General features: G+C 33.9%; 1 long non-coding RNA gene across 1 annotated transcript; it reads left to right on the top strand.

The window, feature by feature from the left end:
- Positions 1 to 50,753: 50,753 nt before the first annotated feature.
- On the top strand, positions 50,754 to 58,399 carry LOC107500201. The gene is made up of 3 exons (XR_001594475.2): positions 50,754 to 50,803; positions 56,910 to 57,037; positions 58,346 to 58,399. It is a non-coding gene; the product is annotated as an uncharacterized LOC107500201 (long non-coding RNA).
- Positions 58,400 to 72,089: the final 13,690 nt, after the last annotated feature.

The raw sequence follows: 72,089 nt of genomic DNA, 5'->3' as shown, positions 1-72,089 counted from the left end.
AGTAAATGCATATGCAGAGCCAAATGAGCCATTGCACTATTCTATTTTCTGATTATGTGCATTCTTAGTGACAGAATAAGAGAAATCTTATTGAATTAGCATGCAAAAGCCTATTACTTGTGCTGGGAAAAAATGTCAGTGTTTGAAAGTGTTAGAGAATCTATTGTATGGAAAAATCTTTGGGTTTGCCTGAAATATCTTCTTATTTTATTTCTTGGTAAATATTGTTAAATGTTTATTTATTTATTTTTTTTTGCATTTACAGGGTATAGGAAATGAAGCAGACTGTTCTTTCTACAAAGAAATATTGTTCTTAGGCTTATTTGATTGACTTTTAACTTGCTTTATTTGTTTCGATGGCACGATTTTTTGGCCAAACATTTTTTTTTCCTCTTTTGAGTCCTCTTGGGCTACTAGTGCTATCCAAAAGGAAGCTTAATAATAAACATATCAGCATTTTAAATTATCGAGTAGAAGATTCTATCTCTTTCTGAGAGTTTATCTAAAGGTCATTGACAAAACTGACAGAAAAGCGGAGGACAGTTCTGAGACATTGTGTATTTTTTTCATCTATATTCTTCATTTTAGCTTTTCCTTTTTTTTTTTTTCCCCTAGAGGCATTTACAGAGAAAAATAAAGACGCACCAAAGAGGGCTAATTTAAAGAGAGGTAGCTGATTTAGAAAAAAGGCAAAAGAATTATCTGCTGGTAGTCAAGACCCTGAAAATGGTCTGAACATAAGAATAAGATAAAAGATTGGGTACATTCAAGAACAGATTTCTTAAAGACCACCAGATAAAGTTTGTGATTTTTAGTTCTTCTATCCCCAAAGACAACCATATTTTACCATTACATACATAAGTAAAAATGACTTCCAGGCTTATTTGATTACGGACTGAATTACTCTGTCACAGGATGACAAGCAATGACAAATAGGTTCCCTGTAATGAAAAGTCTGGCAGACTCTGTGTTCTCAGTAAAGGGCGAGCAAAGGAACCAGGAAGATTTTCCTTTCATTCATACCCTTTTATATGTGGGCTATTGTACTGTCAATTGCTATTATATCATTAGGTCACTTGGAAGGTCTTAGATCTGACAGGGCAACGTAAGTTACGGTATAATTTTTCTGACTGGCAACCCAAGGCCAGTGCAGCAAAATTTGAAAGATCAATTAAATTACAGGAAAGACTTGCATAACATAAATGTGTTTTGCCCACTTGTCAACATGGGTAGAGACATACATTCATATTCTAATAAGAGCTATGACAGAATTCTCTTTTCAGACTCTAGACTTTTTAACAGAGGCAGTAAAAAACCATCAGAATGATAAGTTTTGCTTCTTTATTAGTTTTTATAAAACTTGACAGTATGTTGCAAATACTCTAAAACTACATTGACTTTATGCATTAACTAAATCGCCTGGACACTTTTTAAATACAACTCATCTGGAGATAGAGAAGAAGACAGTGCGAGGCCTTCAAGGCCATGGGATGATGTTCTTTTATGTAAAAAAACTCTTATTCATATTTGTGGTCCCTACATTTGTCACATAAAGGAGAGTCAAAAGCTATGTGAATTTATACAAAGCTGTGAGTTTTAGAAGACATTTTTTTAGAGAGGAGAATGATAGACCTAAATTCTTGTGTACCCCAAGAAGTCATCATCATTACATGGTTAAACCTGAGTAGCTTGGAAGTGGGGGTAGGGAGGATTGAGGATGAAGAAAGGGTGTTTTTATATAAGTCAGAGATGTCATTGTATAATATTTTCAGTTTAGACTAAAAAAAATGACTTTTTTTGCAAAGGAAGAAAATATAAATGCCTGCTTCACCATAAGCCACATGCACACAAAAAATCACAGATGTCAAATAGAACACAGGCTGGAAGGGGCAGATTAAGTTATAAGGATTAGAGTCTTTCCCATTTACAGCTCAAAAATTAATCAAAATTCAATATTTAAAGCATATCAGAGAGGAGGAAAGCTGTTGTTAGATATGTATTTAAAGTAAACTTGACCTGCAAGTACAGGTGTTTCCAGACCTTCGGATTTGTTCTCACGCCCAGGTCTTTGAACACACTATTTCATTTGTCTGGAAGTTCTGTTCTCTGCTTACCCTTTCTACTGCTCTAATTTGCCCTTTAACATTCACACCAGGTAGCACTTCCCGAATCCTTTCCTGATTTCCTGGATCACCCTTCCCACATTCTCTGGCCTCCAGAACCGTGGAGAAATAATTTCTGTTGTTTAGACCACCTAGTCTGTGGCACTTTGTAATGCTACCACTAGCAGGCTAACACAGTCTTCTAATTGGATTATTTAGTTTGTTTTTATTTAGACTGTGTAGACGAGATAATTACTAATTTATTTGGGTTTAAATTTGCCATCTTATATGTTTTCTACTATTCTGTACATTTATCTCTGTTTTTTCTTTTGAATTAATTATTTTTATTTCAGTTTTCTCCATTAGATTATCAATTACATATTATTTTACTATTTGTTTACTGCCCCCACCCAATGATTATAACATACTTCCTCCACGTAAAGTCTAACATATATTACTACTTTTTATCATTTCCCAACAATTCTGGAACCTCAGAACCTCTCCCACTTTTTATGACATCACTATCATAAATTTTATTTCTCAATATATTTTAGCTCCATAAGATACTATTATTGTTGTTGCTTTATAAAGTCCTATTCTTTTAGAGTTATTCACATATACACACTCTCCTTTACCTCCTATTTATTTATGCATTGCTGTCTTTCATTTTAGAAACATTTTCCTTCTGTTTCTTTCTATTTCTTACTTCAGTGTAATTCTGTTGGTGAAAATTTTACCTAATTTTTTTCTCTAAGTGCTTTTAATTCATTTTCACTTATGAAAAATCTAATTCATTTTCACTTATGAAAATATTTTCTCAGGGTATAGAGATCTAGGTTGGTAATCATTTTCAACAGCACTTTGAACATTTTTCCCCCCAGCCTTCTATTTCCTATTGCTTTTATTGAAACTCAGCTCTCAGACTTTTTGTGTCCCCTTTTGAGATAATATATCTTCCCCATCCTCCTGGGCCACTTTGAGATACTCTTTTTATGGTGTTTAATAAAGTGTGTCACTCCGATGATGCCTAAGTATGCTTCCACCTCCTCGCCCTTCATGTAATTTTATCTTTTTAGATATATCACACTTCTTGAATCTGTGGCACAATTCTCCTACATTATTTTTTGTTTTTAATTCTTTAAATTCATCAACATGATTTCTTTAAACAGTGTTTTGATCCTTTTCTTTCTTTTTCTATGATTATAATTACATATGTCTTATCTTTCGCCGTGTGTTTTCATGGCTTGATAGCTCATTTCTTTTTAGAGCTTAATAATATTCCATTGTCTGAATGTACCATAGTTTATTTATCCATTCACATACTGAAGGACATCTTGGTTGCTTCCAAGTTTTGACAATTACGAATAAAGCTGTATAAACATTCATGTGCAAATTTTTGTATGAACATCAGTTTTCAACTCTTTCAGGTAAATACCAAAATCCAGTATAATTGCTGGATCACATGGAAAGTGTATATTCTGTAGGAAACTGCCAAAGCGTCTTCCAAAGTAATTGCACTGTTTTGCCTTCCAACCAACAATGAGTGAGAGTTCCTGTTGCTTCACGTCCTCGAGAGCATTTGTTGATGTCAGTGTTCCAGACTTTGGCTGTTCTGTTGGATCAGTGGTTTCCACTGCTTTATTTGGGATTTCTATGATGATATATGATGTGGATCATCTTTTCATATATTTATATTTGTTGTCTCTCTTCTTTGGTGAGGTGTCTATTAAGGCCTCTGACTCATTTTTTAATCAGTTTGTTTTCTCATAATTGAGTTTAAAGAATTCTTCATATATTTTGGACAACAGTACTTTGTCAGATGTATCTTTTGCAAATATTTTCTCTCAGTTTGTGGTTTCTATTTTCATTCTTGACATTTTCTTTTGTAGACCAGAAAAATTTTAAGTAAAGCTTAACTTATCAATTATTTCTTTTATGGATTTTGCCTTTGGTGATGTATCTTAAAGTTATTCCCATACACAAGATTTTAAATTTATTTTTTGTCTTTTTATAATGTTTACATTGCTCTTATAAATGTAGTGATAATTTGAGGTTCAAATGAAGTTTTCTTTGCTTCTGGAAAAAGTTAAGGTAGAGACAGATTACTTCAATTTAATTAGTAATTGAGCCGATTCATAGTTTGACATCAGTCCTTGTAAAAATACTTTTGATACTTTACCAGGGACTTTTTGGTCTTATATTTCTCTGGCCCATCAGCTCTGCTCTACCTATTAACCAACTCCATACAGGATTCATCATAGATTCTTATTACGTTTCTGGATTTCTTCCTTTTCTTGGCTTCTTTTAGGTTAACTTGTATTATTTATTATCTATATTTCCTTGTTGCTAGTTACTTTGTTAATTATATAATGTTTAACTTTCCTTTTAGTACTTATCTTAGAGATTAAATTATCGACTTATCAAACTTGAACATTTCTCGATGTTATAATTAGATTGGGACAACAGTCACAGAATGTTGTGGGCAAATTGGGGCAAGTAGCCACTCTCTTCTTAGAGCTTACAGACATTATATTTCCTTCTATATTACTACTTGCTCCTTTTAGTTTCCTATTCTGGTTCCTCCCTTTCTTCTTAACCACATTGAAGTACTTCAGAGTTTCATTTATTTTCAGTAAATCATTTATTTCTTTTCATCAAATTCTGAGATAAAGAACTCAGAATGTTATAAGGATGCTATATCTGGATAGACTTTGTTAGATATTGTTTAAAGATTTTGGTGCTAAGTGGGCAAAAAACCAGGAAACCGATATGCATTAACAAATCCTTGTAGATGAAGCTTATTTTTGCTAGGATAAATTAGACATTATATTCGTAGCACTGGCACCACTTATCTATGTAATTAAGGTAAAGAATATTTATTCAGCAACTTCTATAAATGAGGTATTAAGTGATTTTACTTAAGTAATTTCATTTATGTCAGCAGCCCTTTGAGATATTATTACTCTTCCTTATTTATAGATGAAAAATTCTGACTCTGTAGTTAAGTAGCTGTGCCATCTGACATTTCCACTTACTATTTTTCTATTCTGTAAATGAGGGTTGGTTTTTGACCTCCAAGAGTCTCAATTTAGGGGTCAGGAAACCAGCCACTAGCCAGGAGTGTAAATTTGGCCTGGTCGCTCTATATCCTCAGGTTATAGTTTTCTTATCTGTAAACACTAAGGATTGTTACAGCTAAAATTTTTTATACAAAGATCTTCCTGATTCCACCAGGTCAGACAGATTCAAAAGAGCTTGGAGTCTACCTTTAATGTTTCATTTAGGTTTTCTTTTCTCTTTGTTAACTTTCTCTGACTGCCAACAACTTTCCTATTTCCACTAAAGGCCAGAGCAAAAGCTGAGAAAGTGTGAGAAACAAACGATTATATTCAGAGTTCTCAGTATACATACAATTCATTTTTTTTATTCAGAAATAATTATTTTATTGAATTCCAGAGTTCCAGGATTTGAATAAATACAGCAAATTCCAGCATTTTTAATAATTTTAAAATGGCTTTTTTCTACCCACAATATTTTACTTCGGTCTTTAAACAATCTTATGAGGCAGTAATTATGAGTCATATTATAGATGAGGAAACAGCCTCAATAAAATATCTAATCTGCCTAAGACATTACTGTTGCAGAACAGCTCTAAATATATCACTTTTCTTTTACCACTCGGCTACGAATAAAAAAATAAGAACCTGTCCTTGATTTGTCTGATTATGTTTGACCTAGAAAGGAATACAATAAATAAGGTAACGAAGTATTTTTTCTGTGGAGACTAAACAGATTTAACTGAGCTTTCCCTGTCTTAACATCAAATAGCCATCCCTTTATTTGATATGAATTTTAGAACAGGGAAAGAAACAACTGATTCATGTGTTTTGCTTCGTTTGTACTTTTTTTAGCGTTTGTTTGATGCCAAATTTACTCCTAGGCCATAACGTCATTTCTTCAGTTTCTTCTGGGATATCTTTTTCTTCGGTGCAACCTCCTCTTGTGGTTTAGGAACAATCTGCTCATTTTCAGTGAGGAGCATCCTCACGTGGCAAGGAGAGCACAGGGAGTGGTTCATCCACCCACGAGATCCGTAAGTTCTGCGCTGCACCTCGGGAGCTTTATCCATCCATAATATTTTGCGCTCAATGCCCAAAGAAGCAACATCCAAACTCTTAAGTTCAGCATTATTCTCTGCATTTTAAAGGATGTGCAGCAAAAATTCAGCACTCTTTTTGGGCCACCGACCCTGCGTCTGGCCCCATTTTGGCCTGGGTGCACCTATCGACTCTGTAACAGTGGAATGGCACCCACTGCTTCTATAAAGTGACGTCCTTCAGATACTTGGAAGCTTTTAGGATTTGCATACTCTCGATGGTCTGGGCAGTTTCATGAGTGTTCTTCAAGTGAACAGGAAGATTTGAACCTCTTGATTCACATAATTTTGTGGGATTTTCTGATTCAAGTGAATAGTGAACCATTTTCAGAGGTCTCTTCAGGCCACTTATGGGAAGAGCTAACTGATTCATTTTTGCTTTACAGCAGCATGAACGGAAAGTTGGGAATATTTCTCTTGATAACTTTGCGACTGCTTTTAATTTTGAAGTAAAATTCAGAACACTTTTTCTTTGCCACACTGATGAAGGATAATTTGTTGATTTTGTTTTTAACCTGCAGAATTTCTCAATAGAGTGTACAATTTTACATAATATCTTCACAGATCATACTTAAGAGAATTTGGGTGGTGGTGGTGGGATAATCCTAAAAATTAATTTCACGTGCTTTTCAATATATCTACTCTTATATCAACATTCATGACTTTCCCTATCCTAATATATTTTGTGGGATTTTTTAAAATAACTAATTTTTTCTTATCATCAAATAATATTTCTTGTGAAAAAATTTTTAAAAAACACATGCAAACTAAAATTAGCAAATAAGATGCCATTATTTCTTTACACCAGAGAAAATAACATTCTGATGAATATTCTATTATATATAAATTACGTATGTAATTACAAAAATGGAATCCATCTGTGCATACTGCCTTTTTATTTTTTTTACTTAAAATATGTTTTTAACTTCTTTCTAAGTAATTACATATTTTTCTACAATGTTGCTTTTTTGCTATATTTGCATCTACCAGTATTTTCCTTTTATAATATTACTTTGTCTTTCCATCTGAAGTAATTATTACGCTGAATTTCGTGTTTTATATTCTTTCCTGCTTTAAAAAAAGAAAACTATTTTTAAGGCAACACAGTCAGAAAAATGCATAATTTATAACAAACAGCTGAATGTGTTATTTTAATCTCAGATATAAACACCATATGTAAACATCACCCTGAGGCTACTCTTGACCTCTGGTGTTCTGCCAACAATAGGTTAAAGCCACTCACTTAAGGTAACCAGACACACCAGAATAGAAAGAGTATTTAGAGACTCTAATAAAAGGATATGAATATTAATGGCCATGTGGGTAAGAAGAGAAGTTACAAGAGAGGATGGTGTCATATTAGATAACAAAATAGAGAGTTAAAACACAGGAGACAGCATCACAAATCCTCGAAAGCATCGAAGAGGTCTAGCAAGATGAAGGCTGAGACGTCCATTGGATTTAGGAATTGGCAGGACATTGATGACATTTTTGCAGGGTAGTTTTGGTAGAATAAATGAAGGGAGGCCATTAGACTAAAATAAAGGCTTAGAGTTTTCTTTCAAGAAATTTAGCAAAGGAAAAAGAAAAACAGGGGGCAATGTTTAAGCAGGACGATTTAATCACAGCAGTTTAGGGTAGTTTTGTCTGTTTGTTTCTTTTTAAGAGAATAGAAATATTAGTATCTCTGTAGTCTGAGGGGAAAAGCCAACAAGTAGCCAGTGTTGCAGGTGTGAACTGAGCACTGTGCGGGAGGAGGGAGGAGCTGTGTCTTCAGCGAATGGCTGGCACGGGCAGGGGTGGGGGGTGGAGGGGCTGTGGGGGGTGGGGGGTAGAGGGGGGTTAGGAGTGGGCGGGTAGAGGGGGGTTAGGGTGGGGGGGTTGGGGGATGGAGTTTTAAATGGAGAAAGCACCATCCCTCTCGAGAGTAGAGGAAAGAGGAACAATAGGATACCTCCGATGAAGGTCCATTTGAAGCTGGGAGCATTTTCTACCTGATACTTGTTTTCTCGGTGAAGAGAAAAAATTGTCTTAATGTTGATAAAGGGCAGCCTCAACATTTTGAAATATTATAGAAGAATTAGAGACGATGTAAAAGAAATAATGTAGAAGAATGAAAGACAGGTTTTGAAAGACCAAAAGAAGTTAGAAAACGTGCACTGGTAATTGCGGCAATCTGAAGTTGTATGATCTTTTCACCCGTAGCACTTGGCAGACTAGGATAAGGAAACGAGCACTTTTTCTCACTGGGGGTATGTAGGCCAAGTAAATTATCATTTCTAAAATTTTGAACATAGTGAAAATGATTAAGGCCAATTAACTTTTTAAGTGGATCGAATTTAAGATTAAGTAATAGGTGTGATTGATATTTGATTTTTATTGATTTAATATGCACATATATAGTATTTACTTATCAAATGAGTTCTAGTATTAACTCATTTGATCTACATAACAAATGGAGGAGTGAGTATAATTATTATTCTCACTTCACAGATGAGGAATTATAACACGAAGAGGTTAAAATAGGTTTAAGCAACTTTCCCCAAGGTCATGCACCTGGTATGTAGCAGAGACGGGATTCAAATGTAGGCAGTCTAGCGCCTGAGTCCACCCATGCTCTTAACCACTTCACTATGTTGCCAAGTACACCTCTTTTTAGCTATGCATTTCTTAACTTAAATTGCTAAATAACAGAAATATTGCAGAGACTCAATACAACAAATCAATTCTGCCTAAGGCTTTGTCTCCTCTGATAGGAACGATAGACTCTAAGAATAATACATTTAATCCTTTAACCTTTCGAGTGAGATCAATTGTAGACTGAGACTTTCTGTGCTGTGAGGTGTTTTGTTTTTTTTTTTAAGTGTTTCTCAGAAAGCTTCTTGACCATGCCCACTCTGCACGCTCATTCCCTCCGCCCCCTCCTTCAAAGGCAAATTTGCTGCCTGCGCATTTAACAGTCATGACCTCACTTTTCATTTGCTCATCAATTCACTGCATTGTGGATTTAGCATCCATGATTCCTTTTGCATTCATCTCTAAAAAAATTACTGAGATTTCTAAAAGATCAAACCTCTTGGGTTCATCCTGTTTAACCTCTCTTCTGCTTTTGACTTTGTTGAAAATATGTTCCTCCTGACATTCTATTCTCTCTCAGATTTTATCGCACAATTTACTCTTGTTTCTCTTTCCAATTGCTTCTTGAAGAATTAATGATTTGTATATCAAAGACTTTTGTCCTTAGTCCTAGAGCTTGGACTGTCATGTAGATTTACTAAGACTTCCAACTCCAATGACAGCATTTCTTCTGGTGCAGTCTCATAGATCAAACTGTCTAATAAACACCCTTCCCACACTTGTCTCACAAGACGTCAGAGCTTGTGTGTGAAAACCTGAATTATTATCTCCCAGCTTTGATGATGGAGTACGTGCAGCTGTGGCCCACACCCAAACCTCCATGATTTCTGGCATGCCATGCTGCTACGTGTCTTTCCTCATTGTCTTCAAAAGCACATTCTTCCTATTAAAACATAGAACTTGAAAATTCACTAGGCTGAAAACGAAGAGTATTGTGAAAGTTATTGTCAAAATGTGGCAGGAGTTTTTACTAATGGCCATTTGATTGAATAGGAATGAAGCATGCACTCAGTTGTTCACACGTGTTTTATATACAGAACAGAGAAAACTTGGCCATGTAAATGCACTTTGTATCATCCTTTTGCAACCATCTGGTTCCTGAATAAGAAGGATTGTACTAAATAAGAAACTTGGCAGCTATTCTCCTATTGCACGATGAAGGTTTCTGAGGGCAGTTAAAGGGCTGTTTATCATTTGTACATCTCTCTTTCTCTTTCCAGAAGATGCCTGGGCAGGAAGCATGTGGTAATTGAAATGGCACACTGCTGCCCAAGAGGTGACTCTGGAAGTAGTACATATTGAGGAAATAAGAGTTTCTGTACTGTGTCTTTTAAGATATCAAAGCACCAGGACATGTATGTAGGGAATGATCTGAAGTATTAAATGAAAGCCTTGTAGGCACTGGGAATTGAAATAGAAGCTGCTTACATCTATGCATTTGTATACCTAAAACAGGGATCCAAAAAACACTGCATTGAATCCAGTGGAGACAAAGAAGAATAAGACACAATAGAGAATGGGAAAATGGCAAGGAAAATACCTCAAACAAGGAAGTGAAGACATCATCAAACACTAGAGAAATAGAAATTCCCAGAAAATAGTTTTCTCAGAATTCAAAATAAAATTTAGAAAATTTCTTGATCCTCATCAGTGAAGAACCAATGAAGTTTTTATCAAACAAGAGCAGAAATTCCCAAGGGAAACCTGAAATAAATGGAAAAGAGAATAAGATATAAAGGTATGTTAGGGAAATAAGGAAGAATTACAAGGTAAATAAAATCACAGCAGTAGAATTTTAAAGCTACTATTGGGGCATACAAGTTAGAATTGACACTGTAGAGTAACAGGGTAAAATCTGAGATGCTTTCCTAGATTACAGAGGGAAAAGTTCAAAAGATAAAATTAATGAGAGAGAACATAATAGATGAGTAAAATAGAAAATGTAAATGCATTGTAAGCATTATTGACAGGCATAAGGAAAATATTTTGAGCAATAGGAAAGGAGCAATAAAAATATAATTCAAAGATATTTTTCTGAAATGAAAATACTGTGTATCAAAAAGGTTAAGCACAGTTTAAACATCTCACCAAGTAGCATCCTGGCACATCTTTTTAAAAATGTTTAATTCTTAGGTAAAAAAAAAAAAAAATAGAATCATCCATCAAATTAGAAAACACACACACTATTCTTTCCCCAAAATACATGTCTTAAGTCAACAGAGATACATTTACATACCTCTCTAAAGTTTGTATCTTAAGAATTTCATACTTATCAAGTTGCCTTTCATGAGCAAAAGAAACAGATAATCTTTGGTATGAAGAAGTTGTGAAAATGTACACATCACATGTCTTTTGAAAAGGTTTTTAAAGACTCGTTCCAGTCACATACCGCTGAAATGAAGATCTTGAAAGGTGGATATGTAGTTAGAAAAAGATTTTGGATTGAGAATATTGCTGGAAAAGGTAATAGTAAAACTATCTTTCTGGACAGCTAAATGGATACCATAAATTAGCAGGCTGTATTATGTAAAACGTAAAACATTCACAAAATAACAGAAGAAACATCAGACACCATTTTTATGGCCCTTTCACCCTATATCTTCTTGCCCCAAAAGATCTGCATAGGAAACCCAGTGAGCTTGTAGTGCTACTGTTAATACAGTTCATCGTCCTCCAATACTAGCAGATCTATCGTTGCAAACTCACTGAAAGACTAACCCCCTAACTCTCTAATTTGTTCTTGCATCCACATCCCCCACAGAAACCATCAGCACTAACTACAGCATGCCTTATTTTCCTATTCACTTTAGCCATCACGTGAGTCCCGAACTTCCCAGTTTATTCCTTTATTAGAAAAAAAAACATACCCAAGCAGCAAAACATTGATCTTACAAGCTCTGAGGGAGGCTCAACCATGCCATTCCCATCGTATCTAGGGATTCTTGACTTTATTAAGTTCAACGTCCTGCTACTGTAACAAATATTTTGTAGGGCTTGCTTTACTGTCCTGAAATGAAATTTATAGGCAACATAACCCACATGAATGCATGATTAAATACAACTGCACTAGGGTGATATAAAGAGAAAAAAAAAACACATAAGGGTAAAATCTGTAATAAAATAATATATGTGTGTTGTTAATGCTAAGGCATGACAACTCTAGAGATGCAATGAAGGGTTAGGTGTTTATGATGATATATGAAATCATGATAGCCGCAAAGGCGGACTGGTGCAGGTATATTTTATTGCAACTCAGCTATAGGACTAGTGTGGTTGGAAATGTGATTTTCTAAAATGTTAAATAACTGCTGGTAAATTTCCAAAAGGAGTACAATACAATCTTTCAGAAAGTCCAATGGTAGTTACCATTCCTAGAAAATTTAACGTTAATTAAAATTTTGTAGAAAATCTTTATGTTTACGTGGAAAATGGAGATAGTTCTTAGGTGGACACAGTTATGAGCAGGTTTTGCATCTAGGTTAATGTTCAGTGAGATATTGCAAGTTTGTGTGTTGAAGTGTAATAAAATAAAATAAAATAAAATAAAATAAAATAAAATAAAATAAAATAAAATAAAATAAAATAAAATAAAATAAAATAAAATAAAATAAAATAAAATAAAATAAAATAAAAAACTTTTCTTGCCTGGGCCATTCATTGCAGGATAGCTAGCAACTTTAGCGCCCTTCCATTAATTTTATGTTCCCACCTCAATCATTGTGACAACTAAAAACACACCCACGAATTTCCAAAATAACCCCTAGGGGGCGGTCCTACCTTTGTTGAGAATTTTTTAAATCTACAACTAGCCTAAGTTTATTGTAACCAAGAAGGACTATGTAAGCTCTAACTTTGGCTTTATTCTGCAAGCTTAATAAACATATCAATACTAATAGAAAGTAGTTTGAGATGTTCCTAGAAAAAAAAAGTAACCATTTGAAGTATTTGTTTGTACTACCATTTTTAGTATGCTTAAACTTATTTTTCAGAATCAATTCTTTCTTATTTTGAAGTTGGAGAAGGACTTCTACACTGAAAATGATTATCCTTAAATTTTCTAACAGCTGACCATCATCAAAATTTTGTAACTGTTACAATAGAATTTATTCTAACATTTCTAAAGGAAAAGGCAAAGTATTTTGCTTGTAAATCAATGCTTTTATTTTATAAAACTAAGACATTATAAGTAAGTATACATGTTTAAAATTATATAAAATAATAGAACAATTCTTTGACGATTCAAAATGTTTTGTTAAGAACAAGTAAAAGACAATATTAATATTTGTCAAATAATATGGAATGCAAATGCTAAGTGAAGTGAGTGATCAATCAGAATGGGGTAAAATTAATTGAAGAAACATTTTTGTGTAGGAGATTCCAATACTAAACTGATAAGTCTAGAATGTCAGAAAACGTAATGTTATATCTGAAGAGAGCTTATTGGATGTGGAAAGACATAAAAGTAGAAAACGATTATTGAGGTAACACAGTTATAGAATGAAAAAATGCTTTAATTACTAAAGTCTAAAGAGTAGGTGGAATTCAATTATATCTCCTTTGAAAAAGGTTGACTCTTCTCTTACTTTGATAATTTATATTTATTTTAGCAGGGCATCAGAAAAGCAGAGCCTTGATCATACTGAGTAGACTTTTCGAAAGATTTGACTTCTTAACTGAGGGCATTGATCCCAATCGTGACCTTCGCACTCTACTTTCCTGTTTCATGGCAACATTTGTAACATATCTATTCCTCTAGGAATTTTTTGAGAAATAGCGGGCATTATCTGATTATTGAAGTACAATTCAGGATACTGTTCTAGAGCACAGCAAAACTGTTTGTTCTCAGAAACACCAATAATTCCATTTTGGTATTAAGTGGTAAAATTCTTACAATGGGCTTTGCATAGCCAAAATCTATATTTCTTCTAATTTATGTACATATATTTTTGTGTTTAACTATTCATTTTCTATCCTTATTCAAATTATCAAATAAAATAAATGTTTGGCTATACTAATACTATATGTACATATATGTGTGTGTGTGTATGATACACACATATATACAAACATTCTCTCTCTCTCTCTCTCTATATATATAGTGAATATGAGTTCAATTTAGCAAGAAAAATAACATATCTATATATTAGGTTAATGCAATATCTGTTATTGCTACTTCAAACTTTACTTTAAAATATTTCGGTTAATTGCTAGTTTGGAATAATGTAAACAAAAGAAGTATAAAGGAAGTGGCCACATACCAAAACACCATTAATACCCCACTTTTAAATATATTACGTCAACTCATGGAAAACCTTTCTAAAATTGTAAGTAAAATAAAAAGGGTGGCAAACATGTCGAATTTAAAACAACCTTGTCAATTCAAGGACAAAGTTAATTATCAACATTATCCCAGCAGGTTGGATGGTCTTCTCTTTTTATGGGCCACCTGCTTTCCTCATTCTTGTCACCCTGGTTTCTCACTCATGCCCATAACCTGTCATTGACCATGTTATTGTTTAAGAGCATCACGATTTTAAAAGGATGAGTGTGGGGGTCATGTTTAAGCCATTGTCATTTGCTATTATAATTACAGTGATTGTTATCTAGTGAAAGCTTTTTTGGCAGATTTCCACCAGAATGTTAAAACTTACATCCAAGTTTATTTTCATTAAGCTATTGGGGTTTTTCACTTGGTTTAAAATGAGATTTAAATCTAGTTTTTCTGTTTTGAATAATGTTAGCATTATTGAATTTCATAACTATTGAAAAGGGCTTCCAAATTCATTTAAAAATCAATTAACTGATTGTCTTAAAGACTATCACAAACCAGGCATTAAAGTACATATGATGCATGTTTGTAATGTAGGTCAATAAAATAGGCACATAAAATAAGGTATTTTTCTGACCTAATTTTTTATGAAAAAGGAAATTTAAAAAAACTAAGAACAATCGTTTTTTTAAAAATCATGTTATATCTTGAAATTAGTAAATAGTATGCCTGTAGTTATTCTATGTACATAAGTAGTTCCGAATAAATAGAATAATTCCTCGGAAAATTTACTTTTGTTTATAATTAGCTACATATAAGGAAAAGTTAATGGGTTTATAAGAAAGATATTTTAATAATCAGAATTTTTAAAAGATATGCTATACATAATGAGAAAATACAAAAATAATCTATTATCTGAGAATTTTGGTTAATCCAGTCTATTCTGCAGTACTTATGTGTATGAAAAGAAGAGAGGAAATAATACCAGGATCCTAAAAATAAAAGTCATTGATTACGTAAACTCTTTTATCACAATTGTCATCTAACTAAAAGCTTAGCAAATAATTTCTTTAATATATAAATGCACAAAAGTAAAAGACAAATGAAAACCATAAACCTAAGGCTACCCAATAGCAAGATAACATATGGAAAATTAAAAATTCACTTTTTTCATATTTCTAAAGCTCATGTATCCCTCCAAAATTGGTTGTTTGTGTGACTTCCAATATTTTAATACATGTGATTTCTGTATAATTGAACCATATTTATATATCCTTTCGAATATTTATTTAAAAGATAGTTAGAAGGGAAATGTAAATCAAAACCACAAAGAGATAGCACCTCACACCTGTTAAAATGGCTATTATTAATAAGGCGAGAAATAGCAAGTACTAGAAAAGTTGTGGGTAAAAAAGAACTCTCATTCTTAGAAAAGACAAACCGAAATAATATTGGTGGGAATGTAAATTGGTACAGCTACTATGGAAAACAGTATGGAGATTCCTCAAAAAATTAAGAATAGAGTTACCATACTATTAAGCAATCCCTTCTCTGGGTATCTATCCCCCAAATTTGAAAGCACTTTTTATAAAGATATATGTACCCCTATGTTCACTGCTGAGCATTATCCACAATAGCCAAGATGTGGAAATAACCGAAGTGTCCTTCAATGGATGATTGGATTAAGAAGATGTATATATTCCATATATTACTCAGCCATAAGAAAAGATAAAATATTGCCATTTGTGACAACATAGATAGCTCTTGAGAGTATTATGCTAAGTGAGATAAAGCAGACAGAAAAGGTCAAGAACCGTATGATTTCACTCATCTGTGGGATATAAAACAAAAAGCAACAAACAAACTCATAGACACAGACAACAGAATTATGTTATCATAGGGAAAGGGGGCTGGCAGGAGGATGAAGAGAGGCCCAGATATGGTGACGTAAAGAGACTAGACTTTAGGTGGTGAGCACACAATGGAGAATACAAATGTTATTACAAAGTAGTATGCCTGAAATTTATATAATGCTATTAATCAATGTTATCCCAATAAATATTTTTAAAGTTTATTTAAGATGTATGCCATGGTCCAAAAACTGAGGCAAGTTGCTTCACCTTTTCTTAGCTTAAGACTCAGTTTCCTTGTCCTTAAATGGCACGATATCAATTAAACTTACGAGATTGTCGTGATGCTTTTCACAACCACACACAAAGGTATAAGAGTTGAGAATAATAATTATGAATTGTCTTACCAAAACTATTGAAGCATACGTGTGATGGCATTTAAGCCATATAACAGCACCTATGAAACTTTCTACGGAAGCTCCCTCATTCACCACTTCTTAACTCATAAACCAAATTAATGATATTCTATGTTTTCCTGATAAAGCATACTCCCCAGAGCCCCTGTTCCTCTACAGACTGTTTGGGCACTTCTACCACAAATGGAGTTGCATGAATGTCAAGGGTCAGTTTTGTTACTTTTAGTCCTAGAAAGCTAAGTTAAATGCTTTGTAAAGACTCTATAAAGGTAAGTCATTAATGAAACAATTGCTAATACATTAGAAGAGTATAGACTTTTATAAGCAATTGATGTTTAAATTTTATAAAACAAAGAGCAATCTATTTTGTAGTCTATCTTTCACATGCAAAATTAAGAAAAGTAATCAAAACTTTAATTATTAAGCAACTGCAAAGACCAAACAGAAAGGTTTACATTTAGTGGTTGAACCAATTGACAGACATTTGGGTTATATTGGCAATATTTGAAACATGAGCTCAGTGTATACTTAATAAAATGCAAGGATTTTATAGCACAGTAGGTTAGTGTTATGATATTCGGTTAGTTTGTGATATAAGCTACATATATATTTCAAAAATAAATTTCCTAAGTAAAAATATAAGTTATGTATATAGCATCATGATGTTGCCTGTGAAATAATCTCTGCTTATATGTAATTTTCCTACGCATGTTCCAGAAAAGGAAACTTCCACCTAAACCCGGCTGTACCATCTGATTTTGTAGTAGTGACATTTGGAGTTTAGAACTTAAAGGTGGAACAATATGAAGGAAATTTCTTTTTACTTTATTGAAATAGTCTTTCACATTAATTAAACAAGGAGCTCATTAGACTGACATAGCTTTAATGTTATGGCAGCCTGTATAAGCAAACCAAAATCTAGGCAAATGGCTCAAGGTTACAAAATCAAAGGCTGAGGATGAATCAACAATCAAATAATTTTTTTTCTTTGCTTCTGCACTTTTTCTGTGTGTCTTTCCTCTCGGCTCCTGTCAGCAAAGTGCTCCTAACCACTTCTGGTTTAGCCCTGCACATTTAGAATGGCTATTTGCTCAAAGAAGCTCTTAAAATTTTTAATATTATCTCGGTTTGTCTTTTAACAGATCTATAAAATGGTATTAACAGACCCATTTATGGACTATTGACAGCTCCATGTTTAGGCTTTCCTGCTTCAGACTAATCTGAACTATTTGCTCAGTGATAATGAGTAGATATATGATAGTTCTAATCGATAATGGAGACACAAGGAAAAAATAGAAAAACATCTTTTTTTCAGTTGATGTGATTAGTTTGAATTTAAATTAGATAACATTTTGAGAACCCTAAACTCAAATTTTTTAGAATTGCAGGGTGTAAAGGTAATCTCCTATTTAAATGAAAATGTAAAAATTAGTTTGGAATATTCAAAAACAAAGATTCCTTATTGCCTCACTTATTTTAAATGTGTATTTTTTTTCTGTTTCCTTTCCCAGTGTCAGACTGTTTGGTCTAATCTATACATATTTTTGCTGTTAACAAGAGTATTTGATAAAGTAGTTAAATGCCAAATAGTTTGACGTGATTCTCATCTCTTCCTAGAGTGTTCATGCTTTAAATGCACACTAAGTAGATTAAGAAATAGAAGAAAAACACGGGAAGAATCACAAGTTAATTCTCCGCTTTTTAATAATGTAAGAAAGGATGAAGAAAAGAAAAATGTTAATACTATGGGTCAAAGAAACAGAGAGAGAGATAGAAGAAATTCTGCTCATTTTTTACTATGTCATTGTTTCTGAAACAAGAACAATGGAACACTAACCATAAATGGCTTCATTAATTTCCAGGCATAGCCTCTTGTATTGCCCCAGATTGAAGGTAACATTTGATGACAATGTAAGATATTTGACTCTTGGGAATCTATTGTTTAGTTTGGTCTTAAGTTTGTTATAGTTATAAACCACAGAAATGCAAATTTCAGAAAATCAATAATTGGAGTCAGAATGAAATTATATGTTCCAGGTCAAAGGGTTTTTTTGTGTATATGTATTTTTAATACAATACTAATAATTTTCATATAATTTCTTTACACATAGGGAAAATACTTCTAATTTCAGGTAGAAGCGATCATACCAATCACTGGTAAATATTAAGAGAAAAACACCAATAATTTTTAAAGTACAGTTGTAATGGATAGAAGGTTCTAACTTCATGTTAATGAATATTTTTATCAAAATTAACTAATGCCTATTTCAGATCACTATTTTGCTCTGTTAAAACCTAAGGTGTAATATCTAAATGCTTGCTGTTGCTGAATATATAAGTATGATTTAATAACATCAACCTTTTTTTTTGGTAATAAAGAAGAGAAAGAAACTTTATTTTTGCCAATGAAAGGAAAGATATTTGATTAAATTAGGGTCTCGGTAAATATTAAATTTTACATGCTTTGTGTTGCTACATAACAACATAAAATGATCATCAAGTTAAATGCCTTGAAAGTTGAACTGAGATATGATGTTTGTACATTTCTTCAGAGGGGAAGCATGGAAAATTTGTCATAGTGTGTGTGTGTGTGTGTGTGTGTGTGTGTGTGTGTAAATCACAGTGCAAAAATAAATCTTTCCATGATGTTAAAATGAGATGATGATATGTCAAAATAATTTGTCAATTAGGATGTTTCTTAAGTGCTTATCAATTTTCCTTTCTAACTATAAATCCTGTCATTGAATAAAAGCAGCACCAGCTACATTGTGGACAAAGGATATTAAAGGATGTTTCTATTCATATAGTCAGTGCATGTCAGTACCTAGAAAATGACAGACATATAGTAAATATTAAAAAATGTTTGCTGATGAATGGGCATGAAGCTATGAGAAAACTGCATAATAAATGATCTGATATTTTAAGGAATATCTTTTCACTAGGTGTATCTTATAAACATATAATTTTAGATGTTGAGAGGTAATAAAATTATAAGTGCAGATTTATAAAGCGATCAGAACAAATGTTTGCCTTTTCCTTTGACCCAATCATTCTTTTTAAATATACACACAGAGATAGTAATTTTTAGAGAGCAAGTGGGTAGGAATTGTGGGGGTACGTCGGGAGCCTAATTGTGCTCATGTGATTCTAGGGGGAATGGCTCCAACAAAAAGAGCTGAAGGCAAGAATAATGCATTCCCAGTAGAACATGGAGGTCTGACTTGGGAACTGGGCAAATTAATTCCTGAGAAGAGAATTTGATCAAGACCTAGCTAAAGAGATACACACTGCAGGAAGCCCCATACATTTTGTTGTTGACAATATTGGGGGGATCAATTTTCCATCCCTGAGATGGAAGAAAGAGCGTACTGTTGAGCAGGGAAAAGGGAAGCACTTCCAAAGATGCAGATGAAGAGGACGTATGTGACAGCGATTTCCCCCTGGAACCTGGGACAGTTGTAAGAGAGACTGTGAGGGTTGGCTTCTCCTGCAGTGCAGAGAGATTATCTTGATAACGTGAATTCTTGAGTGAGTGGCAGCTTCTCTGACAAGAAGGTGGATGGCTCAAGAGAAGTCCAAATTGCTCCAATGCTGGCCAGACTTTCATCTGTAATCTTAAGTTATCTTACTGAGTAATAAAGGAAAGTTACATGAATATGAACTTTTTCTTAAAGAGGCAACTTTAGGATTTTCTTGTAAGTGACAAACAAGCAAAATAAAAAAAAATTAATTAAGAAGCTACCTCTATGGTTTCATTAGTGTTATGGCCTGAGTTGTGTCCTCCCCCAAATTCATATGTTGAAACTTTAAACTCCAGTACCACAAAATGTGACGTATTGAAGATAAGGACTTTAATAGGTGATTAAGTTAAAAAGAGGCCCTTAGAATGGGTCCTGATCCAGTCCAATTTGTGTCTCTTATAAGAGGAAATCTGGACACGTAGAAAGATACCAGGGGCAAGCATACACAGAAGAAAGACCACATGAGGGTACAATGAAAAGGTGTCATCTGCAAGCCAAGGACAGAGACCTCAGAAGAAATCAATGCTGATACCTTGATTTTGTACTTCCAGCCACTAGAACTGTGAGAAAATAAATTTTTGCTGTCTAAGCCACACAGTCTGTGATATTTTGTTATAGCAGCTTTAGCATACTCATATAGTTAGTAACCAAAATGCACACAAAATCTCTGTAAATACAACAGATTTCATTTTTAAAAAATAAATCCTTATTTTCAACTACTAATCTGTCCTTCATCTCTACAACTGTATTATTTCAAGAACATTGTTTAAATAGAATCAAATGTTATTTACACTTTGGGGATTGGCTCTTTTCACTTAGGATAATTCTCTTGAAATCCATCCAAGTTATTGTGGAATAATATGCCATAATATGTATATACTACAGTTTGTTTAACCCTTCATTACTGAAGGATATTTGAGCTGCTTCCAGTTAGGGGCTATTAAAAATAAAACTGCTATTAACATTCATGTACAGGTTTTTATGCAGATTTATAAGTTTTTATTTCTCTGGGGAAAATGCCCAAGACTGTGATCGCGAGTCATATGGTAAGCATTTTTTTTTTTTTTAAGTGCTATACTGTTTACTAGAGTGGCTGTACCCATTTACATTCCCACCAGCAACTTATGGGAGATACGGTTTCTCTACAGCAGGAAACCGATAAGATATGTGCTATGTAAACGTTTTCAGAACATCAAAATATGGGAATCTTCTTTAAAGTTAGCATGCCCTGTACATCTAAGTCCAGTAGTGTGCTGGTAAGCTAGCGCTCTGGAATTTAGGAGGGGAAAAAGCCCTGATTTATAGAAATTACAAGGTGTCGATTCATGCTACGGCTGATTTCAAACTACTACATGGCTTCACTGAGAGCAAAGTTGGGAAGACAGGCATACAAGTGGTTCTCACGAACTGGCACAAACCAGTTCCAGAACACTGCTGCACAGAAGTACACATGCACGCGTGCGCGCGCACACACACACACACACACACACACACACGCAAGATTTATCTCCATCATGAATAGAAATAGAAAATTAAATAAAATGATGGCATGAATTTAAAACATGATGACATAATCAAATGCAGAGACAGATATAAAATAAAAAGTACAGCATGGTACAATTTTGGAAATAAGAAGAATACATTAATGTATACATATATATACATAATAAAAAAAGTTAAATACAACAAAATCTTAATAGTGTTTATTTCTGGGTAATTGAGTGATGAATTTTTTCTGATGGTATTTTTCTCAGTATTCCAAGTCTCTTCAACACGTGTTTTCTTTTAATCAGAAATAAATAACATATACACAAGAAGAAAATAAGCATCGAGAGGTAGAAATAAAAAGCAAGCAAGACTTGCAGAATGTGGCATGTGTAAGAGAGACAACCACAATTAGAAAAGCCTACAAAGGACTGCATATCATCAGGGGAGGGCCAGATTTAATTGAAAAAAGATCAAGGGAACTTTCAGAGACCTGTTAGAGGTTAAAGAGAAATTTGCCAATGACTGATCCAGAGGTTCCTGTCCAGAATGGATTTCAAAGGTTGAGTAGGATGGGAGACAAATTCAGAATGAGGGCTACACAGAGCTCTGTGGGCATGGATTTCTGCATGAGAATCAGACCCGAAAGCCTCAGCCTTCTCTTTATAGGCTTGTTAGGGTGACAAGGTAAGCAAAAATCAATAACATAAAGGGATAATTCTTACGATCAGGCAGGCAGATAGAGATAGAGAGGCTACAAATATTGGAGAGGGATAAGGATCTTAACCTGAGTGTGTGGAGTTCAAAGATGGGCAGGTCGGAAGTGGGGCAAAGTTACCAGGAACACGCAGGATTTAGAGAAAATGCATTTCAGTTAGAAAATGTTGGTGTTGGCTTTAAAAATGATCAGTAAAGGGTCAGTCACACTGTAACCTTTTAAAAATGGGCATATGATACCAATACAAAACAGTGTATGAATACACATGATTGTGGTTGTATGCATAATAAAGCAATGGTTCTAAATTAACATTTAATGAAAATACTCAAAGATAATTGCCTTTGTGAAGAAAATATTTAATTGTGAAAAATTAACCTCACTGGAAAATATAAAAAGGAATCTGATAAACTTATATATAAGATCACCTGAAATTAATAAGTGTTAACATTTTACAGCATTTGCTTCAGATTAGTTTTTAAAAAAACTCGACAATGTGCCTATGTTTATTTTGCCATTCCTTTTCCTTCTTTTCTAGAGGTAACCACTATCATGAAGTTTATTTATTTTTTATATTTATGCTATGTATTCATTTTAACATAGATATATATATCCATGAAAGCATGTAATAATATTTTTCAGTTTTAAAATTTTATTTGTTTTATGTTATTATCAAAATCATATTTTCTTTATCTGCCAATGTAAAACTAGCTTCTTTTCATTATACTTGAGAGTTCCATTCCATCGCATGACTATATCATGATTTAATTATTCATTTAGCTGTTGGTAACACTTTGGTTACTTTCAGTTTTTAAAATTTCAACAATGTCATATCAATATCTGTGAATACATCTTCTTGAACACGTGCAAAAATTTCTCAAGGGTACGTGCTTAGAAGAGAAATTACTGAGTTGTGAAGTATGGCTATTTTCTATTCCCTTATTAATTACTGCAAAATTGCTCTTTAAAGAGGTTGTATCAATTTCCACTTGAACCAGCAAAGTTTGGAAATACCCATTTACCTATAGTCTTGTCTACACTTGGATTGTCAGATTCACGAATTTGCCAATTTGATAGCTAAGAAATTATATCTCACTTTTAATTTGCATTTCCTTGATTATCAGTGAAGTTCAACTTATTTATTATTGACCATTCTTGCATCATCTTTTGTGAATTTCCAGCTCATTTTATTTTCCCATCAATCATTTTTCTCCTTCTGATTACCATATTATATATCTTTATATATTATATTACATATACTATATGTTATGTTTTTGTTTTTTTGTTTTTTGTTTTTTGTTTTTTGCCATACACTTTTCAAATATTTTTAGTGCTTAGTTTTAGTTTTGTTTTTGGTATTTGGAAGATTTTCAAAATGATTTAATTGAACTGATCACATTTTTCTGTTTAAAATTTTTGCCATCATGTCTGATTTGTTTGTCATTAGTAAAATATTTTAATCTTTAATAGAATCCATAGAAGTAGCTCAGACTATTATTTCATGGGTAGAGCTAGTTAAGCAATGAAGCTAGAATGCTCAAAATTGTATGACCAGACTCAGAATGATCATTTTCCAAATAGAGTATTATCAATCATGTGAGAAATATATTACTGATTACGAAATACTGCTAAGTAGGCAGGATTGTAAATGCTGAAAAGAATAAGTATTTCCTATTCACTTTGCCTCGTACATGTTTTGTGTATAGTGTAAGTTTGATTGATGAACTTTAAAGTTGTTACAGGAAATGTTTGGAGCAGATGCAGAAAACAAAATCAATAGTGTCTAAGAAGACTAGATTCATATGAGCAGATTTATTATCTTGAACTTTCGCTCCAAATGTTCTGTCTAATTTTATTATAATAAAAATTAAATATACTTATTATAAAGCAATGGAGAACAGATAACTGGAAACATTAAAATCTCAGGGCTTGGATATAATGTGTGAGCACAACACTATTTTTTGTTTCTTTCAGAAATGAGTCTTTTCTTTGTTTCCTCTACCCCACTGACTTGAGGACAGAGTACAACCAAATTCTGTTCAATTTTCACAGTAATTTGTTTATTGACCATTTTTGCCTCATATTTTATGAATTTCCAGCTCATTATATTTTCCCATCAAAGCTAAAGTATTTTTAGTTCTGAAAGAATTCAGGAGTAGGTTTTGTTAACTTGCATATGTTAGAGTTAGTTATGTTTATCTGAGTTCCATGTATGGAGAGATTTGTTAAAGGTAATACAATATTCTAGAGCTCTCTAACTCATATGACTTGTTTTCTATGAACATAAATAACTTTGTTTATACATATAGTTAAACACTTTAAGAAGAAAAAGAACTTGTTTATTTGTCTTTACTCCATTCGTGGTTTTGTCAGTTTCATGACTTAAAACTATTATTTGGTGTGATTGCCTCAAATGTATTTCTCCAGCTTCATTGAAAATATTAATCTAGATGTAATATCTACACTTGTATTTTTGAATAAGCTTCTCAAAGTTAGTATTCCTAAAACTGAGTTTCTGACTCATCCTACCCCATCTTCAAACCTGCAGCTCCCATAATCTTTCCTGCCTCAGCAGTAGTAATTTTATTCTCTTAGTTGTCCAGGTAAAATGTGGCAACATTCTCTCCCTCATCTTTTCTTATACCACACTCCCATCTCTAAGAAAAGTCTTATCACCTCTGGCATTAAATGTCTAGAAGCAAACACTTTTCATCATGTTTCCTGGTACCATCCTGGCCCAAATAATCATCAGATATGCAGTCTATGACTTATTGCTATAATTTCCTAACTACATGTGGAGTTTAATAATGTTTTTGGAGGTCAAGACTTAAAGTAATGCTGAACAGAAGTGCTAAATTGTTTGGACATTATGTCCATTTCACATTCAGAGAAGTATGTTGGTCAAGGAAGCAACTTAAATGTGATGGTTAATTTTATGTGTCAACTCCACTTGGCCACGGGTTCCCAGATTTTTGGTTAAACATTATTCTGGATGTGTCTGTGGGAGTTTTTTGGTTTGTGTGTGTGTGTGTGTGTGTGTGTTGTTGTTGTTGTTGTTTTTGATGAGTTTAGCATTTGAATTAGTAGACTAAGTAAAGCGGATTGCCCTCTCTAATGTGGGTGGCCCTCATCTTATCTGTTGAAGGCCTGAATAGAACGCGTGTTGTGTAAAGAGAATTTGCTCTCTTTGCCTGACTGTTTTTGAGCTAAAACATTTGTTGTTCTGCCTTTGGACTTGGACTCAGAGTAGAACTTACACCATTGACTTCCCTGGTTCCCAGGCCTTTGGATTTAGGTGAGAACGATACCATTTGGCTTTTCTGAGTCTCCAGCTTGTCAACTGCAGATCTTGAGACTTTTCAACCTCCACAACCATGTGAGCCAGTTCCTCCTAATAAATTAATCTCTCTCTCAGGGGAAATATTTCAATTCAATGTGAGAAAAATGTCCTTTAGAATTAGAATGTTTCCATTTTAAAAAGAGACTTTTAATGAAGTTGTGAACAACTCGTAACTAAAAGTTTTTAAGTTAAAATGGTGCTAATCTGTTTTAGAGGGATATGATAAATGGGGTCCTATTATGTCTAATGCATAGTTGAAGAAACAGTGATCTTAAGTTATATTTTTTCTCTCTTCGGAATATGTATTAAAAATAAAATATCCAAATGAGCACACAAAAAAGAGACAGCATAGTGTTGGGCTCATAATAGATAGCCAATGAATCTATGTAGAATAGATTACCAATTGTGATATGTTACAACACTCAAAGAATCATAGAGATATTATTTATCCATCATCAGTGAAGGATTTAGTTATTCAAGATTACATAATTCTTTATTTGGAGAATATAAATTCTGCCCATATGCTTTTGGAGCTAAATTATTTCAATATTTTTCCTACATACTTCATGTAAACTACAGACTGACAAGTCCCTAATCTCCAGCATTGAATTCACCATGTAGGTATATGTTCTATAAATAGACATAAGTATACTTATAGAAAATACACTAGAATGCTGATTTCTTTATGTTCAGGATAATACCCCCATGAAATTCACTACCTGGTTTTCTACATTTTGAGGGCAAAGAATTTCATATAATAGCTGATGAAATCCAAGAATTTCATATAATAGCTGATGAAATCCAAGGTACATTAGAGATTTTCCATAGTCACTTGAAATTGCGTGTAGTGTAAATAAGCATTTTGTTTTTGTATATCTCTGTCTACATAGTATCTTGAAATCTTAAAATACTGAAAATGGAACCTTATTTTCTAAACACTTTTTAGTAAAATGGCTAAAAATCCTTTAAGACTTGGTATTGCCTGATATTAAGCTTATATCAATACAACTGTTTTTAAAAATTACTTATTAAATAATCAAACTTGGTGACTTTTTTGTACTGGTATTTATAAGTAAGTCAGATAAATGTTTGGAATTAAAAAATTGGTTCCAACTATGTTACAAACTACCTCTATGGCCTTGCAACTGAATGTTTAATGCTTCCCAAATACCATTTAACTTAATGCCAGAGACAGTCCCTGACAATTCATTTTACCAAAATTACTGCTGATGTGTTATAGCCTATGAGTGTTTTCTTATAGTGGAGAAAAGATATTTCATATCTTTTGAATTGTAGCTATTTATCTTTATTTGATTTGATATTTTTTTCATCCTCAAGTGTTACCTCTTTTCATGTCTTTAAACTTCATAAACTTCAAAATACCATACGGTCTTTCAATTAAAATGAATTAGTATCACTCTTATTTGGAAAATCTTACAATTGTTGAAAGAATTATAGTATTATGGGGTGTTGTAAAATGGGGATAATAATTAGCAGTGATTCTTAGCAGTTGGTAATTTTGTGTAATGTTAGATAGCACTCCTCTAATGCACATCTATCCTTTGCAGGTGTATCTAGTCCAACTCAACAAGCCCCTTCAATAAATTTGTTATTGAATTTCTCTCAAGAGTATTTATGATTGAGAATGTTAGACACCTTATTGGACATTAGAAGATTGTAAAGGATCATCTTCACTTCCAGACTTTGACAATCTTAATAAAATCTAAATACATTGAAGAAGCACAATGTCTTAGAGCTAGCTCTTCTCTCCTGTAATTCTAGTGATAAAGAAATTAAGGACAGTCCTAAGTCATTTCAGTTATCATTTATCTTGTTTGGAGGAGCATCTCAAGCTCTCAAGAAATTAAAAAAAAAAAATTCTTCCTGCTACCATTTCCTTTGATATCCTGTACTATTTTTCTACAGAAATCTTCAAAAATCCCAAAATTGCTGAAGTGGAACAGACACACAGTAATGCCATGTCAAAATTTATTTATGACCTGCCAGTTAGGATGGAAAAAAAAAACGGAGGATTTTAAAAACAGTACTTACTTGCCAAGAATTCCATGGTCAGGTGGTACACCTCACTTGTCAAGCTAGAACTGGAGACAGTACAATCTATATCTGTGATTATTTGCTTGGGTACACTATCCATTTTCCAAGATTCTACATTAATCATTTTATTTCTACTTGCGAGCCATGACATTCCAACTTCAGGATAGAAAACTTTTTACTTTTCTTGTGTATTTCATGATTTGCACAGATTTCATTGATTTTAATAGACTTTATTTTCAATGTAACAAGCCATTCTCTTTTGACTGTCATGTTGTAAAAGTCTGTGGGATTATTTGGTTATTTAGAATTTGGAATAAATTTGTCCATAAGGACAATGCTACAAATATACATAAAATTTTTGTGGCTAATGGACAAATTGTATTCCTTTCATGATGTACCAAAATTGTGATCCTAGAAGTAACTTTTTTTTTTGTGCTAATCATCATTTATAATTTCACTTCCATTGGTATAGGCCCTTCCCAGGCATCTATCCAACCATCTATATTCATTTAAAAAATATTGTACTAGTGTATAATAAGTGCCAAATAGTAGAGATTTAATAGTATTAGAAGCACTATTTCTGTTCCTCAAAAGCATATACTCTAGCACAGGTAACACAAAGTACTAGCCAAAAACAATAGTGTTGTAACTTTTCCGTCCTCTTCATTGTAGTGTGATGCACGCATTGGTCGAGGAGTAGGCAGAAAGCAGAGAGCTCAGTGTAGAGGCTCTTACAAGAATTCAGGAGAGATACAGTGTTGATAGAGGAGACAGAAATCAATGAAAATGGATTCAAGAGATATTAAGGAAGAAAAGGACTCCAAGATGACACCTAAAACATTGGCTCGGTCATCTGTTAAACAGTGAATTGGAGAGAATTTATATTCCAGACACATTTTGATAAGAGAAATTATCTTTTTACAAGGGTAAGTAACTGAGGCCAGGACAACCATTTTTCTGGTCAGGGTGATCATTTTAAGTGAACTCCTCACCATTACCAACTTTTTCCTAAAGATTTACTAATCCTTTGATTACTAGTTCTGTTCATTTACATAGCCTAGATTAAAATGATGGTGAGGTTTATTTCTGATAGAGCTCAGAGTTATCATTAGGTTAAGACCACTGCATTAGTTTTAACGTGTTATCTTTTCTCTAACATAAGATAAAACAAGCATTTATCACACTCCGTCTGGCCACAGTGTTTAAAATTGTTCATAGTTATTAACTGCACAAACAATAAAGTGACTCAGCTCAGCCAATAAAGCGATAAATAGCTTCCCCCTCCACCCCTTTGGAATACCAAATATATCAAGAATTTATGCAATGAAAGAACTTGATACTTAAGAAGAATTTTACTGTCATGTATTTTCATGCATTGTTTCCTCATAATTTATTGCAAGTGGCTAAGCTGAACATGTGACATTTTATATTAAATTATAATAACCTATTTACTTAATAAGTTTTCAAATAAATGATTCACAACTCTCTTTGGGTGCAAACTTCTGTTTATCTTTTCAGAATTTCTGGCAGGCGAGTGTAACGGGAAAAATACTTATCCATTTTATTATGCTCGTGTATATGTAAATTCAACAGCAAATTTTCATATAATACTAGATTCTAATTTTTTCCCCTTTTTTCCTTTTGCTTTGTTTTCACATTAGATTGGATGCATACTTTTAGTGAACATTACCCAGACCCCTTTCCTGTAAAGCTGATTTTTGGTGCAAATTCCATAGCTTTAGCTTGTTTACTATTTCAGATACCACAATCATTTCATTTCAGATATTGTTCTTTTGGCAATATGCTTCTATCCTTATCTTTTAGAGTCTGAATGGCACTCAGTCCCTTGCAGATTTGACACATAACTTGCTCAAACATACAATTCCTTCACCTCCCAGTACGTTTCACCTCTCCAGCTGTTGCTCCAATTTTTGGAGCTCTTTAGAATATATTTCTTTTGTTCTGGTTTTTACTTTTTTCTTTTGGTTAAGTACTTTGTCAGCCAGAAAATAATCTACTGAATTAGTTTAATGCAGTAATTTGATACAGTATGGTGTGTTTCTAATGGTTATCATTTTATTAATGTTGCTCCCTCATTGCCTTATTTATCATTCATATTTCCTTGGCAAGTCTCTAAAAGAAAACCACTTTTCTTGCATTTATTATCACTTTTTTCAACCACTGTCAATTTAAACTAGTGCTTAAGACTCTCAGAAAGAAACTTATCTTTTGTTAATAATAGTAAAAACATAACGAACAACTTTTAAAATTTTTTTGAGAAAAAACAAAAGTTTTGAAGAAAAAATTGTTCGTTTTCTCTTTTTTAAAGGAAAAATGTAATTCGAATGGTGAAATTTTATGTAGGGAGTCCATTAAAAGCACTTATAGTTATTGCTTCCAACAGCAACATATTTCAACTGTCTGAGATTGCTGAGTTAGAAGGAGGAATGATTTAAATATGGTTAGGAATTTACTATGGTTGGGCCATCAATGTTAACACAAGCATTTCCCTGATCCCCAGATAATCAAGGCTGTCTATTTTGATCTCATATAATACAGTAAAGAAAAAAGTTTAATTAAGGACTTAATTTATGTGTGGTTACGTTTGTCAGTCCATGTTTACCGTATCTCAGATCAAAGATATCATGTTGCTGTTGCTACAGTTAACTTGATTAGTGAGTCCATCGTGGTCATGAGATCAAGGAGCACAATTTTTTTTTTTTATGATCAGCTTCCATGGATAATTTCAATTGCCACTACCTAAAAGTAGTGAGAAGCCCATTTTATACTAAAAGGTTGCTTTCATCTTCATAAAGGAAAGCAAATGACAATATAATTATAGAAATCATCCAGTAATACTATTTTATGCATCTAGAATGGTACTGAAACCATAATGATGACAGGAAGATAGCACTGAACCTAGAATAACAGGTTTTGAGTTTGAGTCTCTGCTTCACCATGTACTAACCATACGACCTGAGACAATATAACTTTTGGAATCATTGTTTTTCATCAATAAAGAAGAATAATTGCTCTTTCTGCCAGAAAGGATTTTTTAAAATATCATCTAAACTAATGTATATGAAAAGTCTATACACTTTTTCATTAATATTATATTTATTCTAACAACCCCTTCTCCATGGTCCTCAGTCAGGTTTTTCCTATAATGTTTATTTAATCCAATTAGAGCACCACTCCTGTTTCCCCTAGTCTCTTTAAAACTGGGGAACCATTATTCACCCACACTCATAAGGCAGATACAATCAGAGAATTGCCTTGACATCTTCTTGTACTTACAAACTGTATGGCTTTCTCAGAATTAATATTTTCTGTTTTAAAATGGGCATTGTTCTTCCAACCATCCCGTTCCCATCTTGCCCCTTCCATAAACTAAATATCTCAGACTGAAAAATATAGTGGAATTCTGAAACTGGGTTTAGACATGAATATTTCTTTTTAATTTTCTAAACATGACATGCCCAATATATTTTTTTAAAGAGCAGCTATTTCTGATGAATTTGAACCTTGTAATGAATCAAAGTCTCTGTTGGAGAAAATGGTCTGTCTCAGGAATGGGAGCTTGGTGTTGACCAGATAAGATTTCCTTCAGGGAAAATGGCAGGTGTTCTAAACTGTGGTCTAGTTTTTAACTTTTCTCTTTATTTTGTATCCTTCTTGCATTTTCTTATTGCCTATCTTTAGTGATTTTTTTTTTAAAGCTCATCAGCATATGTCCACATAGGGAAAAATTAAAATTTAGTGATGTTTGTATGATACATAGCAGCAGTGGTTATATTAAATTATTTAGGAATTGCTTTAGCATGAGAACTAACCAATTAGATAGGACACTGGCACCAAGTTCATGTACACAGGAGTATTACAACTGAATGTCAGCCATGCTTACCAGTAGCCTTAATAAAAGTTTGTCAGTAGAAGGAGTTGTAATAAATACACATAATTATAAAAAACAGTTGCAGCGTTCACCTATTTATTACAGGGAAAAGTCACTTAAAAACTGTTGCTGGCCTTACTTCAAATTATGTGAAAGGAATTCTCAAAAATGTATGCTTTAGACTAGGTTTTCACATATTTTCAAACAAGATTTTCCAATAGGTAAAACAGATTAAGGCACAGCTGCTTTAGTTAATGGAGAAGGAGAGACCTCTGGTAACTTCTCCATAGGACCCTGAGATGCCTCCACACCAATGTCGTACAGCCGTTTGAAAGCCTCAAAGAGCAGATATTTCTGGCTCCTAAAAGCCAAATCTGTGTTAATTTCCATCAGTAGAAAAGATAAACAACATTTGAAATAAGTTTTTTTTTTTTTTTTTTTTTTATACCTGGAGCAGAAGTTTTAGTATATAAATGCATTAACTTAAGTGGCCTTCTGGTACAATTCTTCACAGTCCAAGAATTATGAAATTTTAATGTGCTACAATTTGCTAAATAGATATTGGACAGAAGATACAAAGGTAAAGAAACATAAGCCCTGCATTTAAGGAAATTCATTGTTCTCGTAGATTAAAGGAAACCAATAACAGTAATCAAGGTGTAATACCCGCCTTGATTCCTTATTTGACTTTCTGCAATTTTTGTTGTTCTCTGTCACTATAATATGCATTTTATTTTCCATGAGTTAGTTATGCCAAAGAAAATTCTACAAAAGACTCTATAACTCTAGAAGAAAACGCAGTCTTTCTGAAGGTGCCTATTCTCTCACGAGCCTCTCTTCCAGCTGGTACACCTTGAGGTTCCTACACCTGAATTTTTATGACATATTCACAAAGAGGGAGTCCGTTCATAAAGATGGGAGAGGAAATAAGAGATTCTGGGATGTTATCCGCAGATGTCAGCTCTTAAGAACCTTCCTGAAATTTTTATGCTTTATGTTAAATTTATACTTGTACTGAAAAATAAAGTTTCTGTCCGTTTTTATTGGCAGGATAGAATATTTTTTTAAAAGCAGCAGTTTTATGATTTTGTTAAATTCTACCTTACAGATGCTTATCTTTAGAGACACTGTAGCAAGGCTGGGGTGTGAAATCCATTTTTTCTTTCCTTTGGTGTCAGTCTATATTGATCTGGTAACTGGCTCACTGGCGTGCAACTGGTCACATTCTCCACACAATTTAACCATGGCTTTTATTGTTTGTTTTCTTAGTGTATTAATATGGGTTTGGTGTCAGATCATTGAAGGAACAGAGTTTTTGCATTTGTTCATAGGTAATGGAGTGAGGTGGACCTACACATGGCAAATACTAAGATAAGACAGAATGATAAATCTCTCTGTCACTGGCCCATCTTTTACAGAAGAGGTGTTAACCTCTAATTCCCCCATGCTATGGACTATTTGCACGTATTAAATGGTCCTTATCATTTCCTATAATTAGGGTGTTCCCACACAGTTGAGGAGATTTTTAAAGTAACATATGGCTCATTAATGTCTTATTTGTAAGTTCCAAGAATTTAAAGACGTGAGTATAAATTGAATTCACCTCATTTTTATTCTGCTTTGTAAGTTCAAGCTCTTACATGTCTTTTTTTTTTTTCTCAGAATATATGTCTGTACTATATACAAGCAGGAACTAAATTGGATAAGTGTCCAAATTTATATCTGAATGTGATGATTCCAGGGAGATAGTAATCCTACAACATTATTTAAAGAAATAGAATAACCTCCCCTAAATATCAAACAAGAGCTATAAAATATAAGAATTGATACGTAATCTTGTTTTAGTCAAACGATCACAAATATTGGAAAGGTAATTTTATATATTTTAAATGAAAATAATTGGAAATAGATGAATATGAATGCTAAGAAAAACAAATTATACCTTGACTCATATGCTGAATGTACACAAGATTCATTTTTTTTCCATGCAGATACCATGCATTTTCCTATAAGTCTTCCTGAGTGTTAATGAATTGGACTGTGGACACTGGCTATAGACATTGGCCAGTGAGTAATAGGGTCTCTAGGTCACTGAGATCGCATACAGCAGAACTCCGATCAATTGTGCCACCAAGAAAAGAGAAAAACAAATGATTTCTGAGCATTCTTTGCAAGAGACATTTGGAAATGCTTTTGCATGACCCTCGCTACATACAGATACAGTAGTATCGACCAAAGTCATGTGTTTTATACAGTTGGCAAGTCATGCTATCATCGACTCCTATGTATATTCAAATTGCACATCTATATTTTTATATGCTTATATCTAATATAGTTACAATTATTCAGGTAGAATAATTGTATCTTATAAAATACAATAACAATGATAGAAGAATTGTTTAGTGACTCACTAAGAACTAATTCAAACAGAAAAGCCAAAACTTTAAAAATAAGAATTTATTTTATCACAGCACACAAAGTTTATCTTAAACATTTACAGGTTATTTTTTTTCTAAAAGTTTTCTTTGAATAGTATAATTTATATCTTCATGGAAAGGACAGTTTATTCCATTCAAGGGCATTACTTCACATGCAAAGAGCATGTTAGCTCTAGAATATGGTAAGATAGCAGCCTTTATAAAGAACACAGAGAACAAGGCTTTATAAATGATGCCCCTTTAGCTTTGAATATGCTTTTCATAACAAACGTCCTAGCTGTAACGTAAAAGAAATTTTTTTTAAAAGTAATACTATTTTTACATAGAGATTTGGCTTGAAGTCTTGCTTGCTTTCATTTTTGCAGAAAAAGTCTCTAAAAAGAAGTGAAAGTGGGACTCCGGGACCATGCTGACTTGCCTGGGAAGGCTTGGGAGCTATAGCCCTGACCTAGGCCTTGCAAGGGGCTTCCTCCCTCCTCCCTTTCTGCTTCCCAGGTTCAGTGATCTCACCAGCTGTCTTAGACTCTTCTTGAAACCAGTCATCTGTGCTCTGTCACTCTCCAGCAGCTGATCAGCTACATATGTCCAGCAGATACGCTACACAAAGGAAATCAAGGTCACCAGGAACGAGGATTCCACAATCAAACTTTTCTAACCCCTGCGTGAACGACACTTAGATATTCCTGAATTACTTACTTACTTTTTAAACTTCTCCATCGTTGACCTTCATCTCCTACTTTTTCACTCAGTTAATTTTTAAATTACTTTTTTAGTTCAACTTAGAATTCCACACGTGTCTCTCAATACAAGATTTCTTCCATTTTCACACTGTAGCTAAGAATTCTTCAAACATTGCTGATGTTGATGCATGTTCCTCTGGGTTCATCCTATCCTATTTTCCGTCAATCTTAGTAACCACATTTTTTTAGGGACTGTAAGGGCAGAATTCCAATTTTCATTCTAAGCACTTGGGCTACTTATAAACTATCACACACACACAAATGGCTCTCTCCTCTACTTTCTCTTTCTGCAGTTATTATTTTTTTTTTCTTTTCAGCATCCTCGAGTATCCCAGGCCTGAGGAAGCTGTAACTCAGTGCTTCAGGATCACACTATTTAGACCTCTTAAGTATGAGCTTCTATCTGCTTTCCACTTTCCCCCCTGCCTTCATGGCTCCAGCAGCTTCTCCTTGATGTAGACACTCTGGGCTGTGGGGCATTACCTAGTAAACAGAGTATAAATTATTATTGTGTATTTTCTTTTGTTTCAATATTATTAATCCCTCTTCCATCTTTGAATACAAGAGATGTGCTTGGGTTACCTTCTTCGTTCCTCATTGTGCAATTCAGGGATAATCCTTGGAAGATTTTCATGTAGTAGGTTCCCAATAAATATAGTTCATTTCCCAAATCATTAACCAATTGGACTTAATCTCTCTCCATGAATGTACGGTGTGAACCTAAGACATCGTTTAAGCTTTAGTCAAAATTATTGTATCTTTATAATTAATGTAATCTTTGACAGATATATTAGGGTAAATTAAAAGCTATAGCAAATAAACTCAAAATCCAGTGGCATAAAACAAATGTAAATTTGTTTGTTGTTCATGTAATAGTTTCCTGCAGGTGTTTGGCAGGAAGTCTTCTTTTTGGCAATTCAAGCAATGCATGGGCTCCTTAATTTTATTGTCTCCTTGCCTAGGACGCTGAAGTCCTCTGCTGAATGTCTGTATCCAGCAGGCAGATGGGGATAGAAATTGTACAATAGATTGTTAAGGGCCTGGGCATTTCCTTCTGCACTGAATTGGCTGAACAGTCACGTGGCACTGCATAGTTATAATATACTCTTTCAAAGATGATCTTGCAGTGCACTCGGGAAAAAATGGGAAATGGGTTTTAGTGATTCGTCACCTGTCCCTTTCACACAAAGCGATCACCATAGGTCAGAACCATGAGCTTCTTCCTGTGTTGCTGACAGCCCCTGGGACTCGGGGAGTCAAAAAGAAGCTTACTCTTCAAACATCAGAGCCATAAACATTAAGATTTAAAATTAAAGAGGATAGAAAGTGAAGATTGTTGGTTATTATTCTCACAGGTTGTAAGAAGAATTACGTGCGCTCCTTGTGATGAATACTCCCCAAATGGAGAAAGAGCACGGTGCATTTCATCTTCATCATCCAGTATGAAAAAAATGAACAAGAACAGATCACTCTGCCTTTCCACTAATTTTGCAGTGATCGGATTCAGAATAAGGTCATCATGGTTCCTTGTATCTTTGAGAACATCCCAATTCATTATTACAAATATACTAGAGTTCCCATCAGCATCAGAAGCTACCTCTAGAACCCAGATCCCAGGTTCCCAGAAAATGTTGCCTCATGTACAATATTAATAATTTGAAAACCATTCATTCGAAGTATCAATTTTTCATCAACATGCTTATAATTTCTCCCTTCATATTATTATCTATATAAACTCAGTGTTACTTTGTTTTTTTTTTTTGCTGTCTTGCATAATTCTCCTTTACACTCATTTTTTTTAGTAAAAAGAAAGTTTAATAGTAGCACATTATTAACTTTATTTACTTTTTAAAAGTATTTTTACCTACATTGTACTATTCGACCTTTTCCTAGAAAAGTTCTATGGTATTTGTTATTATTTTTAGCTTTTAGATGACAAAATTGAGGCTTAAGGAATTAAATAGATTTATCTAAAATCCCACAGTAGCTCAGAACACAGGTTTAGGAATCAGGACTCAAATTTATGTTTTCTAATTAGCCTTTCTGGCTTGAAATCGTATGCTTAAAGGATCTCATCTTAACAGGGTTATTAGATGCCACTCAACCTATCCAAAAAGCACTACTAATATAGAGAGACTATTGTGAATTCTCAGACAAAACAGATGTCAATCTCTTTGTTTAGATGATATTAAAGAGATTTACTCTTCTGCTCTCCAAAAAAAGAGAAAAAAAGCCAAAATATCTAATTATGGTAGCACAAAGCACAAGTGTTTGAAGAATACTGAAATATCTTAACTGAGAGAAGAGAAGTGAAAGTGGTGAATAAATATGAATTCTTCAATTAATAAAATAATTCTTCTGGCATATCGAAATTCCAATAAAATGCATACATATGAGTTAGTATGTTTTTCCAAATAGTAATCATTATAACTAGCTAGGAATAAAAATAATAGTTATCATTAATTAAACAGGTACTATATATTCATGGTCCATATTACTGTCTTTAATTTATATAAAACTAAACTAAGGCTGAAAGAGGTTTATTAACCTGACCTAGTATCAAACTGACATGAAAACCTTGATGTGTCTGATTCCGAAGGCAAAACAATTCCCATATTTTATAAACAGGAATGTTTTTGCAATGAATAGAAACAATGTACATATTAATATATCAATATCAATATATTAATAATATAAAACTCTATGTATAATATACAAATAAGGACAGAAAAAAGTAGCTTCAATTTCTGTCAATACTTGACCTTTTTAAAATATCAAACATCGAATATTAAATACTAGATAAAATGGTTTTTACATGATAACATGATCAAAAATAGAATCCTACAGAGATTTATCATGGTCGGAGTTGTCAAAGCTGACCCACTCTGGTGGAGAAGAGAGACCCAGCATTGGACTCTTGAGAGACAGGCACAGTTATCATCACTGGAGACTTCCTATAATTATTCACAGAAGGAAGAGAGGCCAGCAAAGCATGTAGATAGGGGATTTAGGAACGTGTGATATTTGAGGGTCTTTGAGAGTGGTCGTCTACAGAGAACTCTATCTACTATTTCTGAGGTGCTGGACCCAGGTGTGAGGTTCTGGAGTAATATTTCAGACTCTACAGAAGTCACTGGTAAAATTAAGACGGGCCCTCTGTCCTCAAGGAACAGGATTACTTACCAACATAGGAATTAGATACTGACACCAAGACGGGATTCACTTTTCAAAACTGGGGAAGGAATCAGGACCAAAGTAGCTTTTAGAGTTGGGTGGAGGTCTGGAGGGTGGCCAGGGGCAAGGACAACCTCCTTTTGCGTACTCCAGTGCTGAATCAGAGAGTTTGTAGTATCTCCTGATTATGTTCACCTTCAGATCTGGGAGCAGGCTCATTTGCTCATAGAATTCAAATGGCCCTATCTGGGGAAAAAAGAAAAGAAAAAGAAAACATCAAGAAATGGAGGAGATCCTGACCCGCTTAAAACCAAGTATGTCAAGAATTATTTTTGAAATTAGGTCGACCGGAAACTTCTAATGGGTAAATATAATTTATTATACTTAAAATATTACTGAGTGTGAATATGCAAACAAAACCTTGATTGCATGAATCAGAATTAAATATTCTTAAAGAAAAACTGTCACAAAACTCGTTCAAAATAAACTAAGTAACTCATTCTCTGCTTCCAAATGGAAAAGAGAAAGCAGAGGAGACCCCATTTAGAAGAAAGCCCAGGAGGATGCAGAGACAATCTGTTTTTGAAATTACTGTTTTAAAATCTAGATTTTATGATTATTTGGTTATTGTGAGATCAACAGATCAAGGTACTATTGTTATTAAAAAGATAGTTTGTTACACTCACAGTTCCCAAGTGGGCACATCCTGCCGCGGAAGGGACCACGTGGGGCAGTAGTGGGGCTGGTCAGGAGGCTGAGGAAGTGAGGAGAATTGTGGGCCAGCAAGAGCCTTGATTGTGGTTTACATGGGAAGGAATGGGCAAGGCAGGGTAATCAGCATTAGGATTGGCTAGTTTAAATAATTTCTGTGGACTTTGGGGCATAGGGATGGCCCTACTTATCTGATATCTGGCCTGGAGTGACTAGGGAGAGGGGATAGTAGTCCTAAGTAGAGAGATTGTTAAAGGGCTTAGTTTGGGTATGGGTTCTGAATTGGCTGATTTGAATCTGAAAGCTACACTTTACTATCTCTAGGAGTTGGCTAGTCCTGGGAAGGACAGCATCTCCAGGTCTCTGCAAGGCCCCAAGATGGCAAAGCATCAAAAATACACAATAAAAAGACTTGATGATACAATCACCCAGGGATCCTGCTGGCTTCCATTTCCCCCAAATCACTTCCGAACCAATAGCTCTATCTGCATCAACACCTGCTTAAGATCTGTTTCCATTTTGGTTCAAATTTTTAAACCTGGAGTTCTCTCCTGTGGTATTAAAAAGTGGGACCTAGTTCCACCATTTATTACATCCCTTTCCTTCCTCTATACAAGTAAACAAACAGATTTTCTAAAACATTTTGTTTTTCCAATTGGTGGGAATAGAAGCAAACAAAGTAATAAATAAGGGCAAGCTGCAAGTTCATTAGAAACCTTAAAAAACAATTATCTAATTGTTATTGCTGAACTTCAAGGGTTAATTCTAAAGATAGACTTTATTTTTTTCAGCACCTTTCCTGAGCCCTCTCTCAAAGTCTCTTCTACATATCAGTCCTGTTGAATTCTTTTATTCCAGGGCAACTACTCCAGATTTTTCTCTTTCACTTCGTCCTAGCTGGGTCTAATGAAGCCTCGTTAGGAAGTGGGTTAAAGGTAAGCTATAACTACTGGAGACAAATTGCTTTTATAAATGGCAATAAAAATGTATATATGTAGTCCATAAGTATCAGCAAATTCATCTTCTACCTCAATATTATATATGTTATAGGAAAATTCTTAGAACTTGGGGATGCATGTTTATTTTTCAATGTAAATAAATTATTTCCAAGGTTAACCTCAGGAGACTATGAACCATTTCTGGCATCAGTGGCCCCCATGGAAACTTCAACCATAGCTCCTAGAATGATTTCATGAGCCGTAGGTAGGGACTAGAGATGTTCCCAAGGGATACTGCAATAACAGTTTCCTCCTGGTGGAGAGCTGGGATAGCATTCTAGGAACTATGGATACGTGATTAGATTTCAGGGGTGTTTCTGGTATGTAATAGAAGTCAACCAGCTTTCCAATTGGATGGAAGCCCAAAGCTTTGAAGAAAAGTCAAAAGTATATTGTCTGAAAGCCTGAGTTCAAAAAACCGTTAATTCAATGGACAACAATTAAATGTCTACATTCATCTTTATATCACCAATTTCTAGATGAGAGCTGATATATCCTGAAATAGCTTGGTTGAATTAAAATGTTTCGCATTGGCAGAGCACAGTGCTGAGCAAACTGAGGTATTTTAAAAACATTAAATTTGACTCCTAGCCAGCTTTATATTTATATATTCTGCCTATAATTTTTCTGGATGTACCTATATGATATTCCAAAGTGTTAGTGACATGAGAAAAACAGATGGGTCATGCTTGGGGATCTATGATTGAAGATAGTTATGGAGCAACCTGAAGAAATCATTTAGCAGAATATTTCTCCTGAAGCAGGCAAGGCCATTGCTAAGGACAGGACTTCTGTCCCCACTGAATGCCCATTCTTGAAGTTTTCTTGATCAGGCATTCCAAAGTACACCACTTGCCTAATTAACAGATACCTAAGAATCAATATTTGAGCCATCAAGAGGTTGACTGTTTCAGGGAAACCATCATTCCCCCTTATTAGGAAACAATGAATATTTTCATTCTGTTCGGTCATTTGCTAGTTGGATGTTTGAAAAAGGAGTGAGAGTACTGTGAGAATACTGAGAAGAAGTTAGAAAATAAATATTACAGTACAATAATAATCCTTCACACCTTCACTCAAACCCTCTACTTTCTAGGAAAACTTCTCTCTCCAATTCTTAGAACACTCTCTATACTCTAAAATACAAGAAAATACTTTCTACTTAACACTTAATAATTTTATTTGTAAAAGTTGTTCATACTAAATTATCTATTTAGGTCAAAGGTAGAGTTCTATTCTGTTTGGCGCAGGGCTCTCTCCCACATCGTGCATACACGTGAACAACCCTCACCACAAAACATACAGGTGCGTTGCTATCATCTCTTCTCCTCCCCCGCCCTCTAACACGCACACCTCACATTCCTCACACAGCTCCTTCAACTGTATGCAATCACCTAGTGAAGAAGCCAATGCTGATTGATTGTTAGAATTGCCTAGAGGTTCTATGACATATGCAATTTTGCTGCCACATTTTGTTGCAAAATTAATAATTCAGCTAATTCGAATGATCCCTTTTTTTATACACAAGTAGTCATATCCTACATTGTTCTGCTAGAATGAATTCTATCTCATTCTTATTTTATATTCTCTTAGAGAAAAAGAAAAGAAAAAAGTTTGCCACCCTCTACGCAGAAATAGCTTCAAGATTATATCGTCTTCTGCCTTGGTTTTTATTTTAAGATTGAATACTAATTATGGCAAGACAAGAATAATCCCCTGACTTTTATCAAAGAATAAAAAACCTAAAACACAGCAATCTATTCAAGTATGCAAGACTATACATTTCAGAAGCAGCAAGCTAATCTCTTGTACAAAGCAAAAACCAGGGTGGAATTCCGCAGTAAGGTAACTCTTTTTGGGAGTCAGAGGTCAGTACATGTGAGCATGTATGTGGGGGAGAGAGAGCGAAGCTAGTGTGTGTGTGTGTGTGTGTGTGTGTGTGTGTGTGTGTGTGTGTGTGTGTTGAGGGAGGTGAAGACCAAGTAAGAGAACAGCCCAAGCACATGGAATCTGGAACCAGCCTGACTGGATTAAAATCATAGTTTGGTCACTTACTATGTGACTTTGGGCTAAACGAATAAAACATAGTAACTGCCTCCTAAGACTGGTGTGAGGATGAAATGAGTTAGAAAAAGTCATGTACCACCTAAGGACATTTTGGCCAGTGACCGCAAATAGAATGGTGGCCCCATAAAATTATAATGAAGCTGAAAATTTCCTATCACCAAGTGACCTTGTAGCCATGGTAACATCATAGCACAACACGCTACTCATGTGTTTGTGGTGATGCTAGTGTAAGCCTATTGTGCTTTGAGTCATATAAAAGTATAGCACATACAATACAGTACAGTACATACAAGTATAGCACATACAATATAGTACAGTACAAAATACAGATAATGATAATAAACAACCATGTTACTGATTTATGTATTTACTATATTATACTTTTTATTGTTACTTTAAAGTTCACTTTTTCTAATTATAAAAAAAAGTTTGTTGTCTTTTCATTTTGTTGATGATTTTTTTCTCTGTGCAAAACTTTCTTAGTTTGATGTAGTCCCATTTGTTTCTTTATTTCTTTTTTTTCTTGCCTGAGGAAGTAGATCCAAAATAATATTGGTCCTACATTTAAGTAATTGATCCATTTCAAGTTAATTTTTTAATATGATATAAGAAAGTAGTATAGTTTCAGGTTTTTTTTTTTTTTTACATGTATCTGTCCAATTTTCTCACCATTTATTGAAGAGACTGTCTTTATCTTACTATGTATTCTTGTCTCCTTTGTCATAGATTAATTGGTCATGAAAATATGAGTTTATTTCTAAGCTCTCTGTTCTGTTCCATTGGCCTGTGTGTCTGTTTTTATGCCAGTAGCATGCTGTTTTAATTACTATAGCCTTGTAGTATAGTTTAATATCAAAAAGCTTGATACTTCGAACTCTGTTCTTCTTTCTCAAGATTGCTTTGGCTACTCGAGGTATTTTATGGTTCTATATAAATTTTAGGATTATTTGTTTTATTCTGTGAAAAAATGCTATTGGTATATAGGGATAGCATCGAATCTATAGATTGCTTTGGCTAGTACTAAGTGGGGGTAGATATTCAACAATGATACATTCTATGAGGGGTTAATATCCAAAATATATGAGGAACTCATACAACTTAGCATCAAAAAACCCCCACAAACAATCCAATTAATAATTGGGCAGAGGACCTGAACAAATATTTCTCCAAAGAAGACGTAAAAATGTCCAATAGACATATGAAAAGATACTCAACATTACTAATCATCAGGAAAATGTGAATCAAAACCACAATGAGATATCAACTCACACTGGTCAGCATGACTATTATCAATAAATAAACAAACAAAGACATGGAGAAAAGGGAATTCTCATGCACTATTGGTGGGATTGTAAATTGATGCATTCACTATGGCAAACAGTATGGAGTTTCCTCAAAAACTTAAAAATAGAGATACCATATTATGTAGCAGTTCTACGTCTGGGTATTTATTCAAAGAAATTCAAAACACTGATTGGAAAAGGTATATGCACTCTTATGTTTATTGAAACATTATTTACAATAGCCAAGATATGGAAGCAACCTAAGCATCCATTGATAGACAAATGGATAAAGATGTATATATACATAGAATATTACTCAGCCATAAAAAAGAATGAAATCTTACCATTTTTGACAATATGAATAGACCTAGAAGGTGTTGTGCTAAGTGAAATAAGTCAGACAAAGACAAATATCATATGATTTCACTTATATGTGAAATTTAAAAAGTAAAACAAGCAAATAAACGGGAAACCAACTCAAAGATACAGAGAACAAATTAATGGTTGCTGGTTTAGAGGGGTTTAGAGGATGGCTGAAAAGGTGAAAGGGAATAAGAAGTACAAATTTCCAGCTATAAAAATAGTTACATGGATGTAAAATACAGTATAGAGAATATAGTCAATAATATTATAATAACTATGTGTAGTGTTGGATGAGTACTAGACTTATCAGGGTGATCATTTTATAAGGTATATAAATGTCTAATCACTATTATCGTACACCTGAAACTAATATAATATTGTCTGTCAACTATAGTTAAAAAATAAATTTAAAAATATTTTAAAAGAAGTTTGATATTAAACAGTATGCTGCCTAACCCAGCAACATCCTCGTGCATCTCATGTTTACTGCATCTCTTGATTGCATCATTTTCTCTTGTGATTGATTTTAGCTCATGTCTATAAATTTAGTGCAGCCTAAGTCTACAGTGTTTACAAAGTCTGCAGTAGGGTACAGTCATGACCTAGGCCTTCACATTCACTCACCACTTGCTCACTGACTTACTCAGAGCAACCTCCTGTGTTTCATGGTAGGTGGCCTATACAAGTGTACCACTTTTAATCTTCTATAAAATTGTATTTTTACTATACTTTTTCTATGTTTAGATAGATAACTACCACTGTGTTACAATTGCTTAGAGTATTCAGTACAGTAACTTGCTGTACGGGCTTGTAAACTAGGAGCGAAAGTCTATGCAATGTAGCCTACATGTGTAGCAGGCTATACCATCTAGGTTTGTGTAAGTGCACTCTATAATGTTTCGACAATGATGAAATTGCCTAATGATGCATTTCTCATAGTATATCCATCATTAAGCAGCTTATGACTGTGTTTGCAAAGCACTTAGAACGGTGCCTGCCAAATGATGAGCATTTAATAAATATTAGCCACTGTCACAAGTACACCAAACAGAGAGTGCTATGCATTGAAAACAAAATTCACCTTTTGCAAAGGTAAGCTTACATTCACCTGAAGTTTAGAGTGTAAATTATAAAACGTGAAGAAACTGAGATTATAACTAGAATTACTAAAATGAGTTTCTCTAAACCATTGGAAAAGGCTGGCAATGTGTAGGCAGGTTTTTATTTATTTATTTTTCTAATTTCATTGTTTATTGGGGTTACATTGGTTAATAAAATTAAGTAGGTTTCAAGTGTACATTTCTATAGTACATCATATGTATATTGCCTTTATCCTTATCCACCTCTCCCACTTCCCGCTTTCCCTCTGGTAACCACTAAACTGAGTTTTTGTTTGTTTGTCTTGTTCGTTTTTTTTTTTTTTTCAGTTTTATATGTCACATATGAGTGAAATCATATGGTTCTTGACTTTTTCCATCTGACTTATTTCGTTTAGCATGATATTCTCAGCATCCATCTGTGTTGCCACAAATGGCAGTAGTTTATCTTTTCTCATGGCTGAGTAGTATTCCATTGTATTTATGTATCACATCTTTATCCAATCATCTATCGAAGAATACTTCAATCATTTCCATGTCTTGACCACCATGAATAATACTGTAGTGAACAAGGGGGTGCATATATTTTTATGACAAAATGTTTTCAAATTTTGGGGGTAGATACCCTTAAGAGGGATTGCTCAGTGGCATAGTAACTCTAAAGTTTTTGAGGAACCTCCATACCTTTTTCCATAGTGGCTGTACCAATTTACATTCCCACTAGCAGTGTATGAAGGTTCCTTTTTCTCTACAACCTCTCCAACACTTGTTATTACTTGTCTTGTTAATAATAGCCATTTTAACAGGTGCAAGGTAGTATCTCATTATGGTTTTGATTTGCATTTCCCTAATATCTAGCAAAGTTGAGCATCTTTTCCTATATTCGTTGGCCATTTGTATGTCTTCTTGGGAAAAATGTTCAAGTCCTCTGCTCATTTTTTAATTGGATCATTTGTGTTTTTTTTGTTGTTGAGTTGTACGAGTTCTTTATATATTTTGGATATTAATTCCTTATTGTAGATATTTTCAAATATCTTCTCTCATTCGGTTGGTTGCCTTTTTGTTTTGTTGATGGTTTCTTTTGCCGTGCAGAAGCTTTTTGTTTGATATAGTCTCATTCACTTATTTTTGCCTTTACGTTCTCTGCCTATGATCTCAAATTCATAAAATTCTAAGACCAAGGTCCATAAGTTTAGTACCTATGTTTTCTTCTATTTATTTCATTGTTTCAAGTCTCATATTTAGGTCTTTGACCTATTTTGATTTAATTTTCATCTGTGGTGACAAAGAGTAGACTAGTTTCATTCTTTTGCATGTGGCTTCACAATTTTCCCAGCATCTTTTGTTGAAGAGGTTTCGTCATTGTATATTTTCAACTCTTTTGTTAAAAATTATTCTCCCATATATATGTGAGTTTATTTCTGGGCTCTCAATTCTGTTCCACTGATCTGTGTTTCTGTTTTTCTGCCAATATTATGCTATTTTGATTATTGCCATTCTGTAGTATAATTTGAAGTCAGGGAGTGTGATACCTCCAGCTTTATTCTTTTTCTCAAGATTGCTTTGGCTATTTGTGCTGTTTTGTGGTTCCATACAAATTTGATGATTATTTTGTGCTATTTCTTAAAAAAAAATACCATAGGAATTTTGATGGGGATTGCATTAAATCTGTATATTGCTTTGGTAATATGTTCATTTTAACTATGTTGATTCTTCCAATCCATGAACATAGAATATCTTCCCATTTCTTCGTGTCCTCTTCAAGTCCTTTTAATAGTGTCATAGTTTTCAGTATATAGGACCTTGATATCCTTTAAGTTTATTCCCAGGTATTTTATTCCTTTTATTGAAATTGTAAAATAAATTGTTTTATTCATTTCTTTTTCTGAAATTTCATTGTTAGTATAGAGGAACACAATGGAGTTTTATACATTGATTTTGTATCTTGCAGCTTTACAGTATTTGTATATTGTTTCTAATAGTTTTTTGTGGAGTCTTTAGGGTTTTCTATATAAAGAATCATGTCATTTGTAAAAGGTGACAATTTTACTTCTTCATTCCCAATTAGGATGCCTTTTATTTTTTTTTCTTTCACCTGATTGTTCTGGCTAGGACTTTCAGTACTATACTGAATAACAGTAGTGAGAGTGAACAACCTTGTCTTATTTCTGATCTTAAAGGAAAAGCCTTCGGTTTTCCACCATTGAGTATGATATTAGCTGAGGGTTTGTCATATTTGGATTTTATTTTGTTGAGGCACTTTGTTTATACACTCATTTTATTGAGTGTTTTAATCATAAATGGAGGTTATTATCTTGCCAAATGCTTTTTTTTTGCTTCTATTGATATGATCATATAATCCTTTTTTTGTTAATGTGATGTATCACATCAATTCATTTGCATATATAAAACAATCCTTGTGCCTCTGGAATGAGCCCCACTTGATTGTGATGTATACTCTTTTTAGTGTATTATTATAGTTGATTTGCTAGTGTGTGTGTGTGTGTGTGTGTGTGTGTGTGTGTTATTCTTGCCAGGGTTTGTTATAAGGGAAATGTCGGCCTCATAAAATGAGTTAGGAAGTATTGCTTCTTCTTTAATTTTTTGGAAGAGTTTGAGAAGGATAGGCATCACATTTGTGAACATATGATAGAATTTACTGGTGAAGCAATCTGGTTCTGGATGTTTACTTTTGGGGAGGTTTTTGATAACTGTTTCAATTTTCTTACTGTTGATCAGTATTTAGATTTTCCAGTTCTTCATGATTCAGTCTAGAGAAATCATATTTCTAAGAATGTGTCAATTTCTTCTAGGTTATTGAATTTGGTGGTATATAGTCTTTCATAGTATTCTTATGTGATCCTTTGTATTTCTCTTTGTAGCATTAGTTTTTTGTTGTTGTTGTTGTTGTTGTTCTCAAGTTCATTTAATTCTGCTAATTTTCTTCCTTCTGCTGACTTTGGGCTTCATTTGTTTTTCTTTTTCTAGTTCTTTAAGATGTAATGATAAGCTGTTTATTTGGAATTTTTCCTGTTTCCTGAGATAGTAGTCCTGTAAAGATAAAACTTCCTTTATTACTGCTTTTGTTGTATCACAAAAGTTTTGATATGTCATATTGACATTCTCATCTGCCCCTGTGTATCTTTTGATCACTCCTTTTATTTCTTTTTAGACCTCTATAGTGGCATGTTGTTTAATCTCTACATATTTGTGGTTTTTCCTGCTTTCTTTTTGCAGTTATTCTCCAATTTCAAAGCATTGTGGTCAGAAAATACGCTTGGTATGATTTCAATCTTCTTAAATTTGTTGAGCTTAGTTTTGTGTCCCAACAAGTAGTCCATCCCTGAGAATGCTCCACGCGTGCTAGAGAAGAATGTATAATCTGATGTTCTGGGATGAAACGCTCTGTAAATGTCAATTATGTCTATTTGACCTAATGTGTCATCTAAGGCTGACATTTTCCTATTGTTTGACAGGTTTTTTAGATAGGCGAGGCAAATTGCCCAGCTTCACCCAAACCTCCACCTACTTGAGTTTGCACATCACTAGATGGCAGTGTAAAATTCTCAATAATCTCTAAGCAAATTAATTCCATCAAGCATCCAAATATTTAAAAAGAAAAAAAATTACATAAAAAATTATGTAATAATTTTACATAATTACATAAAATCATATAAAAGTGCTTAGAAAGTTTATCATTAATGTCTCTAAGTGATTAAAAATTCCATTTAAAGAGGAAGATGTGGTTATTTAAAGGTATGCCATGTGTAGAGCAAAATAAATTTACAAAATTTTAATATATATGTATACACATTGAAAGATGTAAATGTGATTTTGAAAAATGATTTTAGTTTACTTTTTAAATTCAGTCTGTAGTTTACTATATTTAGATAAAATTCCACCAGCATTATACACGACTTTTGAATTCAAAATAACCTTTTAGTAGCACTGCTTGTAACGTGTGAGTGGGGCAATGTTGATAAATGAGTTCTATAAGAGGAATAATGACTGGCCTCACACTCTTTAAATAATAAGTACTTCATATTTATCATATAAAGTAGGCTCCACAAACATGAAACAATCTAGGAGGAAAAATAAAGGTTTGACTCCTAACAATGTACAGATTAAAATAGAATTAGAAAACATTCAGGCTTGGGGGATTTATAGTATGTAATCAAATTTGTATTGATCAAATATTGAGAAAAAATAACTTCCAAGGTTTTTCTAAGATATTTCCACACTCAAATATAGCCATGTCACTAAGGTCATTTTGCATCATATGCTCAGCTGTAGGGCTCTAGAATTAGATAGAAAATAATTATTGCTATGATGGTAAATTTCCTTTGGGAGTGTGGATCTCATTTGCTTGATGCTGGTTAGCTCTCTTGTTATGTTACCCCAAACTGGACAGTGTGTGACAGCAGTGGCTAGGATCTACCACTGACCATCTCCACTACCACCAGATAGACGTATAGCAGGGGTGGGGAACCCAACATCATGTCAGATGACACGGCACACGTACCTCACCCTTCAATTACCAAAGTGAAGCAAGAGGAGAGAAAAGGATTGCTTCCTTGGGTTTTAGAGTTATTTGTTCTCTGAGTTTCTAGGTGTTGATGGGAAAAAAAAATAGACCTGTGAAAGATATAAGAGATCATTACAACTAATCCTTTTATCCTGATGGATAGCCCAACACTATGTTTTTTTCCTTCCGTTCCCATGGCAACTGAAAAAGGGTTTATAGTAGAATGTCCCTTAATTGGTATTTATCTGATGTTTTCCTTTTGACTAAACTGGGCCATGGGTTTGGGGAGGAAGAGTACAAAGATAAATGTCATATTTATTATATCATATCAAATACACAAACTGTTAACATAATTTATTACTGTCAATGTTAACCTTGATCACCTGTGTGAGACTATGTTTGTCGGATTTCTTCCCTCCTCCTTTTCATATGGTACTTTTTAGAGAAAAGTCACTATGTAAAACCCATATTTAAAAAGTGGGGAATTATGCTCCACCTCTTTGAGGATGGGCTAGCCACATAAATTAATTGAAATTGTTCTGCATGGGGTTTCTATCTATTCTTCCTATTCATTCATTCACTCATTCATTCAACCTATTAATCAGCATTTATATCACTGTGAGCTCATGGATATTTATTTTATTCTTTGGTTTATAATCTAATATACTTTATTTGTTGTCCAAATTGTTCTATCTTGGTCATTTGGGGATTCTTTCAATTGGCTCACCATTACACTAAAAATGTCAAAGTCTTAAAAAATTAGGAAAGTCTGAGAAACTATCACAACCAAGAAAAACCTAAAGAGACATGATGACTAGTTGTAGTGTGGTATCCTAAATGGAATCTTGGACCAGAAAAAAGACATTTAGGTAAAAACTAAGGGGATTAAAAAAAATTTAAGGGAATCTGAATTAAGCATAGACTTTAGTTAATAACGAAGAACTGATAATAGTCCACTAATTGTGACAAATGTACCATTTTAATATGTAAGATATTAATAATAGGAGAATAAATGTTACTGGGAAAACTGGATAGTCATATGCAAAAGGATGAAAGGGGACCTCTATCTTACACCATACACAAAAATCAACTCAAAATGGATTAAAAACTTGAATGTAAGACTTGGAACTATAAAATTCCTAGAATAAAACATAAGGGATAAGCTCCTAGATGTTGATGTGGGGAATAATTTTTTGCATGTGATGCCAAAAGCAAAGACAGCAAAAGAACAAATAAATAAGTGGGTTTACATACAACTAAAAAGTTCTGCAGAGTAAAGGAAAACAATCAACAAAATGTAATGGCAACTTATGGAAGAAAATATTTGTAAACTACATATCTGATAAGGGGTTAATATCCAAAATATATAAGAAACTCATACAACCCAACAGCAAAGAAACAAAACAAAACAAAATAAACAAATAAAACCACAGAATAACCCAATTTAAAAATGGGCAAGAAACCTAAATAGATATTTTTCCAAACAAGAAATACAAATGGTCAAAAGACACATGAAAAGGTGCTCAACATCACTGTACATCAGTGAAATTCAAATTAAAACCACAATGAGATATTACCTCATGCCTATTAGAATGTCTATTATCAAAAAAGGAAGAGATAATTGCCATCAAAGATGTGGAGAAAAGGGAACACTTGTACACTGTTGGTGGGAATGTAAGCTGGTACAATCACTATGGAAAACAGTATAGAACTTCTTCAAGAAATTAAAAATAAAACTATCATATGACCCAGCAATCCCACTTCTGGGGATAGAACCAAAGGAAATTAAAGAAGAGAGATCTGCATTGCAGCAGCATTCACAATAGCAAAGGTCTGGAAACAACTTAAGTGTTTTTTGACGAATGAATGAATGAATAAGAATAAATATATAATGGAATATTGTTCAACCTTAAAACAGAAGAAAACCCTGTCATTTGTGACAACGTGGATGAATCTGGAGGACATCATGGTAAGTAAAATAAGCCAGACAGAGAGAGACAAATACTTCATGGTATCTCTTACACATAAAATCTATTTTTAAAAGTTGAATTCTTAGAAACATAGAAAAGTGGTTGCCAGAGGATAGGGGTTGAAGGAAATAGGGAAAGGTTGGTAAAAATGCAAAAATTTTCAATTATAAGATGAATAAATTCTGGGGTTCTAATGTATAAAATGGTAACCGTTACTGTGAAATGGAAATTTGCTTAAATATTTTCACACACATAAAAATGGTAAATATGTGAGGTGATGGACGTATTAATGAGAGTAATCCTTTTGTAATCTATACATCTATCAATTCATAACATTGTATATTTTAAATGTATTACAGTTTAATTTGTTAATTGCATCTCAATACATCTCTCTCTCTCTCTCTCTCTCTTTCTCTCTCTCTCTCGATCATATAGATCTTAAGGAAATTCTAAATCGCTTCCCTCTTTTGGCATTGATATTTCAGAAAATGATTATTTTGCTCTATGACTACTATTCTGTACTTGGAAAATCTCAAACGTTTATGAGTTTTAATTCAGGTAGCATTACTGGAAAGAGTCAGTGACTTTCTAGCTCATTCTCTATTGCTTTATTCTCTCTATTATATATTTTATAAACAGAATGTCAAAGATTATTATACACTTTTTTTAAGAGAGGAGATAAACGACAGTCCAGACCTTCTACTTCATAACAGTGGTTAATATTTCAGCTTCTAAGCATAGTGACCATTTTCCGGTCTGACTTCCATTAAGTTGTTTTTTTTTTTTATTTCTTGACTGAAATACAACTAGCCTACATGTTATTTGAGACTAAAGCCCCATTTTTTACTTTTCATGTTCACAAAAAAATGGCAAAATATAGGATCTCCCTTTCTCTCTCTGGACAGAATGAAAAAGAAATATTTTCTTAAGTAAATTAAAAAAAAATAAATAAAGAGTATAAAATAACTGCCTAAGTTAAAGAAATGACATAAACAGTTCAGAAATCAGTTTTTAATTATAGTTTTTGAGACAGATTTTCTTATGATTGTATAGCAATCCCTATGATTATGGAGAACCAGAATATGGTAGGGTCTAAGTAGTTGTAATCCTTACTGGTTGTTTAATATAAGTACAGAATTTTATTTTATATATACTGAAAAATATATGTGCTAAATAAAACAAGAGTCTTGTAATGTTTCCCCCCAAATAATAGAGCTACTAGGTATGGGGTACATAGGGACACTTGGTACATCTTTGCAACTATTTTTGTAAATCTAAATCTATACTAAAATTAAAAGGTTAAAAATAAACTGTAATGCTTTTAGCTTCTCTTCAGCAGAATTTGAAAGGAGTCAAGAATCTAATTTGAGCAACATTCCTGCCTGTCACAAAGACATAAAGAGCAGCTTAGTTCTCACCATAAACTGAAATATTCAAGATCTCCTCTTCTAAGTTGATTTCCAAGCCTTCAAAAGAACTCTTCATGCTTATTACACGGTTAACTCAGTAACAGTGATCTAAAACTTCTCATCGGCAGGCAGGCAACTGACAAGTTAAATTAGGGTCAGTGCGCATGAACAGACTCTCTCCGAAGACCTAACGCCACTTGACTAGGGTAGGGCTGCTCCATAGGTGTGAAAACCTAGGGCACTGTCACCTCGGATATACCTGATTACCTGTGCTCAAGTCAAAGATGGCTTAATTCTATTCTCAAATTCGCCTTTACGGTCACTTATATATTTTCTGGGTGAAGTATGGTCCTTAGACAGCATTATTTCTCCACTTTAGAAAATGCTGACTCTGTATAGCCAGCCCCAAATCACGCTGACCTTTTTGATAGTCATGTCACATCCTGTAGCGATTAGGCTGCCCAGTTCACCCTCAGGTTTTTTTAAGCATTGGAGATTAACAAGGTTTTTTTTTTTTCCCTCTTGGTAAATGTCTGCATTTCTGATCTCTGTCTTCATGCATTGATCTCTGTTTCTTGGCCCATTTATTTCTAGATTTGCAGCTTTTTTCTTTCTATATTCACTTTTGTCTGAAAATTCTTAATTTGCATTGATGAGAAATAAATAATTTACTGCTTTTAAGATACTGAAGACGCCAAATAGCTCTAATATTTTGTTTTATGTGTAATTGGAAATCGAAGTCAGTTGAAGGTGTGACTGAAAGAGTGCCTCTAAAACATGTATTTGAGATTTAGGAGCAGCTGTGATGTAATTATTATTAAGATAAAATAATTGCTTCTTTTTTCACAGTATTTTCAGGAGGCAGTATTTTGTACTTCATTCAGAAAATCAGGGTGGATTTACCTCCAGAAAAGCCTCTGACATGGAAATACTTGTTTCTCCAGGGGAAAGTCTTTTTTGCAAGGAGATTTTATAACAAGGACACTGAAGTGACAGCAAACTCGAGGCATCTACATCTAAGTCCCACGACCTACCATCAAAGTATAGAGAGTCTCTTGTTGGAAAATGCAGCATTCACAGTCCTTGACTAACACAGACATGTCACTTTGCTTTTCTGTTTGCTGTCAGGGTTCAAATCATCATCACCATAGAAAGGTGTGAATTCGCTACCCATGAATGGCTCAGAATCTTCCTCTGAGTAGCTTATAAACATCATTCCACACACCTACCTGGGCAAATACTCTTGCCGTCAATACTGCCCAAGGTATAAAATGAGAGGAAGTTGTCTGGGTCAAGTTCTTGGATGGTAAGAAGAATCTTACTTATTTATTTTTCAAGGTACTCAGCACAGTGCCCTGTCTGTAGCTGCTTAAGAAATATTTGTTGCTTCGTGTTGAATTATAGTGAGAAGAGGCAGATGCAGGCAAAGAGAGTATCATGCCAAATCCCTTAATTCCCCCAAATCCGTATACCGCCAACAACAAACTGTAAATTAGAACTGCCATAGATATGTTTGAACGTCTGTTTAAATTCCTCACTAAGTTAGTGCTTCTAAGTTTAACACTCTAGTCACATTTCTGGCAGGAGGATAAGCACCAGGATGGAAAATTGGGGAGGTCTAGTCTAGTGCTCGTTTCGACATACTCTTTGGATGCTGAAGCTCCAGGCAAGGAGCATCATGGCTTTCAGCCTCATTTCCCTTATCTAAGAGGGGTTGAGGTGGGAGGAAAGGAGTCAACACCAATATTAAAATAATAATAATAATAAAATAATAATAATAATAATAATCACTTTAAAGAAAAGAGAAATTTTACTGATACCCATAAGTTAACTCTTTGATGACTTTCTGTCACTAACACCATGCTAATAAATAACTAAAAAAAAAAAAAAATAATAACCCATCGTCAACAAAAACAAAACAGTTTTCAAGAGTAATATGGCAGCTATTCATGTTACAGCATCAAAGTCTGAGCCTTGGAGATGAGAGGACATATGTCAGTGCCCATATTTTAGGTAGCATGTTCGGAACAAAATCATATGAAGACATCACTAGGGGCTCACTCTGAGTACACACTAGTAGGGTACTGGGTGACACCCTTTTCCCAGACAGAGGGGTGTCACCTAATATCAGCTTATCACGGAATCAAATTCCCTCCGCAAGCAGGACTCTGCGACTCCAGCATGAGCACCAAAACTGTCCAGCTGCCCACAGCTTTGATATCATGCAATTGATGATTCCAGAGCCCACTGCTAAATACCTGACACTCAAAATCCAGACTGCCTAGGGCCAAACAGCCTCTGTGTCCCATCATTAAGAAAGTTGTTTTCTCCTATGCATAAATCCAGACACCCACAGGTCCCTCTACGTGAATGAAATCCACAGTCTGTGGTGCAGACTTGACCTGTCATGCCTCTCCATAGAGAGACGAGGAGACTAGAGGAGACTAGAGGACTTGCTGATCTCTGGCTTGTTGACTCTGGTGTTGTGAATGTTTCTTTTTCCTTGTTGACTCCGGTGTTGTGCTTGTTCTTTAAATCCATGTTACATTATCTTTTGAAAATCACCAACCTCTTACTCCACCAGTAAAAACCTTTAAAGGGTCACCTGACAACAGTATCACAGGGAGAAGATTTTGGACATTGGGCTCAAACTCCGTTTCTTGTCAATATAAGCCCATTGATTAAAGTTCTGTGAATCTCAGTTTCCTCCATTCTAAAATAAGACTGATAACCACCTCAATTTGATTTGGATATTAAATAAAATGGTAAATGTAAAGCGCTTAGCACAGACTCTGGCACAAAGTATGGACTCAATCTTCGAGTTCTTTTCCATGATTTTTCTAAGATCTTCTGTCGTTTTGCACCATACCTACGTCTTAGTTCTAAAAATTGTGAGAGAAACTATAGAAATGAAAGAGAGACTATTAAAGATTTGTCAGATCAAGGGCTAGGAGTGCAAAGCAAGGAAGCATACCAGGGACAAGGACAGCTTCAGAACAGGAACTGAGATTTCTGGGAAACTTTTTGTTTCTGACTTCAGGTATGCTCGGATGTCACCATCTCCTCTAGGCCTAAGCAAAGGGCACTTGCAGATCATTTTTCCATTATTCTCTGTTTATCCTTAAATAAAGATGGATGTTGATTTCTTCTTCTGGTGCCTGTGAGTTCTGCCCAGTATACAAGATGCACACTAACAGGTGCCAAAGGACACAGCTGCATTTTACAACGGCACAGGCTTTGCTTTTGGAAAACATCACTATTACATCTTATAAGGCTATGCTGTCCACAGGCCACCATGCTATGCTTTTATTTATGACTATAGGATTTATATTGGGCAATGACAACAACAGCATCATAATCACTTTGGAATTCAACTTTGAAAGACTCATAACTCTTTTTATGGGTACAATAGCTTTCAAGCTGCCAGAACAAAAGAAGAATCATTTATGACAGCTCATGACAGGATAAAAAAACAAATAGAGCCCTGTGTATGTGAGAATGAGACAATGAACCCACCATTAATGTAAACTGCAATGTTTTTAAGCATGAAAACAAGGCATTTCCAATCTTTATGTTCTTTTCTAAGTCAATCTGACCTCTTGACTTAAAGTACCCATTTGTAAATAACATGCTCAGGATTAGACGTGTAGACAGATCAGACTGAGTATGAGTTCAAAAGGCAAGGAGCTCGATTATTCCTGGTATTTATCCTCAAAGCGGCACTGATTTTGCCATTTTTAAATTTATTAACTCTGCTCATGTACACTGGAGTTCATAAGGAGTAAATTCCTGTTTAAATTTTATGATGAAACACTTGAACTCTAAAAATCGTTGTCCAAAAAAAGAAGAGACCAAATCAAATTCAAAAACAGTTATGGGGACGTAGAGCACAGCATAGAGAATATAGTCAATTTTACTCTCATGACTGTGTGTAGAGCCACATGGATGCTAGAGTAATCAGAGGGATCACTTCATAAACTATATAAATATCTAACCACTACTCTGTATATCTAACATTAATATAAAATAATTTAGAAATAAAAATTTAAAAAAATCAAAGCAGGAAAAAAAAAAGAGACCAAATCACTGCTTATCAAAGTTGAAGAGAAATAACCTGACTGTGCTCCTGGAGCCAGTTTCATATGAAAGAAAGTGATATTGAAGACAACATCTTAAACTTATATGGGTTTTGTAGTTTATAAACTACTTTCATATACTGCAGCTGGGAGTTGCTGGTACAACAGGTGTATGTGCATATATAACAGTTTTAAGAGTTTCTTTAGTCCCAGATGTCTCAACTATTGTGTGTAAAATTCCCATCTAATTTATTAAAGTAAAATGGGAAGGGCACTGGATTTGGATTCAGAAGTCATACCTATACAAACCTCATTTATCATAGTTTACCATGAGCACAGTCACTTAATCATTTTAAAGCTAGTTCTCATTTCTAAAATAGAATTATTTAAATTTGATTTTAACTGAGATTCCTTTCAGTTTTAACATTCTTTGATTATGTATTCTCTCTTTTTAATTTTTTTAATTTTTCAATTATAGTTTACATTTAATATTATTTTATATTAGTTTCCAGTATACAGAATAGTGATCAGACATTCATATAATTTATGAAGTGATCCCCCTGATAAGTTTAGCCATATTCTCTCCTTTTTAACTCACTTCTAAAATTTCTGTATTTAAGCCAGAACTGAGGCACTCAAACAGCAGAGGTATTTCAGGATGCAGGCTCAAGAGCCGAGTCAGATTCTACGAAAGAGTTTCAGACCAAGAGAAGCACATCGAAGATTCAGAGCTGAGACCCGAGCCAAGGTAGAGCTCTCAGCGCCAGAGACTTGTGGGGAGTGGATCTGGCTAGGAGCACAGGCACTGCCGGCACCACTGTGTACCTTAAAGTGCTGCGTGAGTGTATACAGATATCAGGTCACTATGTTGTACAATTGAAACGAATATAATGTTATATGTCAATTATACCTCAAAAAATAAAAATGAAAATGCTGTGTGATACTGCACATAAGGAACGCCTAGACATCCCCTATAACAATAAGGCCGGGAGTCCACACTGTAAATACTTAACACTAGCCACACCATTCCAAAAAAGGGCTTCTATAAGGGGCTAGAAGCACCAATAAAGACTACGTTTGCCTATTTCTCAAAGCTCATCCAGGTCAGAAGACTGCCTAGTGGCCCAAAACTGGGATATTTATGGAGGGTGGGGAAATATGATTTATATATTATTTTTTAAAATTGCTGTATCGCTTTATAGTGGCAAGCCTGTGGAAGATCCACAAGCAATCAGATAAAATGAAGGATTTAGTAGAAAACTGGAAGTGGAAGGTAAGAAAAAAAGAATCTGTGTTTGCGTTGAGAATGCTCATTTGAGTAGTGCCAAGGAAAGCTTTGCAAAAATGTTGGAAAAAATTACTTGCAAGAAAAAGCTTTGTAGAATCAAAGACTTATGGCAATAGTGGTTAAAAGCTTTAATTGAGGTGTCTGTTTTAATCATAAACCAAGCTCTGGAAAGGGTAGTCAGTGGCTAATAGAATTTGAGATTTTGATTTTCTAGGGGGAAAAAAATTAGCATTTTTCCTGTTACTCAACATGAACTTCCCTATAGTTCTCTTATTCCAGTTAACGTCAGAAACAAATCTATTGTCTGAGTGCAAAGGAAAGTAGACTAAAAAACTTCTAATTCCACTGATCACAAAATATCAGTGGGGTGGCGGGGGTGGGGGATGGGGAAACAGACAGAAAATATCCCTAGTGTGTTAGATGGATTTGCCTTTGACATGCTGTTTTAAATTACATGAGTGCTTCTGTAACCTTATACTTGGCCCCCTTTTCCCTTATCTACCAGATAGGAAGGATGGAAGGAAACTTAACTTTGGGTGGTGAACACACAATGCTATATATATATATATGATGTATATTGAACTGTACCCCAAAAAATAAAATAAAATAATACGATTGTATAGAAGGTAAAAATATATTTTGTGATGGTGCTATTTCATTAAAGAGGCAAATATGATTTGTTTTTATGTTTAATCATTTACCTTTTCCACAAAAATATTGGAATTAGAAGAGACCTTGAAGGTTATTATTATTATTTTTTCCCAACAGACTCATTTCATAGTAGATTAGAGGAACCTGAGCACCGCGAGGAGGTGAACTGATGATTCTCCGGGATTCGACCAGGTAAGATGGGAGAAGATGCACCAGGGGTCAGAACCTCCTACTCTGAATTCAGATAGGCTTTGTTCTACAATTTTAAACATTTCCTCAAAAGACACTTTTAGTATTTTCCCCTCTATTTCTCCTATTTTTTTTCTTTCTCTTTTTCCTCTCCTACCCATCTTCTGATTATTATTGTTTATAGTTATAAAATTCCTAGTGAATTCTAATTCCAGAAATTCACACTGTTTCACTAAAGACTGCACTTTCTTTTAGAGTCAATTCTGTTCTATTCTCCTTCCATTTTTAATGATTCTGACATATCGATCAATGGCAAACTTTTAAAATTTTTATGAGAAATTGACATGATTAACACACACACAAAAAGATGGTATGGTACCTATCAAGGGAATGCATAATATTCCAGTTAAAAAGTCAATGAAGTGATAACAAAAACAGATCTGAAAGGATTACAGCATTACAGTGGTAGCAGTTCTTTGAATAGTGTGGCTTAATCATCTGGGAAATAAAGTAGAGCAAGAAATATCCAAGGATAGTCTCTGCAGTGGGGCCGAAAAAGTGTTACATGTGGATTCCTGAATGTTGCAGCTCTCATGTGCTACTAGGTATAATTACTAGAAATAATATTAACCCAAATCCCACTAACACATGAAGAGTCCTGGGTGCAAGCCCCAAATTCTGAACAACAATTTTTGTGACTAACAAAATATTGTGTTATCGAAGACGAATGTCATCTACAAATTTTAGTTGTCTTAATTTTAGCCTACAGCTGTTATGCAAAGCTAAAAATAATGTAACTGTCAACATCAAAATGTATTTTTTAAAGGAATGTCAGAGTGGTGAATGCTTTACAGACAGGAAATTTAAAGTGGATGACCAGGTTCTATTGTGCAGTTGGTGAAATTTGACAGGATCTTAATTCTTTCCATGCAAGGAGATACGCTCTTAAGAAGAACCAAGTTTTTTGTTTGAGTACTTGTGGGCCTTTGTGTTAGGTGTACCTTCTCCTACAGTTTACAGCATATTGCTATGAATTTTCTGGCTTAAACTGAAGGCTTCTCTTCTTTGAGGTCCATGAAACATAATAAATTTCTTCATTTTCTTCTTTCAAAATAATAAAGCTATTTGGAAATTAATAAGAGGTAAAGAAAATAAGAAATAGAGAAAAGTATAAATTACCATCTTAATTGTTTTTATTTTGTCAAGTACTTAAATATAACCCTAGATAATTGTCATAGCAAGATATAGAAATGTTTTTTGATGAGAAAAGCAACATAAATAATTTTTGTTGTGTCTAGAAAACTTTGTCACACTCAGTGAAAGCTGTCATATTAACTGGTAGTTTAAAAAATTAAAATAATTGTAATTTATTTAGATTATTGTATCCCATTTCTCCCCTTTAAAACACAAGACTATATCTATGATATCAAAATAATTACTAGGCATTAAAAATTTTCACCAACAAGGGAGTTTTTAAAATGATAGTTCACAGATTATTTGATATTTTTATGCTTATATTTTTGTATCCATCAAGTTTTTGTTATATTCTGGACAATGCTAAAATAGCACTGTATGGTTGGTGCTTATCAACATCATATTAAAACAACCAGGCATCAGAATAATTGGACTATTGAACATAATAGCTGAAGAGATAAATTCTGCATTTTGCTGTTTGAAACATAACCAATTAGGATCTGAAAACAATAGAAAAATTTAAAAAGATGAGATAGTACTTTTATTATAATAAGTTAAATTATGAAGGAAAGAAGCAGTTAATCTTTGAAATATTTTCAAAATGCTATTTTGGGAAGATGAACCTATGAAATGCAGGTAAGCAAGCAAAGGAAAAGTATTTCCTCATATTCCATAAACCTGGCCTATTGGTCTACGGCACGGGCATTAGGTATGCCTTCCAGAGAAACATCTTCTTTTATATCTTGCTCTATATCTTGCCAGCATCATTAAAGAACTGTCATGAGAGGACAGACCAATTTTGAGATAATAAAAATAAATGTCTCTATAGGACTTATCATAATGAAGAAAGACTCACATTTCTCTTCAGCTTGCATTGGTGGAGAGAGCTATTTTTAGTCACGGATTTACTTTGGAGGCCATTAACTAACTAAAGCCAGTAGCTACCTAGCAATAATCCTAAATACAGTTTGTCGTAAAATATAAATGAGAATGGGTCATTGGAAAAGTGATTTAAAGGAGTAGGGCTTTAAAAACAGCGTGGACATTAGGAATGGAAAAGAAATTGTTTCAGGGTTTATTAGAAACCAGTGGCCTTTAAAGGGCAGTTTCAGTCACCCCAGAAAGGTCAAGCAATCAAGTGTCCAGGATCAGAAGTTTTCTGATTTGCCGATCAAGCCACAGATTCAGTCTGCTATAATAAGATTTCCCAAATTTCTCTTTCCAGAGCCTCTGTCTCAGGTACACCCTTCTTAGTCATCACCAAAGCCTCCTGCTGAGAATCTGCACAGGGATTGTTTTTTTGGCACCAGCTAGAAATCTCATCTGTGTTGGCCTGCTGTTCTTGGCAAGGGATTCCAGACTCCATTGGCACAGAGAGCCTGAGGCTCTATCTCTCTGCTTTGCAGTAAAGAAAGCTTCCCATACCATCCACATAATCAACCAAGTTCAGACCCAATCACACAAGCTTCAACTCTGCAAATTTCACAGGCTATACAATTGAAAATTACACTGAGCCCTAGTAAGTAGGGAATGTCTAATCATCTAAGATTTCCCCTGTATCTAATTCCTGAAGTTGAATTTATCATACATGAAAAACAGTTCTTAGAGGGAGCCAGAGTTTCTCACAAAGAACATAAGATTTCTAATTTCTTTTATCTTTTAAATTCACTTCTCTTTTTTGTTTGTTTGTTTTTAATCGCAGACTACACTGTTATTCCAGGTAATCCTAAATAAATGGCTATTTTTTAAGTGCCTTCTGTGATCCAAGCACTATGTTAAGCATTTTATATTTTAGATTCAATACATTGAATTCTTACATAAATCTTATACAGCAGAAATTGATAATAATGGAAAAAATTTATAATTGAGATTAGAATGGACTTTGATGATATTTCAGTATCAAATTTCCTTCATATTAGTTCTAATCTTTTAGTCATATGAGCCATGCTGCCCATATCTTGTGTCTCCTTGTAAATATATATCAGGATTTGTAATACTTAATCATTGAATCACTGTTCATAGAGTAAAAATAGCTTCAATTTAACAAGATATGATTTATACTTTTAGCCAATGGTAATTATGTGGTATTCTTTATACTAATACATAGATCTAGAAAGCAAAGATGGACATGGGGTGACTCTGCTCACTGGGGAATTTTTTTGCTTTCTAGGAGCAGCTCTCAATCAGTAATTTGGTTACAATAAGTTTTCACCTCCTCCACAAGACCCAGCAATTCTGTTTCTGTGTCCAATGCTGAGAGAATCCACAAGAAGACATGTGTAAGAAAGTTCAGCATGGTGTTTTTTTCTTGGCAGGAAATTGCCACCGATGCAGGCATCTGTCACAGAAATCGGTGGTACGAGGCATTGTTGTTCACCTTGTAGCTCATGTGTAGTAGCAACGGACTAATTATATACGTGGCAACTTGGATAGATCTTAAAATAGATATTGCTAGATAGTGTAAAATTACAAAATATATAACATAGTTCTTTTGTGTCTATTAAAATATGCATACAAATGGAAATTCATCTTCTATAAGAATACACCAACTACAGCCTCTACAACAAACACACTGAGAGGAAAGAGAAAACGGAAATGAGGAAAAAGAAAACAAATAAATAAAACAAAAACTGTGCCTTGGGAGGACCGATGATAATAATGTGCCAGGTACTGACAAATTAATATTAACCCAACCCTTAGCACATAAAGCAAAAAACAAAACAAAACAAAAACAAAAACAAAAAAACAAAAACAAAAAGGTTATGTATTTTGAGTATTTCTACAGGTTCACTGCAGATGAAAGTTTGGCACATGCTTAGTTTAAGTGTTGGAAGTACCTATAACTCATTTAATAATTTTCCTATCGGTAAATATCAGTTTGGTTCCAATTTTTTTTCTATTACAAATAGTGCTGCAGTGAGTAGCCTTCTATGGCCATATCTAATACATATGGCTGTAGTGAGAGAAGCAATGAGATGTGATGATTAAGAATGTTGGGTCCAGGGCTGGAATCCTGGCTCCATGACTGTGTGCCCTTGAGCAACTTAGTTAACTGCTCTGGGCCTCACTTCCCTGATAATACTAGTACCTACCTCACAGATTTGTGGTGATAATAAAATGAGTTAATGTTCGTAAAGCACTTAGAGCAATGCTGGCACATACTGAGCACTCGATCAATATTAAGTATTATTTTTCTATTGTCTTAGCATATAGCTCGGTAGCAAACAGTTTTTAAATGCTTATATATATTTTTTATTCCAAATGAGCCACATCACTTTAGTCTACCACTAAATGTGCCTAAGGATATCATTTTCTGCACTCTTACTAAAATTAGATATTATATTCTTTTTCACTCTTTCATCTCATTGGTGAATAAAACATTACATTCAACCTTGCATTTCCTTGGTTACAAGTGACTGTGTGAATCTTTTAAACTTTTATGGTATATTCATTCAAAAACTGGCATATTAACAAGATTAATCCTAACCAGTTTTAGAAAAAAGAAGCTTCAGTCAGCTTTTGTACTTATTTGGCTTATGACCTATAATAGATTCAACCAGTGCTAAGCTTAGCATGGAGCAGCCCTGCACACTGCCTTACAGATTCTGCCATTATTTTCTTTCTGGCCAGATGAGCTATTGGGAGATATAAATGATCATGATTATGTCAGAGTGTTGTTGTTGTTTTTTTTCCCCTGACATTCATAAACATAATGTTGATTAAACAAATCTCCAAGCTGCCAGAGGTTAAAATAAATTGATACAGAATTATTAAACATTGAATTACTTCATATCATGACCTTTGCTTTTAAAATCTTTCATGACATGTAAATTTTTAACAGCATAATTTTAATCCACACACCTAAATTCTATTCTGTGACCTTAAAGAAAGTTAAATGTTTATTATACCTTTGTTCGACTAAAACTCCATTTCATGAGGATTTAGAAAATGTCAGCCAATATAGCTAAAGGGGCTCTTTATTAAGAAGATCATTTTTAAAAAAAATCAAAGGACATGGAATTCTGGGGGAAAAAAACTAAAGAACTAAAAAAAAAGTGACTTCCTGTCAAAATTATCTTCATCTTATGATGATTCCTTTTATTGAATTCCTAAAAAAGTTTCCCAAGGAAAACATTTTTTATTTAGTGCGATATATATTGGAACAATTCTCGCTCTTCTAACCCAGACCTGTCCTGATGCACAGAACCCCTTTCGATTTCATAACAACTTTGTCAATATAGAAAGCTTGTGCATATGGGGAAAGAGAAGTAAGAGTTAGAAAATGTTTTATTTTACTAATTTATTTTTGTAATAAGGAACAAGGTAAGGAAATTGTCGAATATTAGAACATTTATTTTACTGCCCTCTATTCGCCACTTACTACTACTCTGGGACCTTGAAAAAGGTTATTAATTATATTAAATGTTTTTATACTTCAAAGCGTAGGTTACCTTTTAGGGAGGTCATATGTCTATTGACTCAGAACCTCACCAAGGAAATAGAGTAAAACGTATTAATAGTATAGAACCTTAACATTTGAAATCATGTTGGCCACAAAAATCTCTCCACATCAAGTTTTAGTCTGATGCCTTTCTACTGTATCTCAGGTTATACTTTGTGGAGAATATTACTTTATCAAAGAAACTCATTTACGGTTGTACAATTGGCATAGTCTTTATAAAATTCTATAAGACTCTGATGTAAAACTGCATCAGAGATAGCCCTGTAAACACTGACTCTCATCAATACGTCCTTCCCATAATTCCTCACTGACATCACCAGCGAGATAAAATAGAGAACTCTTCTCCAATGATGCTTGTCTTTTACGTGTTTCCTTATTGGCTTTACTACAATAGCAGACAAGGCCAACATTCAAATGTGCACTTCTCTTTTTTTATTACAAAGTATGTTGAGATGAAGACATTCTAATTATGAAAATTATAAAATAGTCCAATTATTAACTCCAATAGGCTCATCAGAGATCATTCCTTTGTTCAGCAAATGTTTAATGAACAAGTTACTGTACATTATAATAGATTCATATGTAAACTAACTTCCTTTTCTTCGGTGTGTCCAGATAGATGCTTAACTATTTCTGATGAAACAGAAAGAGACAAGTTTAATAGATATTTAGCAAGAACCTGCCAGGAAATACAAAGAAGAAAGATAGTATGTTCTAAATGAGAGCATCATGGAGTCCTTCAAAGACATGTCATTTACTATGAGCTATGAAAGCTAGATAGTATTTCAACATGTGGATATGCAGTAAATGAATGTAAAAAATAAATGCAAGAAAAAAGCCTGGAGTAGGATCATGTGGAGAGCATGTAGAGGACATTTGGGAGCCTGACCTTTCTGGAGAGTAAAGTAAAGTAAGTGAAGGGGGATGATGGAAAGTAGGAAAGCAGTGAAGCAAAGTCAGTTGAACCCAGATGGTAAGGGTTGGAATGCCCATGCCAAAGAGCTAGGGCTGTCCTTGGTCATTACAGATTCCAAGCAAAGGTTAAATGATCCAAATTGTGTTTTACCAGGTGAATCTGGCTGAGGTTTTCAGGGTAAATTGGAATGAGGACAGAATGGAAACAGCGAAAGATTATCTTCTTATCAAGGTCAGGAGATTTGGCAGAAAAGACCCCATCTGAGGTAATGACACTGAGATGAAGAAGAGAGGTGAGGTGGCTGGAATGTGGACTTGGTAACTGGATACAGGTAATGGGGAAGAAAAAAGGGGAAGGTAGTACTAGTGACCGAATAAAAGGACACAGGGGGGAAAGGCTGTTGAAATAGAGGCGGAACATTTTGTTTTAAGATATATTGCTTTGGGGTTTGGAGAAACAGGAAGCTACTATTAGATGTTAAAGGAAGAATGAGCATCGAGGATGAAGGGAGGGTTGTAATATACACATTTAGAGAGATAGGAGGAAAAAGGAAAGGTCTTTCAATTTAGTGACGAAGAAGTCACTGATGAATCGCTGTTTTTTGAAATGTATGAACAAGAGATAGAATGATATGAATTTTACATACAGGTGGAGTGAATAAGAGATTTTTCTGTATTTTTATTTTCTACAATAACCATGTATTACTTGTGATGACAAAGAAAATAATAAAATGTCAACAGTTTTTGGTGGCATTTAAGTGATGAGATCAGAAGCCACATGCAAAGGGATAGCAAAAGCCAATTGCAAAAGCTCTGATTCTCTAGGGTCGTGATTTTTTTTTTTTTTCAGAAAAACTCTTTGAGCTCCATTTCTACATTCACAGGGAATAGTCCTTCCATTACAGCTCCTCAACCTGACTGAGATTCTGTCACTTGTAGATCTATCGATCACACTTAGTGCCCAAGGCATCAATGCTCTCACACAAGAAAAAAAAATCCTTGTTTTCTATAGCTTCACCTCATCCCCATTGTTCTACAGAGGTCCCTATAACTGACTCCTTCTCCAGATAATAATTAAAACATCTAACTTTACTGGAGCAGTTATATGCAATGCATGTTTTAATAGTTTATTTATATGCATTGTCTACATAAATTCTCACAGTGACTCTGTGGTATTTCTGCGATTATTTTTCCTATTTTAATTAGGAGAAAACTGATATATAGAGACTATAAATTAGCCGTCCAAGGCAACCCAGACAGTCAATAGTGAGGAATACATCACTCCAATCTTTATATCTTTTTAAGTTCCCTAGAATAGGGTCGGACAACTTCTCCCCAAGAAACTAAATGCTAAAAGATTCAAAGGTACATGAATTGCACAAGAGCACTCTAAATTTCTAATGTAATTCCTTCTCTGTGATTGTTAGCAAAATGGAATTATGGAAAGTCAAGCGATGAGAATTCTATTTCTAGGTCTTCCGTTATGTGTGTACGAAAATCACCTAACCTCCTTGGGTCCTCGGGTTCTCTTGCCCCTAGCTGAGTTCGTAAGTGGCTAGCTATAGCACGATGCTGTTTTGTAACTATTGATTAAGATCTCTGTGAAAGTTCTCCATAAACCATAAAGCGCCTTGAAAATTATCCAGATTCTGTTGCAAACCTCCTTGCTTTTCTGCCCCCATCCCAGGTAGAAGAACTTTCTGAGTCTGTTTCTGGGACATTGCTCATTATCTAAGTGAGGATATTCATAAAAGCCATGGTTCTGACTCTTGTTCTCTCTAAATAGGATTATACTTATAAAATGCTCCTAAACCTTGGCTAAAAAAAAAAGAGATTATAGTATTAATGGTTTTACTTTTCAGAATACTATATTTCTGGTTGAACCCAAAGGCCAGAGATTTAGAACATTTCTAATAAATTTGAAGTGGGGGGGAGGCGAAAATCAGCTTATTCATTTTCAATGGCCTCTCAATTTATATATCTAGGTTTTCATTTATTCAACATTTTTGAGAACCTGTTGTGGGTCACACACTCACATAGCTCAGTGCTCAAATAGGAAAGAAAATAATATTCAGGTGTGAGAAGGGGGAAGGAGCTCTGAGTGGATGGAATTGCATGAACAATGGCTTGGGTGTGAAACAGAGCTTAGTGTATTTAAAGAACTGAAAACAAATCTGGAGAATTAGGGGGAGATCAGCAGATTTTTAAAAAATGACACGTAAGCACTAAAGAGTGGGCCGGACAGTCAATAGCCATGCATTCTGTGTTAAAATTTTTGAACTTTATCCTGAGGACAATGAGAAGTCATTGGTATGTTTAAACATAAAACAATTTTTACATTTTTCAAAGATGTCTCTGGTTCATGTAGAGAGTAGATTGGCTACATGGGGTCAATTTGTCCTTATTTATCCTTTCTCCTGCTGCAGTCCTATTTTTTTTCAAATCAACTTTACTATTATGTAATTTACATAAGATAAAATGTGCCCATTTAAAATGTACAGTTAAATACATTTAGAATTGTGTCCACACCCATGAAACTACAACGATGATCAAGATATAGATTATTTTCGTCACTCAAACTGTTTCATCCTGCTCTCCTACTGTCAATCTCTTCCTTCTCCCTTAGTTCCTATACATACTTCTAAGCCTAGAAACCACCGATGTGCTTTTTATCTCATTGTCCTAAGAATGTCCTAAGAATGACATCTTAGCGTAAATATTTTTTGAATCAAGTTTTTGCACAGCATAACATTTTTGAAATTCATTCACATCATTGTGGATATAACTACTACATTGCCTTTTATTATGTATAATATTTCATTTTATAGATATATTATAATTTGTTTTTCCCAGTCATGTGTCTATGGAAATTTGGGTTGTTTCCAATTTTCAGCTATTATAAATAATGCTGCTATGACTATTCATGTTCAAGTATTTGTGTAGGCGTAAGATTTCATTTCTATTACGTAAGCATTGAAGAATGAAATGGCTGGGTCACATGGTAGACGAATGTATATTTACTACATAAATAACTGGGAAACTATTTTCCAAAATGGTTGTCATATTTTACATTCCCATCAACAATATCGAAGTTCTTATAATTCCACATCTTTACCAACACTGGATATTGTCAATCTTTCTAATTTTAGACATTCTAGTGGGTGTATGCTGGTATCTCATTATAGTTTTAATTTGCTTTTCTCTAGTAACTAACAATGTTGAGCAACTTTTTGTATAGTTCTTTGTTGTCCATGTATCTTCTCTAGCAAACGTCTGTTAAAATCGTCTGCTTCTTTTCTGATTGAATTGTTTGTCTTATTATTGAGTTGTAAGAGTTCTTTACATAGTCTCAAAACAATTCCTTTGAGAGCTATATGTATTGCAAATATTTTCTTCCAGTCTATGGCTTGCCTTTTAACTTAACGGTGTCTTTCAAAGAAGAGAAAAATTAAAATTTTGACAAAATCTAATAGCACTGATCTAAACACTCTAATTACAAGGCAGAGACTGACACTATTTTGTATACCTGAAACTAATGTAATATTGCATGCCAACTGTAATTGAAAAGTAAATTTTAATTAAAAGGAAAACAGAGGTTGATAGATGGATTAAAAAAACAGGATCCTACATGCTGGCTAGAGAGACACACTTTAAATGTAAAGACATAGATAAGCTGAAAACTTATAGATGGAAAAAGATACACCATCAAACAGGAAGCATAAGAAGACTGGAGTAGATATTTTAACATGTGATAAAAAAAAAGTCAAACAAATGATGTTATTAGGGATGAAGAGGGACATTTCATGATGATATCAGGAAGACAATTGTTAAGTATATACATGCCTATTTACAGAGGTTTTAAATTCATGAAGCAAAAAATTTACAGTTAAAGGAAGAGCTAGGAAATTTCAAGGTTATAGGGCAAATATTTTAATAGTTGTTCATTGACATGGTTAAATAAATAGACAATAAATCACTACATAGCTTAAATCTAATTAACTTGTATAAAGCACTAGACCTAGTCACTGAAGAATATATATTGTCTTCAGATTCACCTTGCATGTTCTTCAAATTAGAACATAACACATTTCAATCAATTTAAGAGAATCAAAGTCATATGAAGTGCATTCTCTAATCATAACAATAAAATTAGGAATTAATTAAAGTAAGATATCTAGGAAAACCACTTAGATGTCTCAAAAATATTTAAATAAAACACTTCTGAATAATTCTTAGGTCAATTAGCATTTAACAAATTGTTTTGCCTCAAAAATGTTTTTATCAAAGGAAAAATGCTAAAACCTTTCTTAACTATTTCAAAGAGTTATTGTGAGGAATCAAGAAAATAAGGAAATAGAGATAACATTCTTTTGACTATTTGGAGGTGGTATACAAATACAGAATTCTCTAAAAATAAAGACTGAAGCCTTCTCTAAATAATAGCAAAGGTACCTCTAGTGTTATCTTTTGTAGTCAAAAAAAAAAAAAATCAAGACCACTTTGCCACCAATTCTTCTGGTTTTATGATGTAGGACAATCTATCCTATGATTTATGGCTACAAATCCCATCACCACCACATTCTCCTTTGCAAATATTATGTTTGTGATAAGAAAAGAACGTATTCTTCTTAAGAGAACAGCATAATGTTATATTCTTAAGTGGAAGCTGGTAAATTAAGGCAATTGATGTGGCCTTCTAGAACTTCTAGTGCAATTCTCTCTCCTTTACTATTTTCCCCAATTCTTTCCTTTTTTTCTCCCATGTTGTTTCTCTTTCCTAGCTTTTTCTCTCTAATTAGCTCCTCCCTAAACCTCCACTGTGTCATTTGTCAAAACTAGTCTCATGATGCAATTCAGAACCAAAAATGATCCTTTTAATTTACTGGAAGAAATTAAATATGTATATATACATTTTTTACTTCAAAGAGAAGTTTGGTCTTTATGTTGTGGCCCAAAGTAATTAAGTAACTTTAATCAGATTTAACTCTGCTCCATTGACTATAATTTACACCTTTGAATTTTAAGCCCTAGTAAAAGCCTGTGAAAATTGTTCTGTGAAATGGCCTTTTCAATTCTCTGTGCAACTGCCTGGTAGACGGACTTGATTTTTATCTCTTCTCCACTTTTTCTTTTTCTAATACTTGGGGTTTGACTCTAAACCTTTACAACACCATCCAGAATCAGTTTATATCACAATGTTACCTTCCTGAACCTCTCTCTCATTGAGTAGTCTGTTCCTTCAGCTATATCTGTGATTTCTCTCACAGTGCTTTTCAATCTCTTTGGATGGCTGCTTTTTTACCTCCTCCTGCTTCTCGTGTCCTCCTCCTCCTCCTCCTCCTCTTCCTCTTCTTCTTCTTTTGTCTATTTCCTAAATCTGAACATCACATAAGAGTATCTTTGGTTTATGCTTCCCTCTTGTCTAATTTCCTATCCAGACTCTATCAATTCCTAAAGAATAGAATACCATTCTTCACCCTTCTTAGGCTACTGATGAAAAGCTGCCTTTAATAGCACTTTGTGGTCCTGCCCAATATGGCAACAACTCCAAACATAATTGACTTTTGTTCAGAACGCAGGAAAATTGTGATTCCTCTTGTTTTTAAGTGAATTCATTGTGGATACTACAGTTACTTGAGGCATTCTAATTGTACAGACAACATCAAATTAGTGCATGTTAAAATCAGGAGAAAAAAAAAGAGTAAAAATAAAATATTTTATGAAGAAGAGCCAGTATTGTTTTTTCTAGAGTAACTAGTTCTTTGTCTACAAAATGGACTTAACAACCCTTAACAAATGTAAAGAGTCTCTTCTTCACCTGCTATATTGCTGTCCCATTTCAAGTTCGGTCACTGTACATGATCAATAAAGTTATTCATAGCTGGAATCTATTTTACTTAAGATTTAATTTGCAAGACATTGTACTTAGAGCTTGGCCTATCTGAATAGAATCTTGTGGCCATACTCTGAACCAAGTGCACTTATAACCTTCATTGTATAAATAAGTGAACCAGTGCTAAGTCTAAGATAACCCAAAGTTTGATTGTAGCTCAACAACTTCCTAGAAGTCTAATGTTGGGCAAGTTAGTTAACTAGTCTAAGTATTAATGCTTCTATTAGTAAAATTGCTGTTTGATTCACCGTAGAGGCCATTTTACAGACAAAGTAAATTCAAGTCTCATTTACTGAGTAAATTCCAGTCATCAGAAGCATTTACCTAGGCTGTAACTAGTCTTGAGGACAGGAGAAGAACTGAGAACTGTTCTTATCCCACACGTACACTTTCAGAGGTGCATGAAAGAAGGCAGTGATGACATGGACCTAGTCCATCCAAAGAAAACCAAGTGAATATAAGTATTATAAGTCTGCAAATTCAAGAAGGAAAAAGTAATAATGGCTATAAATACATACCCCCATTCGGCTAAGACTTAATGGTCTTTAAATACAGATGTCAATACACCATAAATAGAGAAAAGTACCAGCTCTGTTATAATTCTCAGGAAAGTTACATCAAATACATGAGCTTCTATTATTTCAGATTGGTTTATATTTATTGGCAGTGTGAAACATGCTACCAGTTTAGCTGGTTTTGTTAAGCAAATTCACGAATAACCAGAAACTCAAGGTTAGTGATAGACTTGGGATTTATTAATTCAAATACATTTTATATGTAGAAAATCCTGCTATGTATTGAATTTATTATTATCTAAGGTCAACAACACCTGATCTCAGATAGATAATACTTCTTCCAGTACAGAAGACAAATATTGATTAGGTATACAAACAAACAAAAGACATGAAGAAGTAATGAAATGTGTTATGAAACATAAGAATAGAGGTGACCTAATAGTTTCTGTGGAGTTAAGGGAATTTTATTATTGATAATTAAATTTAAATTAGCTTGAAAAATAAAACTTATCTAAATTATTATTATTATTATTAATTATTATTATTATTACTCTAAGAGCTTTCCATATATTGCAAAAGAGATGGCAATTAGTTTTATTATGAGAAATAATAAAGTTCAAACTTTGATTGCCACATAGATTGCTAATAAGTGAAAGTTATCAGAAAATTAAGGATTTTCCTAAATGAAAAAAT

Source organism: Rousettus aegyptiacus, unplaced genomic scaffold, assembly GCF_014176215.1.
Source record: "Rousettus aegyptiacus isolate mRouAeg1 unplaced genomic scaffold, mRouAeg1.p scaffold_m13_p_13, whole genome shotgun sequence".
NCBI classification, from domain to species: Eukaryota; Metazoa; Chordata; class Mammalia; order Chiroptera; family Pteropodidae; genus Rousettus; species Rousettus aegyptiacus.
This window is presented reverse-complemented; position numbering and strand designations above follow the sequence as displayed.